The 72089-nt window shown below is 44.2% G+C and overlaps 1 non-coding gene and 4 pseudogenes across 1 annotated transcript; all 5 read left to right on the forward strand.

Moving 5' to 3' along the window:
- Positions 1-20722: 20722 nt before the first annotated feature.
- LOC149152263 (18S ribosomal RNA) lies at positions 20723-21551 on the forward strand (annotated as a pseudogene; the record flags this gene model as incomplete).
- Positions 21552-27174: 5623 nt separating this feature from the next.
- Positions 27175-28453, forward strand: LOC149152264 (18S ribosomal RNA; annotated as a pseudogene).
- Positions 28454-31172: 2719 nt separating this feature from the next.
- Positions 31173-31326, forward strand: LOC149152265 (5.8S ribosomal RNA). Its single transcript, XR_016263930.1, has one exon. It is a non-coding gene; the product is annotated as a 5.8S ribosomal RNA (ribosomal RNA).
- Positions 31327-31595: 269 nt separating this feature from the next.
- LOC149152266 (25S ribosomal RNA) lies at positions 31596-33459 on the forward strand (annotated as a pseudogene).
- Positions 33460-57156: 23697 nt separating this feature from the next.
- LOC149152267 (18S ribosomal RNA) lies at positions 57157-58207 on the forward strand (annotated as a pseudogene).
- Positions 58208-72089: the final 13882 nt, after the last annotated feature.

Consider the following 72089-nt stretch of genomic DNA (forward strand, 5'->3'; position numbering starts at 1 on the left):
CAAAGAGGGTACTTGAATGCACTATCAGCGCAGCAAGGACAACAAAGGCAATTGAGAAACCGAGCTATCCCCATAAATCCCGTGCAGAAAAAGAAAGACATGGTAGCAAAGAATGACTCTATTTCATCAAAAGGAAAAGACATAGTCGGTCCTTCAACAATTTCATCATCACCAGCAGCTAAGATAGATCAGCCATCAAATGCACCAAAGGATAAAGCTGAGAAAAGAGATAATCCGGCAAAGGAAGGTGAGAAACTTCCAGTTTTCAGTTTGGAGAATGAGATTGCAAAAGTGAAAATATCTATTCCTTTGACGGAGGTCATGAAGAACGCTACTTACCGAGGCCAAATTTCCAAGTTGCTGAATTTTGATCCAATGCTAGACATGGTGAATGTACAAGATGATCAGCCGGAGTTGATCTTTGGGCCAGCTTTGAATGGTGAGTCTCCCGAGAGTGATGTTCCTCCATTTTATATCAGTTTGCGATTGCATGAGTTTGTGTTGCACAACGCTATGTTTGACTCGGGAGCTTCACATAATTTGATGCCGAAAACAATCATGGATAAGCTGGGGCTTGACATCACAAGGAAATATCATGATTTGTATTCGTTTGATTCCAGCTGGGTAAGATGTATTGGCTTGATCAAAGACTTAGTGGTGAGTCTAGATCAAATTCCAGCGAAGAATGTTTTGATGGCTGTGGTGGTGGCGGATATTCCTCCGCTATTTGGCATGTTGTTGTCAAGATCATGGGGAGCCAAACTCAAAGGTACAATTCAGCTTGATTTTTCATATGCTACAATTCCAGTTTTCAGTCAAATGAGGAAGTTATATCGCAAACAAAAGATGAAATACATGATCACTAGTAAGGAAAAGCCCGTCAATCATCCTGTAAATTATGTACAGACAGATTTAGAATCTTTTGTTTTGTTTGCGGAAAATTTCAATGAGGTAGATAGTCAGTTAGTTCAAGTAGAAGATATACCAGATATTTCAGAAAATTTCAGGGAAGTTTTGAGAAAGGAAAGTGAAGAAAGGTCTGTTGTCATAAGGTCAATTACAGAAATAAAAGGGCAGCAAGTAGAACATGAATCAAAATCAGATTTTCAGCACTTAGAAGATGATGAAGATGGTCTTTGGACCATGGATTTTGATGGTGCAGTGGGCAGCGATGGTGCTGGTATAGGTGTGTGGATTTGAAGCCCATTCTCAGCCCAAGATCAAGTTCCAAGCAAGGTACGGGTATGTTCTTATAAATTGGCATTTGATTGTTCAAATAATGAGGCGGAATATGAAGCTCTAATTGCTGGCCTGAAAATTCTTCGGAAGTTAAAAGCAAAGAAGATAGCGGTTTATGGCGACTCCGAGTTAGTTATCAAATAGGTGAAAGGTGAATTTCAGGCCAAACATCCTCGCATGAGAGCATATAGGAATGCTGTTTTGGACATTTTGAAGAGGTTTTCTGAACATACTTTGACATGTGTGCCCCAGATTCAGAATGGTGTTGCGGATGCATTGGCTAAGGCAGCAAGTAATCTGAAAATACCCATGAATTCCAGCAATAAGTTTGAGATATATGTGAAGCATCACCCTACAGTTCCAGATAATCAAAGGTGTTGGCAAGTTTTCCAAGATGACGAGGAGATCAAAGATTTTCTGCAAATTGAAGGCAAATTCGAAGACATTTCAATAGATACGGAAGCTGAAGGAGTGAATCAGATGGATGTATTGCAGCTCAAGGACAATCACATTCCAAAAGGATTGATTCCTTTGGAAGAATTGTTTGATCAGGATGATGTGGCCCGCAAGCCAACTTTGAGGCCAACGGACGAAGGAGTTGAAGATGTGAACCTTGGGACAGCTGCAAATCCAAAGTTGGTGAAGCTTTCAAAAGCATTTCCGCCTAAGGTAAAGCAAGAGTATATCAGATTATTGTCTCTGTATTCTAATGTTTTTGCATGGGACTATTCAGATTTGAAAACTTATGACACAAGCATTATTCAGCATACCATTCCCATAAAGCCAAATCAAAAGCCTTTCCGGAAAAAGTTGAGAAGAATTAATCCTAAATTGCTGCCATTGATTGAGAAGGAAGTCAACAGGTTGTATAAGTCTGGAATTATAGTGCCAATCCGGTTTTCTGATTGGATTTCCAACTTGGTGCCCGTGAGAAAGAAAACCGGTGAGATTCGCTTGTGCATAGACTTCAGAAATCTGAACAAAGTGTCATTAAAGGACAATTATCCGCTGCCCAAAATGGACCACATATTGTAGCGGGTAGTGGGGGCATCTAGGATGTCATTACTTGATGGATACTCTGGGTACAATCAGATTTTGGTGCACGAAGATGACCGTGACAAGACAGCCTTTACTACTCCATGGGGTACATTTCATTATGCCAAGATGCCATTTGGATTGAAGAACGCGGGTGCCACATTTCAGCGGGCAATGGACATGGCCTTTGCAAATGAGAAGGATGTCTTTTTAGTTGTTTATCTTGATGATCTGGCCGTGTTTTCTAAATCAGATGAAGAGCATTTGTTTCATTTGACTAAGGTGTTTCAAAAGTGCAGAAAATATGGCATCTCATTGAATCCGAAGAAGAGTCTTTTTGCTATGAGTGAAGGCAAGGTGCTGGGCCATATCATTTCTAAAGACGACATTCGTATAGATCCTGCACGAGTAAAAGCAATTCAGCAAGTGGAGCAGCCTCGTAGCAAGAAAGAAATTCAGTCCTTCAATGGTAAATTGAATTTTCTGCGTCGTTTCATCCCCAATCTTGCTGAACATCTTAGAGAGATAACAAATATGCTAAAGAAGGACAGCGAGCTCAAATGGACCGGAGAGGCGGTGAAATATTTTAATTTGATAAAGGTAATCTTATCTTCAGCCCCAACTCTGATTAGCCCGGATTATACACAGGATTTCATTTTGTTTTCATTTGCCTCTGAGCATACATTGGCAGCTGTGTTAATGCAAAAGAGAGATGGAGTTGAGAGGCCCATAGCTTTTTTCAGCCGCATCATAAGGGACGGAGCGCTGAATTATAATATCATTGAGAAGAAAGCATTGGCACTGATCAAAGCTTTGAAAGATTTCCGGGTTTACATATTGAATTCACATATTTTAGCATATGTTCCTAATGTAGCTGTGAAGGATGTTTTAGTACAAACGGAACCGGAAGGAAGAAGGGGTAAGTGGATTGCTGCACTATTAGAATATGATGTAGAAATTAAGCCTACCAAGCTGGTTAGAGGTCAAGGTCTTGCTAAGTTGATGGCTGAAGCAAACCTTCACGTCCTTGATATCAATTTGATTGCTGCCTTGTCCGATGAAGATGAAGAAAATTCAGTTCTACAGGTGTCCGATATCTTTGTGTCTTCTCCTTGGTATGCTGATATAGTTTATGTGCTTCAAAACTTATCTTCTCCTCCTGGAATGCCTAGAAACAAAGCTAGAACATTGAAGCTAAAGGCTGCCAAATTTTGTATTATCAAATCTGCACTTTAATGGAAGGATCCCGGTGGCATCTTGCTGAACTGTTTGGTAGAAGAGGAAGCTAAAACAATAGTAGATGATTTCCATAAAGGTGACTATGGGGGTCACTTATTTTGGAAGACCACGGCTAATAAGATCTTGAGAGCTGGTTTCTATTGGCCTTCTTTATTTTCTGATGTATATAAAGCGGTAAAGAGCTGTCATGAATGTCAAAATTTTCAAGGAAAACAGAAATTACAGCCTTTGCCTCTCAAGCCGGTTGAGATCAGCGCACCATTTCAGCAGTGGGGTTTGGATTTTATTGGCGAAATACACCCAGCATCTTCCAGGCAGCACCGATGGATCTTGACCGCCACAGATTACTTCACAAAGTGGATTGAAGCCATTCCCACCCAGCAGGCTACGGATTCAGTAATTATTTCTTTTCTTGAAAATAATATCTTGTCACGTTTCGGCTGTCCACAAAAGTTGATTACAGACAATGCAGCAGCATTCAAATCGAAGAAGTTGGTTGATTTTTGCTATAAATATAACATCGGTTTGGGGCATTCAACCGCTTATCATCCGCAAGGTAATGGGCTGGCCGAATCTTCGAACAAATCTCTAGTGAACATTATAAAGAAATTGCTGGAAATAAATAAGAAGAGCTGGCATAAGAAGTTAATAAATGCACTATGGGCTGATCGGGTAAGTCAGAAGAAGTCAATTGGTATGTCACCTTTTGAAATTGTTTACGGAGTAGATGCAGTGTTTCCTACTTCACTTAGTGTCCCAGTAGCCAAGTTGTTTCAAGAAGCTATTGGTGAAGAGGATCCTATGCAACGACGGATCAGTCAAATGATTCATTTACAGCAGACACGAGAAGAGGTCCACCAGAATTCCCTTAAGTTGCAGGAGTGCATAAAGAAGATCTATGACAAAAAGGCCAAAGCAGATGAGTTTCAGATTGATGATGTTGTGTTACGGTGGGATGCCCGCAATGAAGATAAAGGGAAGCATGGAAAATTTGACAACTTATGGAAGGGTCCTTACAAAATTGCAGCATATCGTGGTCCAAATGCTTTTCTTCTCAAAGAAATGAACGGTGATGAATGTCTTGGTGGGTCGGTGAATGGCCGGCTGCTCAAAAGGTATCATGCTTGAGCATTTTCTACTCTAATCACTCTCATTGTAAATACCATTTCATTTTCTTTCTGCAGCAAGTGTGAAGCTGATTTCCATCTTCAGTTTGGGGCCCGCGGTGAAGGCTATAATTCTGAAAATGGTGATTAGTTGGTGTGAGTTTTACAAGTTGTTTCATGTCAGTTCATTTTCTGTATAAAGTAAGTGAGTTAGTGTCCGAGTTAGTCTAGAAATTTCAGTCAATTGTCCAAGTCAAATAAAGTTGTTTTCAAGTTGGTCACATGTGAATAAGTTGACTCCATTGCCCAATGAAAAGGCACTGGTCTGCTCTCCCAGAGGTCTGAGGTTCTTGGTACCTCCAAGGAGCTACCATCCCCATTGGAGCCAATGTTAGTGTCGGTCTTGAAAGCCCTCCATCAGTGATCAAAGCTCTTTGCATTTGCATTAGTAGGTGTCTCATCAGTGTCAAATTTTGCATCCCGTTAGGCATGCCATAACCCTGATGGAGGAGATGGTCTATTTATACCCCTCTTGGTTTTGCTGGATCAGGTCATATCAGTCATTAAGTTCTTTCAAGATTGTCTTGTTTTGTCTTGAGGTCAAAGGTCCTAGGTCTAGCGTTTTGGTCATTTATCTCTGCAAGGTCATGTCTTTGAAAGTCCTTGAGTGCCCAGCAAGCCAGAGGGAGGATTGTAAACATGTTTCTTTGATATTTTCATCATGTACAGTTCATTTTTAACCTTGGATTTAAAAACTCTGTTTTTAAAGCCAAGGTCATGTTAAATTTTTGTAAAAAGAATGAAATTCCAAAAAGTCTTCAAAAAGGCAGCAATAACCCTGGTCCCCTTGCCAAAGTCCCTTAGATGATCTAACTGCAAAAAGAATCAAGTCAAAGCACTCAAAAAGTCAAATTCAGGATAAAGGAAACCAAAAAATCAGTGTTTTAAAAAGTGTCAAAAATAAACTTTATAAAGTGGGTTTATGGATGAAATTTTTTCAAATGGAATTTATAAAGGTTCTACTTCCCTCCTTTTACTCTCATTGTGCATCCCAACGCTTGGAAGAGAAGTTTGAGAGAGTGATTGGAGAGAGGAGCAAAATTGCAGTGATTTCGGGCAGCTGAGTGGTGCGCGACCCGTTGAAGGAGGTGTGCGACCTGTTGGGCGGTGCGCGACCCATCCAGAACCCCTCCGCAGTTCATAATTACTACTAGCGCGACCCGTTGGGAGGTGCGCGACACGTTGGGAGGCCTGCGCGACCCGTTGAACCGTTGGCCTGCAAAATTCAACAAAATTCCTCAATCTCCCTTCAAATCATCTAAATTGGTCGAGCATAAAGTTCAGCACTTTTTGCAGGCAGAGACTGCAGTTCAGTTTGTCCACTTTGCTCCAAAACCATGTCAGAAACCGAAACTTATGAGCAAAGTGATGACCATTCATCATCTACAGAGGTTGAGGAACAGAGGAGGCCTCGTAGAGGGGGTAAGGGAGGACATCATAAGCGGGAGGAGCCTACTTCTTTGGCAGAATTACAGGCCTGTCCTTTGGCAGTGACTTGCTTCCAGTTCATGTCTTGCTATCAGTTTTGTGAGAGGATCTCTCGGATTCAGCATCATAGAGAGTTGGCCCGCTTGTTTTTCTTACACCTCCATGATGGACATGTCACTCTGGCAGGGGTGAACTTCACATTGACACCTGAGGTGATCTCACAAGCTACAGGGATACCAAATGTGGGTGAGGTGTGGCCTAAGCGCAGGTTGCTTGATTTTGTTCACTTTGAGCCCTATGTCCGGCCATCATTTGTGAGACTTTTGACGGGTGTTTTCCCATTCAGATTTCTCCGGAGCGAGTATGCTCCCCTCATGAGGCTTATTATGCATTATTTTACCTGTGAGGGCAGATTTTCACAGGTGTACTCATATCACATTCGCCTTTTGATGCATTTCACCCGAGTGAGGATGATGAACATCCCGATCTTCTTGTTTCATAACATTCAGAGGATGGTGCCCATGTTGCAGAGGAAGACCCCGGCCCAGCAGTACAGGAGCTTGTGTCATTATGGTTTGATTCAGCTCATAGTCTCGCATCAGTTGACTCAGCAGGGCATCTCATGGGAGGAGTTCATCTCCCGTGAGTTTTTCACAGTGCCACCTCAGCCACATCAGGAGGTCATTCATGAGGAGGGAGGACCATCTCAGCAGCCTGATGCTCCCGTCACCCGACATGTCAGCTCCACTCCTTTGGTCACTTATCAGAAAGGCCTAAGGGCCTTATTTGCAGCAGCTAGGCGAGCACTATCTCCACAGCAGGTGGAAGGGGTCTCGCCTTCATCTTCAGCTCAGCGAGTGTTATCTCCACATCAGGTGGAAGGGGCCTCGCTTTCTTCACCAGCACAGGTATTACAGAAGGGCAAAGAGCCCATGATTCATGAGGATCCGGTGATTGATCTTGAGGCCAGTTCTCCTAGCCAAGAGGCGAAGGAGATCATTCAGCATCTCAGGGCTGAAAATGATGTTTTACAGAGGAGACTTGAGGGTGCCCAATGGACTATTACTTACCTGGAGCAGCGAAACACACAGTTAGAGGAGGAGAAGGCACTTGATGAGCTATGGAGGATTCGTAGCGACTGAGTCTTGAACCGTAGGAGGTCCGGTGATCCATTGCTTGCTGACCGAGAGTCACTGCTCATTCAGGAGAATGCCCACTTGGAGAGGCTGTTGGCTAAGGCCAACCAAGAGAAAAAGCTGTTGAGAAACATGAAGAATCACTATTGGGCAAGAATGCATGTATGTAAAGCCAAGATGAAAATGTTCCAAAGGAGGTTGTCCGAGGCTCTTAGGCGGAGGAAGAAGACCAATCCACTCCGTATCTTGGCTGAGGCATCCCTCAAAGATCAGGGCACTCACTAGCATCAGCTACAACACAAATCCCAAAATTTTTTGAGAATTTTGTGTAATTTTAGTATTTTTTGGAAATTTACAGGTTTTGGCTTCTCAACGGGTCTCACCCCCGGTGAGACCCTTTGTCATCGTAGCTCCGTTTTGCAAAAACTCAACATTTCTAGATTTTTCATGCAAAGTTACACATGCCTATGGATGGACTTGAGTTTTTATGGGGTTTTGGGCCTCTAGAAGGTCAAAATACAGGCAAAATTTGACTTTCTGCCCCTTTTTTGAGTTGCAGAAGCAGTCTTGGGAGAATTGACATTTGACTGGGAAAATGGCCTCCAAATCCAAAAATTCCAGTTGGGTTGGAAATTAGACTCAGAGACCTTTCCAACGAGCTATCCTGCACCCAATTCTAACACCAGGAAGGCCTCCAAACAGAGCTCCAAAGTGCGCGACCTGTTGAGGAAATGTGCGCGACCCGTTGAGGAAATTTTGCCAGATTTGACCAGTTCAGCCCAGAAAACGCAGTTTGGCTCCAGTTTGACTTTTTGAGGCTGATGGTGGTCCTCTTGGATGTAATTTTGACACTTTTTGGATACTTTTACTCTTGTTTAACTCTTCTAGAAGTTTCTTGCATGTAAAGGGTAAAAATTGAATGTATGAACTGGTTTCCAAGTTTATAGAGGCAAGTTGTTTTGACTGCCTATTTTGTAGTGCTTCGTTTAGAAGTGGTTCAAACAGCTCCTAGGATAGTGAGCTCGACCCATGGAGGCAGGGAAAGAGGTTAGATCATCTATATCATGTACTTTCTTGCTCATTTTCATGGTTGGACTCTTGAGGGAGAAGCTATCATTGTATTATTCACTTGTATCTCTGCAATTTTTGGCTAAGGAAGACCAGGGTTTTGCAGTCATCTTTGGGATTCTTGTGGACTCATGTGTTGATGATGTGTATCTTAATGTACTTGTAAGTGTGTTTATGTGCTTCATCTCCTTTCTTTACTTCTGCATATTAAACAAATGAAGTGATAAAGTATGAATTCATGCCTGCCATGCTCTGCTTTTAAATTTGTTTAATTTCTATGTTTTCTGTTGTCTAAAGAGAATTCAAAGTCATTGTTTGCTCTCTTTAGCTCCTCCTCTTTCTTTCCTAATCATCCACTTCAACAAAAGGCATCAATACAGGCTCCTACCTCGCCCCAAAGACCCCCTTGCAGAAACTGTGTCAAATCCCCGCACCCTGAATTGCAGCTCCTCAATTTGCCACCAAAACCCCAAAAACCCCCAAATCAACCTTTATAATCAGTTTACTAGCCTAATATCAGTGTTACCTTGTTGTTCATCTCATCCTATTGAAGATCTACCGAGATTGACCGGAGAGAGCCTTCTCCTGCCCCGTAGGGCTAGCTACGAGGCTGAATGGTTTGATGTAGCCTTGAGGTTTACCTTTCTCAGCCTGAGGTGAAATTTCAAGCGCTAACACCTTCGTTACGGTCGTGTGGGCACCCACATAAAATTGTTTGGGCTGGTCATTTGAGGGCATCCGTGTCAACTCGTTCAGGCATGTCGTTCGGGCGAGTTGGGCGAGGGTCTGCCTGGGCGAACGAGCCCATATCAAAAAATGCTAAGTTGTGACCCAAGGTTGGCTTTGTGCACATTCATGTAGCTCGTTTGCCCAACTCTCCCTTTTCCCTTCGTTACGGTCGTGTGGGCGCCTATGTAAACTTGTTCGGGCAGGTCGTTTGAGGGTGTCTGTGTTAACTCGTTTGGGTGGGTCGGGCGAGGGCATCCGTGTAAACTCGTTTGGGTGGGTTGGGAGAGGGCCCGCATGAATGAAAGATCCCGTATCAAAAATGCTAAGTTGTGACCCAAGGTTGTCTTTGAGCACATTCGTGCAGCTCGTTTGTCTGGCTCTCCCTTGTCCCTTCGTTTTAGTCATCTGGGCACCCATGTAAATTCATTCAGGCAGGTCATTTGAGGGCATCTGTTTCAACTCGTTCGAGTGGGTCGGGCGAGGGCATCCGTGTAAACTCTTTCAGGTGGGTCAGGCAAGGGCACGTGAGAGAGAACGAGTCTATATAAAAAATGCTAAGTTGTGACCCGAGGTTGGCTTTGTGCTTGTTCGTGAGCTCGTTTTCCTGGCTCTGCCTTGTCCCTTCATTACGGTCGTGTGGGCACCCATGTAAGCTCGTTCGAGAGGGTCATTTTAGAGCGTCCATGTCAACCCGTTTGGGAAGGTCATTTGAGGGCGTCCATGTAAACTTGTTTAGGTAGGTCATTCAGTGTGAGAGGCCGCCCAGGCACATGAGCTCGTATCAAAATTGCTAAGTTGTGACCGAGGGTGGGCTTTGTGCATGTTATTGTAGCTCATTTTCCCAGCTCTCCCTTGTGCCTTCATTTCAGTTGTGTGTGGGCGCCCATGTAAACTCCATCGGGTCACGTTGGTTCAGGTCGTGTGAGGGCATCAATGAAAACTCATTCGGTTCGGTCGGGTCGGGTCGTGTGAGGGCACCCATGTAAACTCATTTGGTTCTTGCTTTTCGTGTGAAAAGTGGTCTGGTAATTGAGATGTTTCTTCGGTTCTACCTAAAGGATGGCCTTGGGTCATTTGTAGGGTGGCTGATTCTCATCTACTCTCCATCCCCACTTGGTAGCACATGAGCAGTAATGTTGGCCATGCTCGCCTTGGTTCCTTGGTCGGCTTTTCGTGTGAAAGGTGGGTTTGTAATTGAGTTGCTTTTTCACGTTTGCTTGAAGAATGGCCTTGGGTCATTTGTATGGTGGCCGATTTTCATCTTCTCTCCATCGTCACTCGGTAGCACATGAGCAGTAATGTTGGCCATGCTCATCTCAGGAGGCATATGTGAATAATTCCCCTTCTGCTCTCCAAGTTCTTGGAGTTGTATGGGTTGTTTTGGTGTGGCTCCTTGGCTCGTCTTAGTCCCCTCGTGCCCATCCAAATGATACAAGTGACAGGTTTCCTTTTCGTGTGAAAGGTGGGTTGGTAATTGAGTTGTGTTTTTGGGTTTGCCTGAACGATGGCCTTGGGTCATTTGTAGGGTGGCCGATTTTCATCTTCTCTCCATCCCCACTCGGTAGCACATGAGCGGTAATGTTGGCCATGCTCATCCTGGGAGGCATATGTGAACAATTCCCGTTCTGCTCTCTAAGTTATTTGAGTTGTATGGGTTGTTGTGGTGTGGCTGTGTTAGGCCCCTATACTACTAGTGTAACCCCTTATTGTTATTAGTACAACCCACTTATTATATTGATGTAGCCATGCAGTGCCCATATTGTTACTATTGTGCCCCATAAAAGCCCACTATTGTTGTTATTGTGCCCTTACATTATTATTGTTATGTCAGCTCTGATTACGTTATGACCCCTTAGACTCCTATATATAGAAAGGAGGTTGCCCCCTCGAAGAGGCTGAATTCTAAGGCATTGATCTATCTTTTCTATCTTTTTCTTGAGCTGGTTTCATAACTTTTGGTCTCAGAGCTTTGGATTCTAGGGTTTCGCTACTCCAAACAGGTCATTGTGGCATTTTCACTATAGATTTTTTTTCTGCAAAGTTTCCGAAGCTAAAAAGAAAACCCATTTAAGAATAATTCGTGTTGAATCTCAGGTCCAAATTTCAGAGCTTTTCACGCTATATTTGCAGAGATATGATTTGAGGAACTTGGTCTTTTTGTAGACTCCTGAATTACATTCCAAACAGGTGACCTGGGAAAAATCGTCATAACTTTCTCTCTGAGCATCAGATTTAAATTTAGTAAGAAGTTACAAAAAGAGGACAGACTGTAGTTTCTTGTATATATTTTTAAGAGCCAAAGGTCGAAACAGTGACATGTGGCACTTCATACAAGTTTGCTCTTCTGGAAAGGTCTATAATCAGGTCATCTTGGGAGATTGTGCATAAATTTTTATTGGAGAATCCAATTTGGATCAGACTGGTGGCATTAGAAAGAGAACACAGAGGGCTTCTATAGATCGCAATTTCAGAACTTAAAGATACGAAAGTATAGAGTTACAGTCATTTCAAGATCGAGCTCCTAAAATCAAGAAAAAACAAGATGAGGAAGTTTGATGGCAAGGATCCGGTAAATTGGATACTTTAGATGGAGCAATATTTTGATCTACATGGTGTACCACTGTTACAAAAGGTATGTATTGCATCTTCATATTTAGAACCAGATCAATTTTTATGGTATGAAGGGCTTTGTTCTCGTAAACAAATTGTTACATGGTCAATTTTCACAGAGGAAATGATAGCATATTATGAGGATACAAAGAGAAACACCTTCTTTAGAGCAACACCACAACAATTGGAAAGAGTAAAAGGGATTTGTGACATAGTGGAAAGAAAAATCATGGAAACCAAGAAGCATACCCCTCACAACTATAAAGATGGAAGTGTTGTTTCTCCTAGCCTTCCACAACCTACAAGGGTTACACCACAAAAATTGGAAGAAAAAAGAGAAAAAGGGCTTTGTTACAATTGTGATAACAAATGCACTATAGGTCATAAGTGTGTTGAGAAGAAATTATTTTACATAGAATATGAAGAGGAGGAAGAAAAGGATCAAGAAACATCAAAAGAAGAAGATATACGCCAGGACCCCACCCTAGAGAAAGAAGAAATGAATAAGATGATATCTTGTAAAGCATTGGCAAGAATTACCACTCCTCAAACTCTCAAGATAGAAGGACATATCAAGAAGAAAAAGGTGCAAGAAGTGAAAGATCACATCGAGAAAGAAGAAATGAATCCAACCATATCTTGTAATTCATTGGTTGAAATTACCACTCCTCAAACTATCAAGATAGAAGGACATATCAAGAAGAAAAATGTTCAAGAAGTGAAAGATCACATCGAGCATCAAGAAATGAATCCGACCATATCTTTTAAAGGATTGGAAGAAATTACCACTCCTCAAACTCTAGAGATAGAAGGACATATCAAGAAGAAAAAGGTTCAAGCAGTGAAAGATCACATCGAGCATCAACAACAAGTTCTCCAACTTTTAAAGGATAACGCCACTTCGATGCAAAATCAAACGAAACAATAGGTAGATCAAAATGTAGTGAAAGTTTTTTTGATGTAGGTGATTGGGTATTTTTTTGCTACATCTCAAGCAAGCTATTTATGAGAAGGAAATGTTGGCAATACTACATGCACTTAAAAAATGGTGACCTTACCGAATGGGAAGACTCTTCAAGGATGAGGATGTGGAAGCATTGTTTTGTGCTATTTCTATTATCCAACCAGATTGGATAAACGAAGCAAGGGATGAATGGAAGAAGGATGAAGAAGTATGGCCACGTATTCAAAAGTTGCAAAATATCCCAATTCAAACAATATTGCCAGAAGTTGAAGAGGAGCAGTCACAGAAATAAGAACCTGACAACTACGAAATCAATCAATTTCAGAGTATCTCATCAAATGGAAGAACCTACCCGCTGAAGATTCCACATGGGAGGACAAGAAATTCATACAGAAGCATCAAGAACTACTCAAGCATTGAGGACAACGCTTTTTGAAGAAGAGGGGCATGTTAGGCCCCTATACTACTAGTGTAACCCCTTATTGTTATTAGTACAACCCACTTATTATATTGATGTACCCATGTAGTGCCCATATTGTTACTATTGTGCCCCATAGAAGCCCACTATTGTTATTATTGTGCCCTTACATTATTATTGTTATGTCGGCTTTGATTATGTTATGACCCCTTAGAGTCCTATATATAGAAAGGAGGTCTTTTCATTTGTAACATCCAAGAATTGTTCATTTATGTAATGTAAAGGAGGTTGCCACCTCAAAGAGGTTGAATTCTAAGGCGTTGATCTATCTTTTCTATCTTTTTCTTGAGTTGGTTTCATAACAGGCTCCCTGGCTCATCCTAGTCCCCTCGTGCCCATCAAAATGATATAAGTGATGGTTTTTCTTTTCGTGTGAAAGGTGGATTGGTAATTGAGTTCTTTTTTTGGGTTTGCTTGAAGGATGGCCTTGGGTCATTTGAAGGGTGGCTGAATTTCATCTTCTCTCCATCCCCACTCGGTAGCACATGAGCGGTAATGTTAGCCATGCTCATCTTGGGAGGCATATGTGAACAATTCTCGTTCTTCTCTCCAAGTTCTTGGAGTTGTATGGGCTATTGTGGTGTGGCTCCCAAGCTTATCCTAGTCCCTCAGGCCCATCCAAATGATACAAGTGATAGGTTTTCTTTCCGTGTGAAAGGTGGGTTTGTAATTGAGTTGTTTTTTTAGGTTTTCCTGAAGGATGGCCTTGGGTCATTTGTAGGGTGGCCGATTTTCATCTTCTCTCCATCCCCACTCGGTAGCACGAGCTGTAAGGTTGGCCATGCTCGTCGCGGGAGGAATATGTGAACAATTCCCCTTCTGCTCTCCAAGTTCTTGGGGAGTTGTATGGGTTGTTGTGGTGTGGCTCTCGAGCTCGTCCTGGTCCCCTTGTGCCCATCCAAATGATACGAGTGACAAGTTTTATTTCCGTGTGAAAGGTGGGTTGGTAATTGAGTTGTTTTTTCGGGATTGCCTAAACGATGGGCTTTGGTAATTTGTTGGGTGGCCCATTTTCATCTTCTCTCCATCCCCACTTGGTAGCACATGAGCGATAATGTTGGCCATGCTCGTCCTGGGAGGCATATGTGAACAATTTCCCTTCTGCTCTCTAAGTTATTGGATTTGTATGGGTTGTTGTGGTGTGGCTCCTTGGCTCGTCTTGGTCCCCTCGTGTCCCTCCAAATGTTACCATTGACAAGTTTTCTTTCCGTGTGAAAGGTGGGTTGGTAATCAAGTTGTGTTTTCGGGTTTTCCTAAACGATGGCCTTGGGTCGTTTGTAGGGTGGCCGATTTTCATCTTCTCTCCATCCCCACTCGGTAGCACATGAACGGTAATGTTGGCCATGGTCTTCCCGGGAGGCATATTTGAACAATTCCCCTTCTCCTCTCTAAGCTCTTGGAGTTATATGGATTGTTGTAGTGTGGCTCACTGGCTTGTCTTGGTCCCTCGTGCCCATCCAAATGATACAAGTTATAGGTCCTGGTCCTTTGTGCCCATCTCTCCCTTGTCCCCTCGTTTCGGTCGTGTGGGTGCCCATGTAAAGTCATTCAGATGGGTCATTTGAGGGCGTCTATGTGAACTCGTTCAGGCGGGTCGGGCGAGGGTGTCCGTGTGAACTCGTTTAGACAGGTCAGGTGAGGGCGCACCCGGGGGAACAAGCCCGTATCAAAAATGCTAAGTTGTGACCCAAGGTTGGCTTTGTGCACGTTCGTGCACCTCGTTTGCCCGGCTCTCCCTTGTCCCTTTGTTTCGGTCGTGTGGATGCCCATGTAAATTCACTCGGGCAGGCCATTTGAGGGTGTCTGTGTCAACTCGTTCGGGCGAGTCAGGTGAGGGCGTCTATGTGAACTCGTTTGGGCAGGTTGGGTGAGGGCGTGTTTGGGCGAATGAGCCCGTATCAAAAATGCTAAGTTGTGAACCGAGGTTGGCTTTATGCATGTTTTTATAGTTCGTTTGCCTGGCTGCCCCTTCTCCCTTCGTTACAGTCATGTGGGCACCCACGTAAACTCATTTGGGCGAGTCGTTTGAGGGCATCTGTGTCAGCTCGTTCAGGCAGGTTGTTTGGGCGGGTCGGGTGAGGGCATGCCTAGCTATCCCTTATCCCTTCTTTTCGGTTGTGTGGGTGCCCATGTAAATTCATTCGGGTTGGTTTTTTGAGGGCATTCATGTCAACTCGTTAGGTTGGGTCGGGCGAGGGTGTCCGTGTAAACTTATTTGGGCGGGTCGGGCGAGGGCACCCCCGTGCGAACGAGCCCGTATCAAAAATGCTAAGTTGTGACCCGAGGTTCGCTTTGTGCACGTTTTTGCAGTTCGTTGGCCTAGCTCTACCTTGTCCCTTCTTTACGGTCATGTGGGCACCCATGTAAACTCATTTGGGTGGTTCGTTTGAGGGTGTCCATGTCAACTCGTTCAGGCGAGGGTGTCTGTGTAAACTTGTTCAGGTGTGTCGAGAAAGGGTGCGCCTAGGTGAACGAGCCCGTATCAAAAATGTTAAGTTGTGACCTAAGGTTGGATTTGTGCATGCTTGTGCAGCTCGTTTGCCCAGCTCTCCCTTATCCCTTTGTTTCAGTCGTGTGGGTGCCCATGTAAATTCGTTCGGGTAGGTTGTTTGAGGGTGTCCATGTCAACTCGTTCGGGCGGTTCGTTTGGGCGGGTCAAGTGAGGGCAAGCTTGGGTGAATGAGCCTGTAGCAAAAATGTTAAGTTGTGACCCGAGGTTGGCTTTGTGCATGTTCATTCAGCTCGTTTGCCTGCCTCTCCCTTGTCCCTTCATTATGGTCGTGTGGGCGCCCATGTAAAGTCGTTTGGGAAAGTTGTTTGAGGGCGTCTGTATCAACTCGTTCGGGCGGGTCATTTGAGGGCATCCATGTAAACTCATTCGAGTAGGTAGTTCAATGTGAGGGCACACCTGGGCACACAAGCTCGTATCAAAATTTCTAAGTTGTGATCAGGGGTGGGCTTTGTGCACGTTCGTGTAGCTCGTTTTCAGGGCTCTCCCTTGTGCCTTCATTTCGGTTGTGTGTGGGCACCCATGTAAACTCCGTTGGGTCATGTCGAGTCAGGTTGGGTTGTGTTGTGTCATTTCATGTGAGGGCACCCATGAAAACTCGTTCGGTTCAGTCGGGTTGGGTCGTGTGAGGGTGCCCATGTAAACTCGTTCGGTTCTTGCTTTTCATGTGAAAAGTGGGCTGGTAATTGAGATGTTTGTTCGGTTCTGCCTGAAGGATGGCCTTGGGTCATTTGTAGGGTGGCTGATTCTCATCTACTCTCCATCCCCACTTGGTAGCACATGAGCGGTAATGTTGTCCATGCTCGCCTTGGTTCCTCAGTCGGATTTTTGTGTGAAAGGTGGGTTGGTAATTGAGTTGTTTTTTCAGGTTTGCCTGAAGAATGGCCTTGGGTCATTTGTAGGGTGGCTGATTTTCATCTTCTCTCCATCCCCACTCAATAGCACATGAGTGGTAATGTTGGCCATGCTTGTCCTGGGAGGCATATGTGAACAATTCCCCTTCTGCTCTCCAAGTTCTTGGAGTTGTATGGGTTGTTGTGGTGTGGCTCCCTGGCTCGTCCTGGTCCCCTTGTGCCCATCCAAATGATACAAGTGACAGGTTTTCTTTTCGTGTGAAAGGTGGGTTGGTAATTGAGTTGCATTTTCGAGTTTGCCTAAAGGATGGCCTTGGTTCATTTGTAGGGTGGTCAATTTTCATCTTCTCTCCATCCCCACTTGGTAGCACATGAGCGGTAATGTTGGCCATGCTCGTCCTGGGAGGCATATGTGAACAATTCCCCTTCTGCTCTCTAAGTTCTTGGAGTTGTATGGGTTGTTTTGGTGTGGCTCCCTGGCTCATCTTGGTCCCCTCGTGTCCATCCAAATGATACATGTGACAGGTTTTCTTTTCGTGTGAAAGGTGGATTGGTAATTGAGTTATTTTTTCAGGTTTGTCTAAAGGATGGCCTTGGGTCATTTGTAGGGTGGTCGATTTTCATCTTCTCTCCATCCCCACTCGATAGCACATGAGTGGTAATGTTGGCCATGCTCATCCCGGGAGGCATATGTGAACAATTCCCCTTCTGCTCTCCAAGTTCTTGGAGTTGTATGGGTTGTTGTGGTGTGGCTCCCGGGCTCGTCCTGGTCCCTCGTGCCCATCCAAATGATACAAGTGATAGGTTTTCTTTTCGTGTGAAAGGTGGGTTGGTAATTGAGTTGTTTTTTTGGGTTTTCCTGAAGGATGGCCTTGGGTCATTTGTAGGGTGGTCGATTTTCATCTTCTCTCCATCCCCACTCGGTAGCACATGAGTGGTAATGTTGGCCATGCTCGTCCCCATCCCTCTTGCCCATCCAAACGATAAAAATGTTAAAAGTTTGCTCGACGCTCCTTTGAGCCTTCATTGTTGTGGTCCCAGATGGAAACCCCAAAACTCCATCATGCCTATGTTGCTATCGTGCCCCTCGGTTGTTGCGAATAGAAAATTTTGATTAGGCTGGGCAGCCATGTGTGGCTCCATTAAAATTGGCTCCTTGTTATATTGTTTGTCTCCTCCCTATTTGGTGGGGAGGGTTTTGCTTTTCGTGTGAAAGGTGGGTTGGTAATTGAGTTGTTTCTTTGGGTTTGCCACAAGAATGGCCTTGGGTGGTTTGTAGGGTGGCTGATTTTCATCTTCTCTTCATACCCACTCAGTAGCACATGAGTAGTAATGTTGGCCATGCTTGTCTTGGGAAGCATATGTGAACAATTCCCCTTCTGCTCTAAGTTCTTGGATTTGTATGGGTTGTTGTGGTGTGGCTCCCTGTGATGGCTAGCCTCTTCATTGTTCAGTTGTTTATGGTGCCAATTTCTTGTGCTTGTACTCTTTCTATGTTGGCATTGTCGGTAGAGATGCATACATTTAAGAGGGACGTGGAAGGGTTTTGGTTGTAAACCACCTACCCTCCCTCTTGCTTGTTTTTTCCATCGGACGATGTGAGCCGCTGTTCTCCTTATTGTAAAGTTAAGGGTTGGCATTCCTTTTAAAGTGCACATTGTTCGTGGTTGCATTGGCTTTAAGGTTTTTATAGATGTATTGGCCCATATGTTTGATCGAGTGGTTGGATTTTTCCTTGCATCTTGCGTGCGTGGTAGGCTTTTGCGGTTGGAAATGTTAAGTCACAAATTTTATGGGCATTTATTGTTTCAATTGTGTATGCACTCGTGGTACAATGGGGAGGAGGCTTGCTACATCTATGGTGGGGGCTATCTGGAAGAAAGATTTTGAGGTGGAATGCTTCGACCTCCCTCATTTGCATGGAGGTGGCCGTAGGTGAAAATTATTCATTGTCTAGTTGGTAAAGCCATGGGAAATCTCTTAGGTTGTGTGTACATAGGTTGTGTGGGGTGCAGAGCTGCCCAATACCTCCTCCTATTTAGATATGTTCCTGTATTATGTAGCAAGCATCTTGATTTGCATTTATTTCCTTCCTCTGCCTTCACATAGTGGTTGCAACATGCAGTCAAGGGATCGAGGTCCATCGTTGCTGCCGTTCGGGTGGACTCTTAGGTGGCCTTGGTGCACAGTGGGGATGGTCGGGGGGCATTTCTAAGAGAGGTTGTGGGCTCGGCTGGTCTTGTTTTATTTCCTTCCATTTCCTTTGCAGTGAGGCTGCCACAGGCGATCATGCGATCAAGGTCCATCATTGTTGTCGTCTGGGTGGACTCCTAGGTGGCCTCTGTGTGAGGAGGGGAGGGTTGGGGGGAATTTGTTGTTTCAATTGTGGATGCGCTCGTGGTCTAATGGGGAGGAGTCTTGCTACGTCAATGGTGGGGGCTATCTAGAAGAAGGACTTCGAGGTGGAACGCTTCAACCTCCCTCCTTTGCGTGGAGGTGGCCGTAGGGGAAAATTATTCATTATTGAGTTGGTAAAGCTGTGGGAAATCTCCTAGGTTTCCTGTATGTAGGGTGCATGGGGTGAGGAGCTGCCCGATCCCTCCTCCTGTTTGGATATGTTCTTGTATTGTGTAGCGAGCCTCTTGATTTGCATTTATTTCCTTCCTTTGCCTTTGCATTGTGGTTGCCGCAGGCAGTCAAGTGATCGAGGTCCATCATTGCTACTGTCCAGGTGGACTCCTAGGTGGCCTTGGTGTGTGGCGGGGAGGGTCGCGAGGCATTTCTAAGAGAGGTTGTGGGCTCGATTGGTCTTATTTTATTTCCTTCTGTTTCCTTTGCATTGAGTCTGACGTAGGCAATCATGCGATCGAGGACCATCGTTGCTACTGTCTGGGTGGACTCCTAGGCGGCCTTTGTGTGGGGAGGGGAGGGTTGTGGGGCATTTGTTGTTTCAATTGTGTATGCGCTCGTGGTCTAGTGTAGAGGAGGCTTGCTACGTCGATGGTGGGGGATATCTGGAAGAAGGATTTCGAGATGGAATGCTTCGACCTCCCTCCTTTGCGTGGAGGTGGTCGTAGGGGAAAATTATTCATTGTCGAGTTAGTAAATCTATGGGAAATATCCTAGGTTGCCTGTACATAGGGTGCGTGGGGTGTGGAGCTGCCCAATCCCTCCTCCTGTTTGGGTATGTTCTTGTATTGTGTAGCGAGCCTCTTGATTTGCATTTATTTCCTTCCTTTGCCTTCACATTGTGGTTTGCCATAGGTGGTCAAGTGATCAAGGTCTGTCATTGCTACTGTCCAGGTGGACTCCTAGGTGGCCTCGGTGCACGGAGGGGAGGGTCAGGGGGAATTTCTAAGAGAGGTTGTGGGCTTGTTTGGCCTTGTTTTATTTCCTTCCATTTCGTTTGCATTGAGGCTACCACAGGCGATCACATGATCGAGGTCCATCGTTGCTGCTGTCTGGGTGGACTCCTAGGTGGCCTCTGTGTGGGGAGGGGAGGGTTGGGGGGCATTTCTAAGGGAGGTTACGAGCTCAGTTTGTCTTGTATTATTTCCTTCCCTTGCCTTTGTGTCGAGGCTGCCATAGGCGATCATCCGATCGAGGTCCACTGTTGCTGCTGTCTGGGTGGACTCCTAGGTGGCATCGGTGTGTGGCGAGGAGGTTTGTATGGCCTCTCTATGATAGGATTTGTGGTCGGTCATCCTCTTTTTATTTCCTTCCTTTTCCTTCGCATTGAGGCTACCACAGGCGATCGAGAGATCAAGGTCCATCATTTCTGCTGTCCGGGTGGATTCCTTGGTGGCCTTGGTGCAGCGCGGGGAGGTTTGGGGCTCATTTATAATATAGAGGTTGCATGGTTGGTCGTTCTCCATTTGTTTCCTTTGCATTGAGGCTATCACAGGCGATTGGGATATCGAGGTCCACCATTTCTTTTGTCTGGGTGGACTCCTAGGTGTCCTCGATGCGGGGCGTGGAGGCTTTTGAAGGCATTTCTAAGGGACTCGGTGACTGATCGCTCATTTTCTTGTTGTTTGGAGCATGGTTGCAAACTATGGAGTGGCCTTGGTGCATTTTGGCTTGGCAGGTCTACCCATTTGTTCGCCATGTCCTTGGCATGTTGCGTGTGCTTCCTTCTTGGGATGTAAGAGGTGCAAGGCATAAAAGTTTTACATGATATTTTGACATCTCTTTGACTTGATGGGTGTTTAGGTTGGCTCTTGGTAAGAGAGTGCCCAAAATGCCCTTTGAAGTGGGAGGGTGCTACCCGATTGATCCTACCAGTAGTCATATGCTTGTCTCAAAGATTAAGCCATGCATTTCTAAGTATGAACTAATTCAGACTGTGAAATTGCAGATGGCTCATTAAATCAGTTATAGTTTTTTTGATGGTACCATACTACTCGGATAACCATAGTAATTCTAGAGCTAATACATGCACCAAGTCCCGACTCTTTGGAAGGGATGCATTTTTTAGATAAAAGGCCGGCACGGGCTTGCCCACTTCTCCGGTGAATCATGATAACTCGACGGATCGCACAGCCATTGTGCTAGCGATGCTTCATTCAAATTTCTGCCCTATCAACTTTTGATGGCAGGATAGAGGCCTACTATGGTGGTGATAGGTGACGAAGAATTAGGGTTCGATTCCAGAGAGGAAGCCTAAGAAATGGCTACCACATCCAAGGAAGGCAACAGGCATGCAAATTACCCAATCCTGACATGGGGAGGTAGTGACAATAAATAATAATATTGGGCTCATCAAGTCTAGTAATTGGAATGAGTACAATCTAAATCCCTTAACGAGGATCCATTAGAGGGAAAGTCTAGTGCCTGTAGCCACGGTAATTCCAGCTCCAATAGCGTATATTTAAGTTGTTACAGTTAGAAAGCTCGTAGTTGGATCTTGGGTCATAAAGGTCGGTCCACCTACTCGGTGTGCACCTGCCCTTCCATCCCTTTTGTCAACGGCGTGATCTTGGCCTTAATTGGTTGGGTCATGGCTCTAGTGCTTTTACTTTGAAAAAACTAGTGTTATGAAACCAGCTCAAGAAAAGATAGAAAATATAGATCAACGCCTTAGAATTCAACCTCTTCGAGGGGGCAACCTCCTTTACATTACATAAATGAACAATTCTTGGATGATTCCAATGACAAAACCTCCTTTTTATATATAGGAGTCTAAGGAGTCACAATATAATCTAGCCGACCTAACAATAATAATATAAAGCCACAAAAATAACAATAGAGGGATTCTATTGGGCACAGTAATAACAATATGGGGGCAATAGGGGCACAACAATATTAATAAGGGGTATAACTACAATAGTAATGGGGTAATCACTAGTATTATAGGGACCCAAAATGCCCCTCTCCTTCAAAAAAGTGTTGTCCTCAATGCTTGAGTAGTTCTGGATACTTCTGTATAAAATTCTCATCCTCCCATGTGGAATCTTCAACGGATAAGTTCTTCCACTTGATAAGATACTCTGAAATTGAACGATTTCGTAGCTGTCGAGTTCTTGTTTTTGTGACTGCTTCCGGTTCTAATATAATTTTTCCTTCCTTGTCAAGTTCTGGCAATATTGTTTGAACTGGGAGCTTGTCGCCTATAACCTTCTTTAAACATGAAACATGGAAAACTGGGTGCAATTGAGAAGCTGCAGGAAGCTCCAATTTATATGCCATAGTACCAATCTTTTGCAACACCTTGTACGGACCATAATACTTTGGTGATAATTTATTATCCTTCTTTGCTTGCTTGAGGGACATTTGCTTATATGGTTGTAGCTGTAGGAATACCCAATCACCTACATCAAAATTTCTTTCACTGCGATGTTGATATATCTGTTGTTTCATTATATTCTGTGCCAACACGAGGTTATCCTTTAAGAGTTGGAGGACTTCTTGTTGATGTTCGATGTGATGTTCCACTGCCTGAACCTTAGAATTTTCTCTTAAATATGATGTGATGGATGGTGGTTGATACCCATAAAGTGCCATAAATGGGGTCATTTTTGTTGTTGTATGGAAGGAAGTGTTATACCACCATTCAGCCAGAGGCAACCATTTGACCCATTGTGTCTGTTTATCAGATACAAAGCAACGAAGATATCCTTCCAAACATTTGTTTACTATCTCAGTTTTCCCATCAGATTGAGGATGATAAGATGAGCTATGAGCTAACTGAGTACCAAGACAAGAAAATAATTATGTCCAAAAATTTCCAGTGAAAATGGGATCTCTGTCACTTACAATAATCATTGGGTTTCCATGTAGCTTTTGAATTGTTTCCATAAATGCAGCAGAAAATGTACTGGCTTTAAATGGATGTGATAATGCACAAAAATGCGCATACTTGGTAAGTCTGTCAACTACCACCATTATGACACTCTTTCCCTCAGACTTGCGTAAACATGTGATAAAATCCATTGAAACCTCCTCCCAATGTTGGCTTGGAATGGATAAAGGTTGTAATAGACCCAGTGTCTTAATTGTTTCAACTTTATTTTGTTGGCAAACTAAACATTCCACCACAAACTTTTGAATATCTAATTTAAGGCCATCCCAAAAAAATTCCTTCTTAACCCTGTGGTAAGTTTTTAAAAATCCCGAGTGCCCTCCTAAGGGAGAAGTGTGCAATTCCATAATAATCTTTTGTTTTAGTTGGGAATTCTTACAAAGGTATAAGCGATCTTTGTACCATAACGAATCATTTTGCCAGCTAAATGTATCAGACGTACTAGAATCTTGTTGTAACTTTCGAATAAGTGCCCACACTTCTTCCTCATTCTTCCATTCCTCCCTTGCTTCGTTTATCCAATCTGGTTGGATAATAGAAATGGCGCACAACAATGCTTCCACATCCTCATCCTTTCTTGAGAGTGCAACTGCCACCAAATTTTGCTTCCCTTTTTTGTAGATGATTTCAAAGTCATAACCCAACATCTTTGTGACCCACTTTTGTTGCTCTTCAGAGGATAATCTTTGTTCTAAAAAGTATTTAAGGCTATCATGATCCGTTTTTACCTTGAATTATATTCCCATTAGGTAGGGTCGCCATTTCTTAAGTGCATGGAGTATTGCCAAAATTTCCTTCTCATAAATAGCTTTGCTTAAAAACTTTCCCTTTATTGGACGACTTTCAAAAGCAATGGGTGTTTCATCTTGAATTAGAACAACACCAATTCCATTTCCTAAAGCATCACATTCCACAATAAAGGTTTTCGTGAAGTCTGGTGTAGCTAAGACCAGTGCTTGGCACATTGCCTCTTTAAGATGTTCAAAGGCCTTTGTTGCTTCCAGAGTCCATGAAAATGCATCTTTCTTCAATAATGTTGTTAGAGGTGCTGCTATTCTCCCATAATTCTTAACAAACTTGCGATAATACCTTGTCAACCCAAGAAATCCTCGCAGATGCTTTATGGATGTGGGGATTTTCCATTCATTAATGGCTTTAATTTTGCTAGGGTCTACCTTAACTCCTTCATGAGATACAATATGACCCAAATATTCCACCTCCTGGACTCCAAAGAAAAATTTGGATCTTTTTGCATATAATTGTTTCTCCTTCAATAGTTGTAGCACCCTGTCAACATGTTCAACATGATCCTTCCAAGACTTGCTGTAGATTAGTATATCATCAAAAGATACTAACACAAATTTTCTAAGGAATGGTTTGAAAATTGAATTCATCAAACCTTGAAGTGTTGAAGGTGCATTGGTAAGGCCAAAAGGCATGACCAAAAATTCATAATGACCCTCATGAGTTCTAAATGTTGTTTTTGGAATGTCTTCAATCTTCATTCTGATTTGATGATATCCTAAACGAAGATCCAACTTGGTGAAATAAATTGATCCATGCAATTCATCCAGTAATTCATCAATGACAAGAATGGGGAAGTTATCTTTAATAGTGAGCTTGTTGAGCTCCGTATAATCTGGACACATGCGCCATGATCCATCCTTCTTGTGCACCAATACTACTGGAGGAGAGAAAGAACTTTGACTCAGTTGAATTATACCAGCCTCTAGAATTTCTACAACCATACGTTCAATTTCACTCTTTTGGACATAGGGATATCTGTATGGCCTGATGTTTAGAGGGACACTTCCTGGAATCAGATGAATAGCATGATCATGATCGCACATAGGTGGGAGACCTTTGGGAGTCTCAAATACCTTGGAATGATTGTCCAAGACTTTTTGGAGATATGGAGAAATAGATGATTTCAATGTGGAAACATCTAGCGAGCATAATTGTGCAATTACACCTCTTTTCTCCTTTTTTAGAAGCTTTGTCATACCATTAGAGTTGATTATCTTTCCTGGTTTCCCTGCAATACCCCTTAATTCAACTTCCTTTCCTTCCATAGAAAATTTCATGAAAAGTTCTTGAAAATTAAAAGCTATTGTACCTAGGGATTGTATCCATTGGACTCCTAGTACAACATCAACACCTCCCATTGGAATAGAAAGCATTGGGATAGTCAATACATATTCTCCCATGGATAGCTTGATATTATGGCACTTTGCAGAGCAATTTATTGTTCCTCCATTTGCAATCATCACTTGACACTCTGGTGCTGGATATAGGAAGCAATTCAATTCTTTTGCTACCTTACAATGAATAAAATTGTGGGTGCTTCCTGAATCAATCAAAACTATTACCTTTTTCTTCTTGATTTGTCCTTCTATCTTGATGGTTTGAGGAGTGGTAATTCCCACCAATGCATTACAAGATATGGTCAGATTTATTTGTTCTTCCTCTAGGCTTTGTTCCTGGAGTATATCCTCTTCTTTTGACCTTTGTTGCTCCTTTTCTTCTTCCTCTTCACAATCTATGTAGAATAATTTTTTCTCAGCACACTTATGACATTTAGTGTATTTTCTATCACAACTATAACAAAGCCCTTTTGCTCTTTTTTCTTCCAATTGTTGTGGTGTCAACCTTATAGGTTGTGGAAGACTAGGGGCAAAAACACTTCCGTCTTTATAGTTGTGAGTGGTATGCTTCCTGGTTGCCATAATTTTGCTTCCCATTTTTCTTGCTAACCTGAATACCTTCTCTAATGAATCAGGTTGCGAACATCAAGTTGGATATTATCCTTTAAAGACCCTATGAACACATCAATCCTATGCTCCTCTGGAATATCTTTTACCCTTATGTTCAATTTTTGGAACTCCTCAATGTGCTCCATTATTGAACCCTTTTGTTTGAGACTTATCAATTAGCTAAAAAAAGTGTTGCTTTTTGTATCCTCATAATGTGCTATCAATTCTTCCGTAAAAATTGCCCAAGTGATAAATTGTTTACGAGAGCAAAGCCATTGATACCATACAAATTGATATGGTTCCAAATATAAATTTTGCATACGTACCTTTTGTGTGTTTTGCACATTATTGAGATTGAAGAATTGCTCCATCTGTAATATCCATGTGGCAGGATCCTTGCCATCAAACTTCCTCATATCGATTTTTGGAATATGGTGAGTCTTCAATCCAACATTAGCGTCTATGGAATCATGATTAAAATTTCTTTTATTCTCATCATGAGTTTCCTTTAGTACCCTTTCACCCTTAGTGCCCATTTCTTGTAGCAACTTATTCATATTTATCTTCAATTCGTCCATGTCTGTCTTCAATTCTATCTTCAAATCATCCATCTTAGCTTCCACGTCAATCATCTTAGCTTCTACGCCTTTATTTAAACAGTCCATCTTAGCTTCTACACCTTTCTTTAAACCATCCATCTTAGCTTCTACATCTTTCTTTAAACAATCCATCTTAGATTCTGTTCCTTTTTGTGTAAGGGACAATTTTTGCACTTGACCTTGTAATTTTGATATATCATGTTGCATTTATTCCTCGTCTTCATGAGTCATGCTAGAGATTTCAGGTTCCTTACTAGATGTTTGCATTTTCTTTCCTCGGGGCATCAGTTACCAATAATAATTCTCTACTATGCCCTTTGAATTCCTTCAAAATAAATTTTCAAACCAAGCTTAAGAAAAAATTTAAGAAAATCTACACACCTTTTTTCACTTTGTAGGATCTCGATATTGCCTCTGATGTATCTCTGTACTTTCCAATCATCTAGTTTTGAATTTATGACCTGTAGTATCCCTCTATGTCCTCTTTCTAATGCCACAAGTCTGACACAAATTGGATTCTCCAAGGAAGAGTTATGCGAAATCTCCCACAATGACTTGATTATAGACTAGTTCAGTAGAGCGAACTTGTACGACATGCCACGAGTCACTGTTTCAACCTTTGGATCTGACAAATGCGTACAAGAAACTACAGTCCATCCTATTTCTGTACCTTCTTACGAAATTTCAATCCTATCCCCAGAGAGAAAGTTATGATGATTTTCCCTAGGTCACCTGTTTGGAATGTAATTCAGGAGTCTGCAAAAAGACCAAATTCCTCAAATCATATCTCCACAAATATGGTGTGAAAAGCTCTAAAATTTGGACCCAAGGTTCAGCATGATTTCTTCTCAAATGGGTTTTTTATGCGACTTCTGAAACATCACAGAAAAAAAGTTATAGCGAAAATTCCACGATGACCTCTTTGGAGCAGCGAAACCCTAGAATCCAAAGCTCTGATACCAAATGTTATGAAACCAGCTCAAGAAAGGATAGAAAAGATAGATCAACGCCTTAGAATTCAGCCTCTTCGAGGGGGTAACCACCTTTACATTACACAAATGAACAATTCTTGGATGATTCCAATGACAAAACCTCCTTTTTATATATAGGAGTCTAAGGAGTCACAATATAATCCAGCCGACCTAACAATAATAATATAAAGCCACAAAAATAACAATAGAGGGATTCTATGGGGCACAGTAATAACAATATGGGGGCAATAGGGGCACAAAAATATTAATAAGGGGTATAACTACAATAGGAATGGGGTAATCACTAGTATTATAGGGACCCAACAATTAGAGTGCTCAAAGCAAGCTTATGATCTGAATACATTAGCATGGGATAACGTGATAGGAGTCTGGTCCTATTGTGTTGGCCTTCGGGACTGGAGTAATGATTAATAGGGACTATTGGGGGCATTCATATTTCATTGTCAGAGGTGAAATTCTTGGATTTATGAAAGACAAACCACTGCGAAAGCATTTTCCAAGGATGTTTTCATTAATCAAGAACGAAAGTTGGGGGCTCAAAGACGATCAGATACCGTCCTAGTCTCAACCATAAATGATGCCGACCAATGATCGATGGATGTTTCTCTAAAGACTCCACCAACACCTTTTGAGAAATCAAAGTGTTTGGGTTCCAGGGGGAGTATGGTCACAAGGCTGAAACTTAAATGAATTGATGGAAGGGCACCACTAGGAGTGGATCCTGTGGCTTAATTTGACTCAACACGGGGAAACTTACCAGGTCCAAACATAATAAGGATTGACAGATTGAGAGCTCTTTCTTGATTTTATGGGTGGTGGTGCATGGCCATTCTTAGTTGGTGGAGCGATTTGTCTGGTTAATTCCAATAATGAACGAGACCTCAGCATGCTAACTAGCTGCGCGAAGGTTCCCCTTTGCGACCAGGCTCAGAGGGACTATGGCCGTTTAGGCCATGGAAGTTTGAGGCAATAATAGGTCTATGATGCCCTTAGATGTTCTGGATGGCATGCGCGCTACATTGATGCGGCCAACGAGTTTTTCTTCCTGGTTTGAGAAGACCAGGAAATCTTCTCAAATTGCATCGTGATGGGGATAGACCATTGCAATTATTGGTCTTCAATGAGGAATTCCTAGTAAGCGTGTGTCATCAACTCATGTTGACTACGTCCCTGCCCTTTGTACACACCACCCATCACTCCTATCGATTGAATGATCCGGTGAAGTGTTCAGATTGCATCAACGATGGTGGTTTGCCACCGTCGACATCGTGAGAAGTTCATTGAACCTTATCATTTAGAGGAAGGAGGAGTCATAACAAGGTTATCGTAGGTGAACCAGTGGTAGGATCATTGATAGTAGGGGTTTCATTTTTTGGTTCGAGTTAGTTGGGTTTTGATTGCAATGTGGGACTATGTGGTGTTGTCTGTAGGGGAGCGGGTTTGGTGTTTGGTGGGAACATTGTGGGTTGCTTGTCTTGAGGTAACACTTGTTTTTTCGTGTGTGCTTGCAAGCCATGCTTGTGCTTGTCCCACCCATCCTTTGTTTTTCTTTATGCCCAATGTGTTTCTGTAGGGGGTTCAGAAGCTTGTTTCTTGGGAGCCCTTCCGACGATCTGTTTGGCCGAGCATGGTTGCTGCAGTTGAGGTTCTTGGGAAATAAAATGGATAAATTCAAACTCATTCGTAGCGGTGGTGCTCAGTATTTTTTTCGTTGGAAGGCATGGGCCAAGGGTGTGGGCTTCCATGGTTGGTTCTATAAAAAAGGTGGCAGTGGTTTATGTGTTTCTTGGGTGAGCTTTTTTGCTGGTGGTTGGGCCGAGGGAGTGGTTGCACGTGCGCCTGGTAGCTCAAACCTTTCGTGAGGGAAATGGTCGGGGTGGGGTCAGTATGGGATGGATGAAGAGTGGTTCAACCCATTGGGCTGGCCACCCTAGTCCCTCCCAACTGTTCCTCGACATGCCCTCGCAGAAGGGTTGGATGTCCAGGTAATGAAAATCCCCTCCCTCGGTTTGAGCTCCATCGAGATCGCAATTTTTCCTGCCAATAGGCATGAGGGTGGCAATATTATCTTGTGCCTTTGCCATTGAGGGAATTCCTTGTCCTCTCATGAGCCACTCCCCTTCTAAGGTAAAAATAAGTAGCGGGTTGTGTCTTTGTTCCTCCATTTGGATTGTGGGTTTTTTGTGGGACTTGGTCATTTCTTTGTTTCGTGGTGTGCACTTTGCGGATGTCCCTCTCTTTAGTGACCTTGCACCATCGATGTATTTGTGGCCCGCAGCTTTCTCCAGCATTGAGTTTCGGACCATGAAAACTACTCTTTGGAGTTTTATTTTTGACCCATGTTGACTTTCTTGCTGGAAAGGCTGTTGGGTGTTTTGTACACGGATGGGTGCAACATCGGGGTGGGTTGGTTATTAGTAGTCTATTTTTTGTTTGAAGCCTTGTGCGAGGTTGGGGGGTTGTTTACCTCTCAGTAACGTGCTCCAGACAATGGTCACATTGCGGCCCTTGTCTTTTCTAGTGCTCGAGTTTAGGTTGTAATTTTATTTGCTTGGTTGTTTGATTGTTGTTTGTTATGTTGTAAAGCTAGAAAGGGTGTTTTGTTGTAATGTACGTGGGAGGATGTGAAGAGGTGGGATGCTTTTTGATTGGGTGCCTTGTTTGATTTCTTTTTGGTTAGCGGACATCTACTCAGCATGCTATTTAGCTTCTCTCTTTCCTTGGGATCTTTGTTTCTTTGGTGTATTTTTCTTCCTTTCTTCCTTTTGCCCCTAGCTTTGTGGAGAAGAGGTGGGATTGTTGTGGATTAGTGTTTAGGAAGGATGAAAAGCAGTGCGAGTTCTCGAGGTGGCCACCCTAGTCCTTCTCGATCACTGTCCCCTACAGTTCCCCCCCTTTTTGGAAAGGTGCAGGGTTTGGGAAGCTTTTTCTATATTTGAGCCTCCCCTTGTGAGCTGGTAGCCATGTTTGATATCTCTTGCTTTCATGTTGTTTTCTTCCCTTCTTGATTTTGGGCCCTAGCTTTACACAGAAAAGGTGGGATTGTTGTGGATTAGTGTTTAGGAAGGACGAAAAGCAGTGTGATTTTCGGGGGTGGCCACCCTAGTCCTTCTTGATCGTCGTCCCCTGCAGTTCCCCCCCTTTTTGTGAAGGCACAGGGTTGGGGAAGCTTGTTCTCTATTTGAACCTCCCCTTGTGAGCCAATAGACACGTTTGATATCTCTCTTTCTTTCATGTTGTTTTCTTCCCTTCTTCCTTTTGGCCCCTAGCTTTATGGAGAAAAGGTGGGATTGTTGTGGATTGGTGTTTGGGAAGGATGAAAAGTAGTGCGAGTTCCTAGGGTGGCCACCCTAGTCCTTGTTGATCGCTGTCCCCTATAGTTATCCCCTTTTTGCAAAGGCACGGGGTTGGGGAAGCTTGTTCTCTGTTTGAAGCCTCCCCTTGTGAGCTAGTAGCCATGGTTGATATCCCTTTCTTTCATGTTGTTTTCTTCCCTTCTTCCTTCTGGCCCCTAGCTTTACGAAGAAAAGGTGGGATTGTTGTGGATTGGTGTTTAGGAAGGACAAAACGTAGTGCGAGCTCCTGGGGTGGCCACCCTAGTCCTTCTCGATCGTCATCCCCTTCAATTCCCCCCTTTTTGCAAAGGCACAGGGCTTGGGAGGCTTGTGCTTTGTTTGAGCCTCCCCTTGTGAGCCGGTAGCCATGTTTGATCTCTATTTCTTTCACCTTGTTTTCTTCCCTTCTTCCTTTCGGTCCCTAGCTTTACAAAGAAAAAGGGGAATTGTTGTGGACTGGTGTTCGGGAAGGATTAAAAGTAGTGCGAGCTCCCGGGGTGGCCACCCTAGTCCTTCTTGATTGTTGTTCCATGCATTTTCCCCCTTTTTGCAAGGGCATGGGGCTCGGGGAGATTGTTCTCTATTTGAGCCTCCTCCTGTGAGGTGGGTAGACACCTTTGTTTCTCTTTCTTTCATGTGTTTTTATTCCTTTCCTCCTTTTGGCCCTTAGCCTTACATTTGTTGTGGGGGTGCCACTATTTAGTGTTGTGGTAGATTTTTCGGTAATACGTGGAAACAACTCTCGGCAACGAATATCTCGACTCTTGTTACGATGAAGAACGTAGTGAAATGCGATACTTAGTGTGAATTGTAGAATCCCATGAATCATTGAGTTTTTGAAAGCAATTTGTGCCTGAGGCCTCAGTCAAGGGCATGTCTATCTGGGCATCACATCCCATTCAAACACGCTCCCTGCAATATGTTAGGGAACAGCGGAGCTGGTCATCCATGCCCAATTTGTGCAGTTGGTTGAAATACGTCAACCAATGTTTCGTGACATACGTCGGCGAGTAGTGATCTTGTCCCCTTGGATGGGCAGTCGGTGTTAGCTGATGTGGGCTTTGTGTGGCATCGCTTGAACTTATTTTGCTCTCTCTTATTCTCCCATCGGGTAGGGCAGATTTATCTCCAACTTTGTGACCTCAGCTCGGGCAAGAACACCTGCTGAGTTTAAGCATATAATTAAGCAGAGGAAAATAAACTTACAAGGATTCCCCTAGTAGCAGTGAGCGAATCGGGAAGATCCCAGGATGAAAATCGAGCGGCAACGTCGCCTGAATTGTAGTCTGTAGAAGTGCCCTCAGCGGTGGACCTGGGCCAAGTCCCTTGGAAGGGGGCACTTGAGAGGGTGATAGTCCCGTCGGGCCGGGACCCTGCTGCATCATGAGGTGTTGTCGGCGAGTCAGGTTGTTTGGGAATGTAGCCCTAATTGGGTGGTAAATTCCGTCCAAGGCTAAATACGAGCAAGAGACCGATAGCGAACAAGTACCGCGAGGGAAAGATGAAAATGACTTTGAAAAGAGAGTTAAAGAGTGCTTGAAATTGTCGGGAGGAAAGCGGATGGAGGCTATTGATGCATCTTGGTCAGATGTGGAACGGCTCAAGCTGGTCCGCCGCTCGACTTGAGGTGCAAACCAACACGGCCTATTACATTGTCACAAGAGCAGGTGGATTACTGCCTATCGGTTTTCCATTGCGATGGTTGAGGAATGAAGCCTGCACCCTTGTGGCTGGCCATGTGCACCTGCGCGCTCATGGTGTTGGTTGGCGGGCTTTCCATTCGACCCGTCTTGAAACACGGACCAAGGAGTCTAACATGTGTGCAAGTTGGCGGGTTTGAAATCATGCGAGGCGCAAGGAAGCTGACGGGTGAGATCCCCTCTCTAGGGGGGTGCATCATTTACAACCTTGAGCTTATGCGAAGGGTTCGAGCGCGAGCACACCTGTTGGGACTCGAAAGATGGTGAACTATGCTTGAGCAGGGTGAAGCTAGAGGAAACTCTGGTGGAGGCTCATAATGATACTGACGTGCAAATCATTCATCTGACTTGGGTATAGGGGAGAAAGACTAATCGAACCATCTAGTAGCTGACTTCCTCCGAAGTTTCCCTCAGCATAGCTGGAGCTCATGTGTGAGTTTTATCAGGCAAAGCAAATGATTAGAGGCATTGGGGGCATAACGCCCTTGAACTATTCTCAAACTTTAAATAAGTAAGAGGGTGCGGCTGCTCCATTGACCCGCATCATGGAATTGAGAGCTCCAAGTGGGCCATTTTTGGTAAGCAGAACTGGCGATGCAGGATGAACCGAAAGTCGAGTTACGATGCTAAATTGTACTCTAACCTAGATCCCACAAAGGGAGTTGGTTGATTAAGACAACAGGACGGTGGTCATGGAAGTCAAAATCTGCTAAGGAGTGTGTAACAACTCACCTAATGAATCAACTAGCCCTGAAAATGGATGGCATTGAAGCACGCAACCTATACTTGACCATCAGAGCAATTTCCTGGCTCCGATGAGTAAGAGGATGTGGGGGTTGTTGAGAAACCTCTTGCGTGAGCTTGGGTGGATCGGGACCTGGTGCAGATCTTGGTGGTAGTAGCAAATATTCAAATGAGAAATTTGAAGACTGAAGTGGGGAAGGTTCCATGTGAACAGAACTTGGACATGGGTTAGTCGATCCTAAGAGATGGGGAAGCCTTGTATCAAGGGTGCACTCTGCACAAGCATTGAAAGGGAATTGGGTTAATATTCCCGAACTGAGACATTGCAGCAAGAAGCAACATTAGGAAATCTGGAGACGCCATTGGGGGCCTCGGGAAGAGTTATCTTTTCTTTCTAACAGCTTTCCCACCCTGGAATCGGTTCACCCAGAGATAGGATCCAACAGCTAGAAGAGCACTACACGTTTTACGATGTTCGGTGCGCCCTCTGGGGCCCTTGAAAATCTGGAGGACCGAGTACCATTCATGCCCGATCGTACACATAACCACATCAGGTCTCCAAGGTGAACAACCTCTGGTCAATAGAACAATGTAGGTAAGGGAAGTCGGCAAAACGGATCCGTAAAGCTAGGGGCTCAAAGGAAGAAGGGAAGAAAACAACATGAAATAAAGAGAGATATCAAACATGTCTACCAGCTCACAAGGGGAGGCTCAAATAGAGAACAAGCTTCCCCAACCTCGTGCCTTCGCAAAAAAGGGGGAACTGCAGGGGATGACGATCGAGAAGGACTAGGGTGGCCACCCCTAAAACTCGCACTACTTTTCATCCTTCCTGAACACCAATCCACAACAATCCCACCTTTTCTCCGTAAAGCAAGGGGCCAAAAGCAAGAAGGGAAGAAAACAACATGAAGGAAAGAGATATCAAACGTGGCTACCAGCTCACAAAGGGAGGCTCAAACAGAGAACAAGCTTCCTAAACCCCGTGCCTTTGCAAAAAAGGGGGAAAATGCAGGGGACGACAATCGAGAAGGACTAGGGTGGCCACCTAGTAGATGTCCACTAACCAAAAAGAAATCAAACACAACACCCAATCAAAAAGCATCCCACCTCTTCACACCCACCCAAATACATTACAACACAACACCCTTTCTAGATTTACAACATAACAAACAGCAATCAAACAACCAAGAAAATAAATCACAACATAAAATTGACCACTAAAAAAGACAGGGGCCACGATGAGACCAGTGTCTGGAGCACATTAATGAGAGGTAAATAACCCCCCAACCTAGTAGAAGGCTTCAAACGAAAAATAGACTACTAATAACAAACCCACCCAGTTGTTGCACCCCTTCGTGTACAAAACACCCAACAACCTTTCCAGTGAGAAAATTAATGAGGGTCAAGAATCAAACTCCAAAGAGGAGTTTTCATGGGCCGACACTCAATGTTGGAGAAAGCCACAGGCCACAAATACATCGATGGTGCAAGGCCACTAAAGAGAGGGGCGTCCACAAAGTGCACACCACGAAACAAAGAAATGACCAAGTAAGCATCATGAGGTAGGGAAAATGGGTCACACGAATTTCGTTTGGGTGGGTCAGGTCGGCTCGCCCAGGGTGGGTTGGGTCATGTCATGTTGTGTGTGGATGCCTGGGAACACGTGGTTGTGCCAAAAATTCTAAGTCATTAGTTCCCGTTTGTCTTTTACACGTTCGTGCGACCCATTTTCCCGATGCTCCCTCGGGCCTTCATTCGGGTCGTGCACCCATGGAAACCCCAAATTTCATTCGGCCCCTGCACACATGGAAACCCCAAATTTCGTTAGGGCTGGTCGAGTCATGTCGTGTGTGGGTGCTCGTGCAAACGCGTTCAGGCGAGCCGAGTCGGGTCATGTTGTGCCATGTATCGGTGCTCGGGAACATGTGGTCGTGCAAAAAATGCTAAGACGTGACCACCTGTGTGCCTTCTGCATGTTCGCACGACCCGTTTTCCCAACGCTCCCTCATGCCTTCTTTCGGGTCGTGCACCCATGGAAACCCCACATTTTGTTCGGGCGGGTCGGGTCGTGCACTCATGGAAACCCCAAATTTCATTTGAGCGGGTCAAGTCGTGCCTTGCGTGGGTGCTCGGGCACACGTGGAAGTGCCAAAAATGCTAAGTCATGACCCCCCGTGTGCCTTCTACACGTTTGTGTGGCCCATTTGCACGATGCTCCCTTGTGCCTTCATTTAGGTTGCACACCCATGGAAACCCCAAATTTCATTTGGGTTGTGCATACAAGGAAACCCCAAATTTTTTTTTGGTCGGGTCATATCGTGTCATGTGTGGGTGCCCTGCAAACGTGTTCAGGCGGGTTGGGTCATGTCGTGCCATGTGTGGGTGCCCGGGCACACATGGCCGTGTGAAAAATGCTAAGTCGTGACCACCCATGTGTATTCTGCATGTTCGTGTGGTCCTTTTGCCTGATGCTCCCTCGTGCCTTCGTTCGGGTCGTTCACCCATAGAAACGCCAAATTTTGTTTGGGTTGTGCGCCCATGGAAACCCCAAATTTAATTCGGGCAGGTTGGGACATGTCGGGTGTGGGTGGCCATGCAAACGCGTTGGGGCAGGTCGGGTCGGGTCGGGTCAAGTCGTGTCATGTCGTGTTGTGTGAGGGCGCCTAGGGCACATGTGGCCATATCAAAAACACTAGGTTGTGACCAGGGGTGGGCTTTGTGCACGATCGTGCTGCCTGTTTACCCAACTCTCCCTTGTGCCTTCATTTTGGTCGTGTGTCGGATCCCATGTAAACTCGTTCACACGGGTCGTGTACTGTGTAAACACTCGTTTGGGCGGGTCGTTTTCCATGTAAACTCGTTCGGGAAGGTCGTTTGCCATGTAAACTTGTTCGGGTGGGTCATTTGAGGGCAGCCATGTAAACTCTTTCAGGTGGGTCATTTGAGGGTGCCCGTGTAAACTCGTTCATGCAGGTCATTTAAGGGCGCCCGTGTAAACTTGTTTTGGTAGGTCGGTTGAGGGTGACCATGTAAACTTGTTCGGGCAAGTTGTTTTCCATGTAAACTCGTTCAGGCGGGTCGTTTTCCATGTAAAATTGTTCAGGAGGGTCGTTTGAGGGTGCCTGCGTAAACTCATCCGGTCATGTCATTTAGTGTGAGGGCGTGCTTGGGCAAATGAGACCGTATCAAAAATGCTAAGTTGTGACCTGGGGTGGGCTTTGTGCATGTTCGTTCAGCTTTTTTTCCTAGTGATCCCTTGTTCCTTCGTTTCGATAGTCTGGGCACCCATGTATACTCGTTTGGGCGGGTCGTTTGAGGGCGTCCATGTAAACTCATTCGGGCAGGTCATTTGAGGGTGTCCATGTAAACGCATTCAAGCGGGTAGTTCGAGGGCGTCAATGTAAACTCGTTTGGGCAGGTCGTTTGAGGGCATCTGTGTAAACTCATTTGGGAAGGTCATTTGAGGGCGTCTGTGTAAACTTGTTTGGGTGGGTCGTTCGAGGGTATTTGTGTAAACTCATTCAGGCGGGTCGTCCAGGTGGGTCTATCATGCGGAAAGAGTCAATTTTGTGAACAAAACCGACCTCCCTATAAAACAAGGCTTTTCTAGTGACAAACAAAACAATCAAGCACTATCTTTCCCTAAATATGCATTTAAAATAAAAGCAACCAGGTGTTTAAGGCTTACCTTTAGTCCAGCGCTGTTTGTAGCAGCCAAGCCTCTTCGATCTAGATGAACTCCTTCTCCTTGAAGCCTGCATTCACTAACAAGAAAACGATTACATAGCACCTGAATAACTCATATAATAAAACATATTCATCATAAAGACCAAGGAGTTTATGAAACAAATTATATATAACAACTTGTTGAGAAAAATGAACTTAATTGTATTAATTGGAAACAAAAGAAACCATTACAACCAGTGCCTTGGTGTTTTGCAGGTCCCTCCCAGGGTCCAGCAAGAGTTCTCCTCTACTTTGATCAGCTCACCCACTTCCAAATGAAGCTAAGAAAGGAATGGGATCTCTCCTCTCAAGCTCTCTAAGGGAGTCCTAATTTCAACAACATCTACCCTTAGGAATGTTCAGCTTTCAACCTCCCCTCCCTCTGGCCCAATGCCTGTATTTATAATGCTTTGGAGGAAGTTAAACAGGTCCACCATCAATGGGATAAGCCCCTTTTTCAAAGGGATAGCTCCCCTCTTCATGGGATAAGTTCCTCTTTCATTGGGATGCATGAACCATCTGGAGGCGCTCAATCCACGTCAAACCATCTTCTAGAATGCTCTAGAATTGACCGCAAGTAAGTTTTTTGAAGTGAAACTTGCGCCTTTTGACTTTTACAGGGGTACGCACCCACCCCTTTACAGACAGAGCATACAAGTACGTAGGTATTATGTACTTGAGGTGCGGGCCCGCAGGTAAGAGTAAGAGAAAGTGCGGAACCAGAGTTATATTGATTTTTTAAAGGTTTTCTCTCTTTTTTGGAGTTTGACATGAGGAGCAGAGGTATAAGACTTGCCAAGGAGGAAAGTATGGTTATTGATGGAGCCATACTGACTGCAAATAGTCATGGTGACAAATTTTAGTGTAATAGATTGCCCCCTAAAGTGCGAGGTCTGTAGTATATTAGGGTTTTATATTATCTAGGAAGGGTGAAGCACTTTATCATTTCGAGGATTATCTTGTGGAGAGCCCAGTCGGAACCTGCAAATATTCAACACAAAATACATATATGAGATCATATCATCGCTGAGGTAGGCATTCCCATACTCAGATCAAAAACTTAACTAACAAACTAAGTACTGCTCTGATATAGGAATGATTTCGCAATACATCATAATCATAGACATATGTAGACACAGTATGGACGCAGCCATCTGCTTATAATTAGTCTACTGTATAATGAATACAAAACTCCTCGCAGCCTGGATGGCGGAAACTAGATCCAGGGTCTTCATTTATGCTTCCCGAAATAGTACGATTCTATCCATGCGAATAAATGAGTTGATGTCGAACATGGTAGAAACCACTTGATTACCAGTCAATGATGTAAACTGTTAACAAGTGTGAGAGAAACCACCAGTGATGTCAATGGTTCTCAAAGTACCCAGTACAATCCATGAGATGTGAGTAGATGTGTTGATGTCGAACATGTCACGGAATCCTTCGATCGAAAGTCAATGATGTAAACTATCGTCAAAGGCGAGAAACCTGCCATTGAGGCATGCAGATTTCAAGGTACTGATGATTCCTAGGTCATCTTTCTAGATAATGTGCTGATGTCGATAGAAAGTGATCCGTCGTAGGCAAGCCCACAACACGAAATCATAGATCAAGTTGAAGAAATGTAGCTGTAAGGACTGACTCAGGGATGGTTGAGATGGATGACAGATATCTTGCAGATGAATGGTTTATTTGCAAGATTCCTCTTGAACACATAACGACACAACAGATGGGTTGGTGACAATTGACCCAAAGTTAATACCCAGAAACCGGCTGAAGACTTTCAATGTGGTTTGGTCAACTGTTAGGCAAAGGATTTCCCAACCCAGGTGAATGAAAAGTGTCGTGTTCATGAGTGGTGATAAGGTTTTTCCGAGACAAAGTATAACAAATAGGCTCATTTTCCTCTCTTTTCCCCCACCATTTCTGGCAAGTACCTCTTTATTTTTTACAAGCTTGAGGAGGATAACATTTGCTTGATTATAAGCTCATCCTTCGGATGAGTCCAACTTAGTTTAGATTCGAACCCTAAGAAGGAGTGGTCCATTCCTGTTTGTAATTGAACAGGTCCTTTACTGTGAAATTTTAACGAGTCCAGTATAGGAGAAACTCGGTGTTTTTCAATTTTAGAGAGTCTGAAAAACTTAAGAAGACTCCAGGGTTGACATTTTTCGTAAATTTGTGTCTCCCAAGCCCGAAAAAATATAAAATAATACTTGAGAGAACCGCTTGATCTTTACGACCAAGGAGTACTTTCATGATTAGTGTCTCTGATCTGAAAAGTAGAAAGCAATCAAGGACACATCGTTTTATTTCCAATATCGAATTTGAAACGACAAAAATCCGGCAATCTTTTCATGTTTTTACGGTCGCAAAAGAGCTGTAAGTGGACCGTCTCTTAATTCCGTTTTAACGAGTGTAAAAGAAATGCTCGGAAATCTTTTCATGTTTTAGGAGTTAGAAAAGGGCTTCAAGATGACTCTAAGGTTTCACTTTTTCATAAGTTTTAACGAGTTCGAAAAAATGATAAAAATGTACTCATGGTTTTCACTTTTTCGTAAGTTTTAATGAGTTTGAAAAAATGATAAAAATGTACTCATATGGCCGACTTTCAATTTAATTTACGAGCAGGAAAAGACGGAAAGAACTCCGCATTTTCATTTGTTTTACGAGAATGAAAGATAGCAAAATAATCTCGGTATTTTCATGAGTTTAACGAGTCTTGAAAATAACTGAAATTGACTCGAGATAGGTTTCCTTTTTACAAAATCTTGGAACAGAGAAAAACTATGCTTCAGAGTAGTTTCATTTTTACACAAGCTTGAAACAGAGAGAAAACTGTGCTTGATGCCCCCTAAGCGTAACTGCTAGAGCACATGCCCCCCAGCTTCATTTCATTCAACTAAGTACAAGCTGGATGGAATGAAGGTTCATGTACGAGATCATTTGAAAGACTCGACCTAAAACTGTCAGAAAATTATGCAAAAACTAAAATAACTAACCTAAATATACAACTTAACATTTATGAGATCTAGTCAAACTCTCAACTCAATTAGAGGAGGATTTGTTTCATTTTTTAACGAGCTTGACACAGGAAAAGAAATATGCTCGGATTCGGTTTCATGTTTACGCAAGCTTGAAATGAAAAACTATGCTTGTTATAAGTTTGCATGCCCCCAGCATAATGATGCAAATCAAGGTACGTGCCCCCCAAGCTTCATTGCATTCAACCAGGTGGATGAAATGAAGGTTTAATTTTGAAATCTTGGAAAGACTCGTGGGAGTTGTTTCATTTTTTAGTGAGGTTGACACAGGAAAAGAACTATCCTCAAAACCCTTGTTTCATTTTTTAAACGAGCTTGACACAAGATAAGGAACTATGCTCATAACTACTCTCTACAATCTACCTATATAACCTATCCTTGTTTCATCTTTTAACGAGGTTGACACAAGACAAGGAACTATCCTCGAACCTGATTCATTTTTTAACGAGGTTGACTCAGTAACAGGAACTTTCCTCGAAACATCCAATTTCATTTTTTAACGAGGTTGAGAGAGGAACAAACTATCCTCGCTTCTACTCTCTACAATCTACCTAACAAAAACTCTACTCTAAAAACCTTGATTCATTTTTTAACGAGCTTGACACAAGACAAGGAACTATGCTCATGACGCCTTGTTTCTTTTTTTAACGAGCTTGACACAAGACAAGGAACTATGCTCTAAAATCCTTGTTTCATTTTTTAATGAGCTTGACACAAGACAAGGAACTATGCTCTAAAATCCTTGATTCATTTTTTAACGAGGTTGACTCAGTAACAGGAACTATCCTCTAAAAACTGATTCATTTTTTAATGAGGTTGACACAGGAAAAGAACTATCCTCAAACTCACTAATTCATTTTTTAACGAGGTCGACACAGTAAAAGGAAGTTTCCTCGAACAAATACTTTCTACAATCTACCTATATAACCTAAAACCTACCTGATTCATTTTTTAATGAGGTTTACTCAGTAAAAGGAACTGTCCTCATACCAACTAATTCATTTTTTAATGAGGTTGACACAGGAAAAGAACTGTCCTCATACTAACCTGTTTCATTTTTTAACGAGGTTGATACAGGAAAAAACTATCCTCGCACTCACTGATCATGGCTTCCAAGAGATCTTCATCAGAAGGAAGAATAGTTCTCTGGAAGGAACACATGTCAAGGGACTCAAAAGGGATAAGAACATCACGTTCAAGTAATGCCATAGAGTTTTCCATGTCAATTACCAGATCTAAATCAAAGGAAGATGAGCAAGCAGTGAGAGGCTCACTTACATCGGTAACTGAAAACATGGGACCAGATGCCACATAATTAACCCGTGGCGGGGTAGATACCACTTTAGAATCAGGAACATTTAGGGGTGTCATATTATTGGTAGTTGAAACAAGACTAGTGAACGAAAGCTGGTCTACAGTCACAATACTGCCATTGTGAGGGAAAGACATCACACGAAAGAGTGTCGATACGACAGCTTTCATTGCATAAACATAGTCTCGCCCAAGGAGTAAATTGAAATCCAAGGGACCTTGAACTACCATAAGATCAATATAGACAGTTTTACCTTCCAAGGTAATGGAAAAATTAGGAAGGATCCCTAAAGGTTCACTAATGGTTCTGTTAAAAGCTTTCAGATTCTGCGTAATAGGCGCAAGCTGAGGGGAACCCAAAGCTTTCCAAACAGTTGAGGATAAAATACTAACAGAAGCACCTTCATCTACCTGAGTACGATGTATGTCCCTACCACCAGCCTTGACAATGATTTGGAAAAGGATGGAGGAAGGAAGACGAGGTTCTGTCAGTCTATTCCAATCAAAGGAAAAGACCTCAGTACTTGGAGGGGGTTCTGTAGAAACAGGTGAAATGCCCCCCGGCATAGAAGAATCTGATGTAACAAAAAGAACCTGAGCGGTATGAAGTTTACTCTCTAAAGGGAAAGTGGGATCGACCGAATGTGAAATTGAATCGACCACTTGATCAACTAATGGATCATCAACCTGAGTGACATGAGTTTCACTCTCCAATGGAAGAGTGTGATCGACTGTACTTGAAATTAGATCAATCACTCCGTCAGTTGACGGTAGGTTGGGAGAAAGTTTAAGGTAACCAATTGGAAATTCTTGCTATGGAACAGTAAGGTTTTCCAACAATTTTGAGGCTTCATCCATGTGAGGGCAAATGTGAGTTTGATGACTCCCTTTGCATAACTTACAAGGAAACCTAACTTTACCCTTTTTCCTAGGAACTTGACTATCACTGGTTGATGGATCAATGGAAAGTTGATGAGATGTTTTTGACCATACTTCCAAGACCTTTGGAATACTAGGACAATTGACAAGGAATTGGTCACCCTTACAAAGCCTGCAAGGGTATTTGGGTTTACGATGCGTGTTAGAGGTTTCCACAACACAACTAACACTTACAGCCATGGTTGGTTGGTTAACTTCTTTCTTATCTTGCTTCTTCTTCTTCTTCTTCTTCTTCTTCTGCTTCCCTTTTTTCTTCTTCTTAGACACCTGGTTACTAGCGTCAAGGATTTTACCAAGCAAAGAGGAAGAAATGGAGGAAGAAAAATTAGGTGAAGAGGGTAAAGGGTCAACAGAAGGTTGGTGATGTTGAGATGGTGAACTCTGTTGAGGTGAAGAATTCGGTTGAGGTGGAACAATTGGAGTATTTGGGGCCAACGAAGCTGAAAATAACCATATCGGTAATCCTATTATAAATCCAGGTAATGACAAAGTAGCCATATAAGGAGGACCAACATTTCCAAAGAAAGGAAAAGTACTAAGATCCTCGTTAAGAGAGGTTCCTAGGTTGGTAAATTCCAGAACAGTTGCCATTATATTCAACTTCAGTGAATTTTATTAACAATTTAAAAATAAAATTAACAATTAACAATTCACAATTCACACCTATAGTCTCTAAAAGTAAAAACAAACAAATTAACACGCACTATCAAATCTAGGAGTCAAACCACACACAAACAGTAACTTTCCGTACCGAAAACACTAGTTGGTGATGAAATCCAACGTCGCAGAATTCAATACAGAAATAGCGGTTAGAACAGTTACCCCGGCAACCTGCTTAATGAATAGACTGGCACAAGTTCCTCCACTTAACCGTCTTGAGTGAAGAGAACCCCCCAGAAAATCCAAGTGAGTCTAGCCGATGTCTGCTCCAGGTATAGTGGGATCTTCCCACCACTGTCACCTCAGGAAGAGTCCTAAAGAATATGGCCACTAAGGTTACCAACAGAGACAAATATACCTGGGGGAACAGTCTACGATCCGATACGCATGCAAGGGCAGAGTAGCAAGCTCAATCCCCTTGAAGGCTCCTTGACATAATCCAAGGTTTACCAACAAGTGACCCCAGGCTCCTCGACAATGGTTAATCCGAGGTTTACCGTTTTTAATACGTGAATATCTGGCGTTGTTCCCAATGAGGAAGGATTGATTCCCACACTGGTTCGGACACGATCTCGTGCTTCTCCTTTAAGAGGAGCTTTCCCAGAGCATAAATGCAACAATTGGATTTCTTCCCCACCACAAGATACAGCTACTTGTTTGCTTTTACTGTCTTGGAGAGTTAATTACTCTCCTACTCCAAGACACTAGCCTAAGCTATGTTGGTGTATCAGAGCCCTAGAAATGTAAAAATTACTAGATGAATTTTAATTAAGCGCTGTGTTATTTAGGCTGTTATTACTCAAATGGGTAAATGGATACGAAACCAATGGTGTTATGACCCAACTCAAAACTGAATGCAATCGAATATGATAATGTAATCTTTTCAATTCGATGAATCCTAACTAAGGTAAGGAGAGAGTTTCCATTCACTTCCAACAATGCAAGAAATTGATCACTAAGAGAAAATATAACAAATTCTCTAATGCACTAATTTCATCAAGAAAAACTAATGCAAATCATTTCCAAAAAGTTTTTTATTTTTATTTTTGTGTGTTAAAAACAAGAATAAAAATATGTAAATTCAAATCAAAGAAAGCTGATCTAAATCTACGATTGATTTTTCAGAATGTAAACTATGCAATTGTAATCTATGCACAATTCACTTGAAAAGTATGCAAATGTAATCTATGCACATTTTTCATTCATATTCCGAAAATGAGAATTATAATTATGCAAATGTGATCTATGCAAGAGAATTCTCAAGCACAAGATGATTCTAATGTAATCTAAGAACCAATCAAGTGCAAGTCAAGAAAATTGGGTGAGAGTTCCAAAGATCAAAAAATAAAAATACTCAAAGGCGATTAACACTCATACACAATTTAGCCCCCCCCGGCGAATGAGGGGGAATTTTTTTTGCAAAAACAAAAGCAAAAAGATGCAAAATTGTGAAAAGACTGAGACAAACCTCCAAGTAATGACCAAAGGAAATAAAATTAAGAATTTCTCAAAAAAGAGACTCAAAACACCCAATTGATAAAAGCTTAAAGCAGGAATGCCAATGAAATTAACCAAGGAAAGTTTTTGACAGGGAACAAGCAGGTCTGGGCAATGGCTAAAACCTATAAACAAATTCTAAACTGATAAAAAAAAAGAAAAATTTAAAATTTTTCAAAATTTTGACAGGGTACGCAGGCAACCTGTTTACACAGGTACATCCACGCTCTGTGCACAAAGCAAAAGTGTGTACAAGTACGCACTGTGCTTAACTCAGAGGGTGCGTACCTCTCCCAAAACTATGAAAAATGAAAACTAACACAAAATTAACTACATTCACCCAATCCCACAATCATCAAGTCAAAAACAGAAACAAATCAACGTTTCTCAAATCAAAGTATCAATCAAAAGATAAATCAATCAAATCCATGGATTCCCCAATGGAGTCACCATTTTGTCATGCGGAAAGAGTCAATTTTGCGGACAAAACCGACCTCCCTAGAAAACAAGGCTTTTCTAGTGACAAACAAAACAATCAAGCACTATCTTTCCCTAAATATGCATTTAAAATAAAAGCAACCAGGTGTTTAAGGCTTACCTTTAGTCCAACGCTGTTTGTAGCAGCCAAGCCTCTTCGATCCAGATGAGCTCCTTCTCCTTGAAGCCTGCATTCACTAACAAGTAAACGATTACATAGCACCTGAATAACTCATATAATAAAACATATTCATCATAAAGACCAAGGAGTTTATGAAACAAATTATATATAACAACTTGTTGAGAAAAATGAACTTAATTGTATTAATTGGAAACAAAAGAAACCATTACAACCAGTGCCTTGGTGTTGTGCAGGTCCCTCCCAGGGTCCAGCAAGAGTTCTCCTCTACTTTGATCAGCTCACCCACTTCCAAATGAAGCTAAGAAAGGAATGGGATCTCTCCTCTCAATCTCTATAAGGGAGTCCTAATTTCAGCAGCATCTACCCTTAGGAATGTTCAGCTTTCAACCTCCCCTCCCTCTGGCCCAATGCCTGTATTTATAATGCTTTGGAGGAAGTTAAACAGGTCCACCATCAATGGGATAAGCCCCTTTTTCAAAGGGATAGCTCCCCTCTTCATGGGATAAGTTCCTCTTTCATTGGGATGCATGAACCATCTGGAGGCGCTCAATCCACGTCAAACCATCTTCTAGAATGCTCTAGAATCGACCGCAAGTAAGTTTTTTGAAGTAAAACTTGCGCCTTTTGACTTTTACAGGGGTACGCACCCACCCCTTTACAGACAGAGCGTACAAGTATGCAGGTATTATGTACTTGAGGTGCGGGCCTGCAGGTAAGAGTAAGAGAAAGTGCGGAACCAGAGTTATATTGATTTTTTAAATTCTTTATCTCTTTTTTGGAGTTTGATATGAGGAGCAGAGGTATAAGACTTGCCAAGGAGGACAGTATGGTTATTGATGGAGCCATACTGACTGCAAATAGTCATGGTGACAAATTTTAGTGTAACAGGGTCATTCGAGGGTGCTCATGTAAACTCGTTCGGGTGGGTCATGTGAGGGAGTTCGTGTAAACTTGTTCAGTCAGGGCATTCAATGCATGCCCGGGCACATGAGCCCGTATCAAAAATGCTAAGTTGTGACTCATGGTGGGCTTTGTGCACGTTCATTTGAGGGCGTCCGTGTAAACTCATTCGAGTGGTTCGGGCAAGGGCATACATGTAAACTCGTTCAGGCGGGTCAGGTGAGGGCGTCTATGTAAACTCGTTCGAGCAAGTCGTTCGGGTGGGTTGGGCAAGGGTGTCCATGTAAAATCGTTCATGTGGGTTAGGCAAGGTCGTCCGTGAAAACTCGTTCGGGTGGGTCGGGCGAGGGCGTCGGCGCAAACTCGTTCGGGTGGGTCGGGCGAGGGCATTTGTGTAAACTCATTCGAGCGGGTAAAGTGAGGGCGTTCGTGTAAACTCATTCGGACGGGTTGGGCAAGGGCGTCTGTGTAAACTCGTTCGGGCGGGTCAGGCGAGGGCGTCCGTGTAAACACGTTTGGGCAAGTCGGGCGAGGGCACGCTCGGGCACACGAGCCCATATCGAAAACGCTAAGTTGTGACCCGGGGTGGCCTTTATGCACGTTCGTGTAGCTCGTTTGCCCACCTCTCTCTTGTCCCTTCATTTCAGTTGTGTGGGCACCCATGTAAACTCGTTCAGGTGGGTTGTTTGAGGGTATCTCTGTCAACGCGTTCAGGCGGGTTGTTTCGGCAGCTCGGGCAAGGGCATCCGTGTAAACTAGTTCGAGCGGGTCGAGCGAGGGCATCCGTGTAAACTCGTTCGGGCATGTTAGGTGAGGGCGCACCTGTGCGAATGAGCCCATGTCAAAAATGTTAAGTTGTGACCCGACGTTGGCTTCGTGTAGCTCGTTTTCCCGGCTCTCCCTTGCCCCTTCATTTCGGTCATGTGGACGCCCATGTAAATTCGTTTGGGCAGGTCGTTTGAGGGTGTCTGTGTCAACTTGTTTGGGCGGGTCAGGCAAGGGCATCCATGTGAAAGCATTCGGGTGGGTTGGGCGAGGGCGTGCCTGGGCGAATGAGCCCATACCAAAAATCCTAAGTTGTGACCTGAGGTTGGCTTTGTGCACGTTCGTGCAGCTCGTTTTCCCGGCTGTCCCTTGTCCCTTCCTTTTGGTCATGTCAATGCCCATGTAAACTCATTCAGGTGGGTCAATTTGGGGCATCCATGACAACCTCGTTCAAGCGGGTTGGGCGAGGACATCTGTGTGAACTCATTCGGATGGGTTAGGCAAGGGCGTGCCTGGTCGAACATGCACGTATCAAAAATGTTAATTTGTAACCCAAGGTTGGATCTGTACATGTTCGTGGAGCTCGTTTGCCTAGCTCTCCCTTGTCCCTTCGTTTTGGTCATGTGGGCGCCCATGTAAATTAATTTGGGTGGGTCATTAGAGGGTGTCCGCGTCAACTCGTTCGGGTGGGTCGTTCGGGCGGGTCGGGGGAGGGCATCCATGTGAACTCGTTTGGGTGGGTCGGGTGAGGGCATGCCTGGGTGAATGAGCCTGTATCAAAAATGCTAAGTTGTGACCCGAGGTTATGTTTGTGCATGTTCATGTAGCTCATTTTCCTGGCTCTCCCTTGTCCCTTTGTTTTGGTCGTGTGGGCACCCATGTAAACTCATTCGAGCGGGTCGTTTGAGGGCGTCCGAGTCAACTCTTTCGGGCAGGTCAGGCGAGGGCATCTGTGTGAACTCGTTCGAGCGGGTCGAGTGAGGGCATCTGTGTGAACTCATTCAAGTAGGTTAGGCAAGGGCGTCCATGTGAACTCGTTCGAGCGGGTTAGGCGAGGGTGTCCGTGTGAAGTCGTTTAGGCAGGTCAGGTAAGGGCACGCTTGAGCGAACAAGCCCATATAAAAAATGCTAAGTTGTGACCCAAGGTTGGCTTTATGCACGTTTGTGCAGCTCATTTGCCCAGATGTCCCTTGTCCCTTCGTTTCGGTCATGTGGGCACCCATGTAAATTTGTTCAGGCGGGTCGTTTGAGGGTGTCTGTGTCAACTTGTTCAGGTAGGTCGTTCGAGCGGGTTGGGTGAGGGCATCCGTGTGAGCTCATTCAGGCGGGTTGGGCGAGGGCACGCTCGAGTGAATGAGCCCGTATCAAAAATGCTAAGTTGTGACCCGAGGTTGGCTTTGTGCATGTTCGTGCAGCTCGTTTGCCTAGCTCTCCTTTGTCCCTTCATTTTGGTCATGTGGGCACCCATGTAAACTCTTTTGGGTGGGTCGTTTAAGGGCATCTGTGTCAACTCGTTTGGGCGGGTTGGGTGAGGGAATCCGTGTGAACTCGTTTGAGCGGGTCGAGCTAGGGCAGCCGTGTGAACTCGTTCAGGTGGGTCGGGCGAGGGTGCACCCGGGCGAATGAGCCCATATCAAAATTGCTAAGTTGTGGACCAAGGTTGGCTTTTTGCACGTTGGTGCAACTTGTTTTCTCGGCTCTCCCTTGTCCCTTCATTTCAATCGTGTGGGCACCCATGTAAACTTGTTTGGGCGGGTCGCTTGATGGTGTCCATGTGAACTCGTTCAGGCGGGTCGGGCGAGGGCGTCTGTGTGAACTCGTTCAGGTGGGTCAAGTGATGGCGTCTGTGTGAACTCGTTCGGGCGATGGCATGCCTAGGCGAACGAGCTTGTATTAAAAATGCTTGTGACCCAAGGTTGGCTTTGTGCACGTTTGTGCAGCTCGTTTGCTCAGCTCTCCCTTGTCCTTTCGTTTCGGTCATGTGGGTGCCCATGTAAACTCATTTGGGTGGGTCATTTGAGGGCATCTGTGTGAACTCCTTCGGGCGGGTCGGGCAAGGGCATCCGTGTGAACTCGTTCAGTCGGGTAGGGTGAGGGCGTCCGTGTGAAATCATTCAGGCGGGTCGAGTGAGGGTGTCTGTGTGAACTCATTCGGGCGAATCGGGGGAGGGTACGCTTGGGCGAGCAAGCCAATATAAAAAATGCTAAGTTGTGACCTGAGGTTGTCTTTGTGCACGTTCGTGTAGCTCGTTTTCCCGACTCTCCCTTGTCCCTTCGTTTCAGTCGTGTGCACAGTGACCACACCCATGTAAACTCATTTGAGCTGGTTATTTGAGGGCGTTTGTGTTAACTTGTTTGGGTGGGTCGGGCAAGGGCGTCCGTGTGAACTCGTTCGGGCAGGTCGAGAGAGGGTGTCCGTGTGAGCTCGTTTGGGTGGGTCGGGCGAGGGTGCACCCGGGCGAATGAGCCCGTATAAAAAATGCTAAGTTGTGACCTGAGGTTGGCTTTGTGCACATTCATGCAACTCGTTTTCCTAGCTCTCCCTTATCCCTTCATTTTGTTCGTGTGGGCACCCATGTAAAATCGTTTGGGCGGGTCATTTGAGGGCGTCCATGTCAACTCTTTCGGGTGGGTCGAGTGAGGGCGTCTGTGTGAACTCGTCTGGGTGGGTCGGGCAAGGTCCTCTGTGTGAACTCGTTAGGGCGGGTCGAGCGGGGCCATGCCTAGGAAAATGAGCCCGTGTCAAAAATGCAAAGTTGTGACCTGAGGTCGGATTTGTGCACGTTCGTGCAGCTCATTTTCCCAGCTCTACCTTATCCCTTCATTTCCGTCGTGTGGGAACCCATGTAAACTCATTCAGGTGAGTCCTTTGAGGGCGTCCGTGTCAACTCGTTCAGGAAGGTCGGGCGAGGGCATCCGTGTGAACTTGTTTGGGCAGGTGGGGTGAGGGCATGCCTGGGCGAACGAGCCCACAGAAAAAATGCTAAGTTGTGACCCGAGGTTGGATTTGTGCATGTTCGTGCAGCTCATTTTCTTGGCTCTCCCTTGTCCCTTCATTTCTGTCGTGTGGGTGCCAATTTAAACTTGTTTGGACGTGTCATTCGAGGGCGTCCATGTCAACTCATTTAGGCAGGTCAGGCGAGGGCGCCTGTGTGAACTCGTCCGGGTGGGTCGGGCGAGGGCGTTTGTGTGAACTCGTTCAGGTGGGTCGGGCGAGGGCGCACCTAGGCGAATGAGCCTATATCAAAAATGTTAAGTTGTGACCCAAGGTTGTCTTTGTGCATGTTTGTGTAGCTCATTTTCCTGGCTCTCCCTTGTCCCTCCATTTCGGTCATGTGGGCGCCCATGTAAATTCATTTAGGTGGGTCGTTTGAGGGCGTCTGTGTCAACTCGTTCAGGCGGGTCATGCGAGTGCGTCTGTGTGAACTCATTCAGGCGGGTCGGGCGAGGGCCCGCCCAGGCAAATGAGCCCATATCAAAAATGCTAAGTTGTGACCCGAGATTGGCTTTGTGCGCATTCGTGTAGCTCATTTGCATGGATCTTCCTTGTCCCTTCGTTTCGATCATGTGGGCGCCCATGTAAACTCTTTCGGGCGGGTTGTTTTAGGGCGTCTGTGTCAACTCATTTGGGTGGGTTAGGCGAGGGCGTCCATCTGAAATCATTCGAGCGGGTCGAGTGAGTGCGTCCGTGTGAACTCATTCGGGCGTGTCGGGTGAGGGCGCGCCTGGGCAAATGAGCCCGTATCAAAAATGCTAAGTTGTGACCCGAGGTTAGCTTTGTGCACGTTTGTGTAGCTCATTTGCCTGGTTCTCCCTTGTCTCTTCATTTCAGTCGTGTGGGCACCCATGTAAATTCATTTGGGTGGGTTGTTTTAGGGCATCCGTGTCAACTCATTCGGGCGGGTTAGCCGAGGGCGTCCTTGTGAACTCATTCAGGTGGGTCGGGTAAGGGAACGCCTGGGTGAACGAGCCCATATCAAAAATGCTATGTTGTGACCTGAGGTTGGCTTTGTACACGTTCATGCAGCTTGTTTGCCCGGCTCTCCCTTGTCCCTTCGTTTCAGTCGTGTGGGCGCCCATGTAAACTCGTTCGGGCAGGTTGTTTGAGGGCGTCCGTGTCAACTTGTTCAGGCTAGTCGTTTGGGAAGGTTGTGCAATGGTGTCCATGTGAACTCGTTCGGGCGGGTTGGGTGAGGATGCACCCGAGCGAATGAGCCGTATAAAAAATGCTAAGTTGTGACCCAAGGTTGGCTTTATGCACATTTGTGCAGCTCATTTTCCTGGGTCTCCCTTGTCCCTTCGTTACGGTCGTGTGGGCACCCACGTAAATTCGTTCAGGTGGGTTGTTTGAGGGCGTCTGTGTCAACTCGTTCGGGCGGGTCGGGCAAGGGCATGCCCGGGCGAACGAGCCCGTATAAAAAATGCTAAGTTGTGACCCGGGGTTAGCTTTGTGCACATTTGTGAAGCCCATTTTCCCGACTCTCCCTCGTCCCTTCGTTTCGGTCGCTTGGGTGCCCATGTAAATTCATTCGGGTAGGTTGTTTGAGGGCATCCGTGTCAACTCGTTCAAGTAGGTCGGGCGAGGGCGTGCCCGAGAAAACGAGCCTGTATCCAAAATGCTAAGTTGTGACCTGAGGTTAGCTTTGTGCACATTTGTGCAGCTCATTTTCCCAGCTCTCCCTTGTCCCTTTGTTATGGTCATGTGAGTGCCCATGAAAACTCATTCGAGCGGGTCATTTGAGGGCATCTATGTCAACTCATTCAGGTGGGTCGTTCGAGCTTGTTGGGCGAGGGCGTCGGTGTAAACTTGTTCGGGCGGGTCAGGTAAGGGTGCACACGAACGAACGAGCCCGTATAAAAAATTCTAAGTTGTGACCCGAGGTTTTCTTTATGCACATTCATGCAGCTCGTTTTCCCAACACTCCCTTCTCCCTTCATTTCGGTCATGTGGGTGCCCACGTAAACTCGTTTGGGCGGGTCGTTTAAGGGCATCCGTGTCGACTTGTTCGGGCGGGTCGTTTAAGGGCGTCCATGTAAACTCGTTCGGGCGGGTCGGGCGAGGGTGCGTGCGGGTGAATGAGTCCATATCAAAAATGTTAAGTTGTGACCCAAGGTTGGCTTTTTGCATGTTCGTGTCGCTCGTTTGCCTGGCTCTCCCATGTCCCTCCGTTACGGTCGTGTGGGCGCCCATATAAACTCGTTCGAGCAGGTTGTTTGAGGTCATTCGTGTCAACTCATTCAGGTGGGTCGTTTGAGGGCGACCGTGTAAACTCATTTGGGAAGGTCCTTCAGTGTGAGGGTGTGCCTGGGCACACAAGCTCGTATAAAAACTACTAAGTTGTGACTGGGGGTGGGCTTTGTGCATGTTTGTGTAGCTCTTTTGCCCAGCTCTCCCTTGTGCCTTATTTTCATTTGTGTGTGGGCACCCATGTAAACACTGTCGTGTCCCTTCGTGAGGGCACCCATGAAAATTCATTCGATTCGGTCGGGTCGGGTCGTGTGAGGGCACCCATGTAAACTCGTTCGATTCTTTCTTTTCGTGTGAAAAGTGGGCTGGTAATTGAGATGTTTGTTCAATTCTACCTAAAGGATGGCCTTAGGTCATTTGTAGGGTGGCTAATTCTCATCTAATCTCCATCCCCACTCGATAGCACACGAACGGTAATGTTGGCCATGCTCACCTTGGTTCCTCGGTCGGCTTTTCATGTGAAAGGTGGGTTGGTAATTGAGTTGTTTTTTCGAGTTTGCCTGAAGAATGGCCTTGGGTCATTTGTAGGGTGGTTGATTTTCATCTCTTCTCCATCCCGACATGGTAGCACATGAGTAGTAATGTTGGCCATGCTCATCCCAGGAGGCATATGTGAACAATTCCCCTTTTTCTCTCCAAGTTCTTGGAGTTGTATGGGTTGTTGTGGTGTGGCTCCCTGGCTCATCTTGATCCCCTCATGCCCATCCAAGTGATACAAGTGACAGGTTTCCTTTTCGTGTGAAAGGTGGGTTGGTAATTGAGTTGTGTTTCCAGGTTTGTCTGAAGGATGGCCTTGGGTCATTTGTAGGGTGGCCGATTTTCATCTTCTCTCCATCCCCACTCGGTAGCACATGAGCGGTAATGTTGGCCATGCTCGTCTTGGGAGGCATATGTGAACAATTCCCATTCTACTCTCTATGTTCTTAGAGTTGTATGGGTTATTGTGGTGTGGCTCCCTGGCTCATCCTAGTCCCCTCATGCCCATCCAAATGATATAAGTGACAGGTTTTCTTTTCATGTGAAAGGTGGATTGGTAATTGAGTTCTTTTTTTTTTTCAGGTTTGCCTGAAGGATGGCCTTGGGTCATTTGTAGGGTGGCCGATTTTCATCTTCTCTCCATCCCCACTCAGTAGCGCATGAGCGGAAATGTTCACCATGTTCGTCCCGGGAGGCATATGTGAAAAATTCCCCTTCTACTCTGCAAGTTCTTGGAGTTGTATGGGCTGTTGTGGTTTGGCTCCCAGGCTCGTCCTATTCTCTCGTGCCCATCCAAATGCTACAAGTGATAGGTTTTCTTTACATGTGAAAGGTGGTTTGGTAATTGAGTTGTTCTTTCGGGTTTGCTCGAAGGATGGCCTTGGGTCGTTTGTAGGGTGGCTTATTTTAATCTTCTCTCCATCCCAACTCGGTAGCACATGAGATGTAAAGTTGGCCATGCTCCTCCTAGGAGGCATATGTGAACAAATCCCCTTCTACTCTCCAATTTCTTGGGGAGTTGTATGGGCTGTTGTGGTGTGGCTCTCAGGCTTCTCTTGGTCCCCTCTTGCCCATCCAAATAATATGAGTGCCAAGTTTTCTTTCCATGTGAAAGGTGGGTTGGTAATTCAGTTGTTTTTTTGGGCTTGCCTGAACGATGGTCTTGGGTCGTTTGTAGGGTGGCCGATTTTCATCTTCTCTCCATCCCCACTCAGTAGTACATGAGTGGTAATGTTGGCCATGCTCATCCCGGGAGGCATATGTGAACAATTCCCCTTGTGCTCTCTAAGTTCTTGGAGTTGTATGTGTTTTTGTGGTGTGGCTCCCTGGCTCGTCCTGGTCCCCTCGTGCCCCTCCAAATGATACTAGTGATAGGTTTTCTTTCCGTGTGAAAGGTGGGTTGGTAATCATGTTGTGTTTTCGGGTTTTCCTAAACGATGGCCTTGGGTCATTCGTAGGGTGGATGATTTTCATCTTCTCTCCATCCCCACTCGGTAGCACATGAGCAGTAATGTTGGCCATGCTCATCCCAGGAGGCATATGTGAAAAATTCCCCTTCTGCTCTCTAAGTTCTTGGGAGTTGTATGGGTTGTTGTGGTGCGGCTCCCTAGCTCGTCTTGGTCCCCTCGTTCACCTCCAAATGATACCAATGACAGGTTTTCTTTCCCTATGAAAGGTGGGTTTGTAATCGAGCTGTGTTTTCGGGTTTGCCTGAATAATGGCCTTGGGTCGATTATAGGGTGGCCGATTTTCATCTTCTCTCCATACCCACTCGGTAGCACACGAGGGGTAATGTTGGCCATGCTCATCCTGAGAGGCATATGTGAACAATTCCCGTTTTTCTCTCTATGTTCTTGGATTTGTATGGGTTGTTGTGGTGTGGCTCCCTGGCTCGTCCTGGCCCCCTCGTGCCCCTCCAAATGATACAAGTGACATGTTTTCTTTTCGTGTGAAAGTTGCGTTGGTAATTGAGTTGTGTTTTTGGGTTTGCCTGAATGATGGCCTTGGGTCGTTTGTAGGGTGGCCGATTTTCATCTTCTCTCCCTCCCCACTCGGTAGCACATGAGTGGTAATGTTGGCCATGCTCGTCCCGGGAGGCATATGTGAACAATTCCCCTTTTGCTCTCTAAGTTCTTGGAGTTGTATGGGTTGTTGTGGTTTGTCTCCCTCTCTCATCCTGGTCCCTTGTGCCCATCCAAATGATACAAGTGATAGGTTTTCTTTCCATGTGAAAGGTGGGTTGGTAATTGAGTTTTTTTGTCAGGTTTTCTTGAACGATCACCTTGGGTCATTTGTAGGGTGGCTGATTTTAATCTTCTCTCCATCCCCATTCGGTATCACATGAGTGGTAATGTTGGCCATGCTCGTCCCTATCCATCTTTCCCATCCAAACGATAAAAATGTTAAAATTTTTCTCGGCATTCCTTTGAGCCTTCGTTGTTGTGGTCCTAGATGGAAGCCCCAAAACTTCGTCGTGCTTATGTCGCTATCGTGCCCCTCGGTTATTGCGAATAGAAAATTTTTATTGAGCTGGGCAACCATGTGTGGCTCCATTGAAATTGGCTCCTCATTATATTGTTCACCTCCTCCCTATTTTGATGGGAGGGTTTTGCTTTTCTTGTGAAAGGTGGGTTGGTAATTGAGTTGGTTTTTCACGTTTGCCTCAAGAATGGCCTTGGGTCATTTGTAGGGTGGCCGATTTTCATATTCTCTCCATACCCACTCGATAGCACATGAGCAGTAATGTTGGCCATGCTTGTCCCAGGAGGCATATGTGAACAATTCCCCTTCTGCTCTAAGTTCTCGGAGTTGTATGGGTTGTTGTGGTGTGGCTCCCTATGACAGCTAGCCTCTTCATTGTTCAACTATTTATCGTGTCGGTTTCTTGTGCTTGTACTCTTTCTATGTTGGCATTGGTGGTTGAGATGCATACATTTAAGAGGGATGTGGAAGGGTTTTGGTTGTAGACCACCTACCATCCCTCTTGCTTGCTTTTTCCATCGAGCGATGTGAGGCGCTGTTCTCCTTATTGTAAGGTTAAGGGTTGGCATTCCTATCAAAGTGAACATCGTTTGTGGTTACGTTGGCTTTGAGTTTTTGATAGATGTATTGGCCAATATGTTTGATTGAGTGGTTAGATTTTTCATTGCATCTTGCGTGCATGGCAGGATTTTGCAGTTGGAAATCTAAAGTCACAATATTTATGGGCATTTGTTATTTCAATTGTGTATGCGCTCGTGGTCCAATGGGGACGAGGCTTGCTACGCCGATGGTGGGGGCTATCTAGAAGAAGGATTTCGAGGTGGAATGCTTCGACCTCCCTCCTTTGTGTGGAGGTGTCCATAGGTGAAAATTATTCATTGTCCAGTTGCTAAAGCTGTGGGCAATCTCCTAGGTTGCCTGCACGTAGGGTGCATGGGGTGCGAAGCTGCCTGATCCCTCCTCTTGTTTGGATATGTTCTTGTATTGTGTAGCGAGCCTCTTGATTTTCATTTATTTCCTTCCTTTGACTTTCCATCATGGTTGTCGCAGGCGGTCAAGTGATCGAGGTCCATCGTTGCTGCTGTATGGGTGGACTCCTAGGTGGCCTCGGTGCGCGGCGGGGAGGGTCAGGGGGCATTTCTAAGAGAGGTTGTGGACTCGGTTGGTCTTGTTTTATTTCCTTCCATTTCCTTTGCATTGAGGCTACCGCAGGTGATAATGTGATCGAGATCCATCATTGCTGCTATCCGGGTGGACTCCTAGGTGGCCTCTGTGTAGGGAGGGGAGGGTTGGGAGACATTTGCTGTTTCAATTGTAAATGTGCTTATGGTCCAATGGGAAGGAGGCTTGCTACGTCGATGGTGGGGGCTATCTGGAAGAAGGATTTTGAGGTGGAACACTTTGACCTCCCTCCTTTGCATGGAGGTGGCCGTAGGGGAAAATTATTCATTGTCCAGTTGGTAAAGCTATGGGAAATCTCCTAGGTTGCCTATACGTAGGGTGTGTGTGGTGTGGAGCTACCTGATCCCTCCTCCTATTTGGATATGTTCTTGTATTGTGTGGCGAGCCTCTTGATTTGCATTTATTTCCTTCTTTTGCCTTCACATCGTGGTTGCCATAGGCGGTCAAGTGATCGATGTCCACCATTGCTGCTATACAGGTGGACTCCTAGTTGGCCTTGGTCTCCGGTGGGGATGGTCGAGGGGCATTTATAAGAGATTTTGTGGGCTTGGTTGGTCTTGTTTTATTTCCTTCTGTTTCCTTTGCATTGAGGCTACTGCAGGCGATCATGTGATTGAGGTCCATCATTGCTGCTGTCCGGGAAGACTCCCAGGTGGCCTCTGTGCGGGGAGGGGAGGGTTGGGGGGAATTTCTAAGGTTGCGGGCTCGGTTTGTCTTGTATTATTTCCTTCCCTTGCCTTTGTGTCTAGGATACCGCAGGTGATCATCTGATAGAGGTCCACTATTGCTACTATCCGGGTGGATTCCTGTGTGGCATCGGTGTGGGGCGGGGAGTTTTGTATGGCCTTTCTATGGTAGTATTTTTTATCGGTCATCCTCTTTTAATTTCCTTCCTTTTCCTTCACATCGAGGCTGTCGCAGGTGATTGGGAGATCGAGGTCCAGTGTTGCTATTGTCCAGGTGGATTCCTAGGTGGCTTCGGTGTGGGGAAGGGAGGGTTGGGGCTCATTTATAATATAGAGGTTGCATGGTTGGTCATTCTCCATTTGTTTCCTTTACATCGAGGCTACCGCAGACGATTGAGAGATCGAGGTCCACCATTGCTACTGTCTGGGTAGACTCCTAGGTGGCCTCAGTGCGGGGCGTGGAGGCATTTCTAAGGGAGTGGGTGAGTGATCACTCATTTTCTTGTTGGTTGGGGAGTGGTTGCAAACTCTGGAGTGGCCTTGATGCATTGTGGCTCGGCAGGTATACCCATTTGTCCGCCATGTCCTTCGCATGTTGCGTGTGCTTCCTTCTTGGGATGCAAGAGGTGCAAGGCATAAAAGTTTTACATGATATTTTGACATCTATTTGACTTGATGGGTGTTCAGGTTGGCTCTTGGTAAGAGAGTGCCCAGAATTCCCTTTGAAGTGGGAGGGTGCTACCTGGTTGATCCTGCCAGTAGTCATATGCTTGTCTCAAAGATTAAGCCATGCATGTCTAAGTATGAACTAATTCAGACTGTGAAACTGCGGATGGCTCATTAAATCAGTTATAGTTTTTTTTATGGTACCATACTACTCAGATAACTGTAGTAATTCTAGAGCTAATACCTACACCAAGTCCCGACTCTTTGGAAGGGATGCATTTTTTAGATAAAAGGCTGGCACAAGCTTGCTCGCTTCTCGAGTGAATCATGATAACTCGACGGATCGCACAACCCTTGTGTGGTGATGCTTCATTCAAATTTCTACCCTATCAACTTTCAATGGTAGGATAGAGGCATACCATGGTGGTGATGGGTGATGGAGAATTAGGGTTCGATTCTCGAGACAGAGCCTAAGAAACAACTACCACATCCAAGGAAGGCAGTAGGCGTGCAAATTACCCAATCCTAATGGAGGTACTGAGAATAAATAACAATACTGGGCTCATCAAGTCTGGTATTTGGAATGAGTACAATCTAAATCCCTTAACGAGGATCCATTGGATGGAAATTCTGGTGCCAGCAGCCACGGTAATTCCAACTCCAATAGCGTATATTTAAGTTGTTGTAATTAAAAAGCTTATAGTTGGATCTTGGGTTGTAAAGGTCGGTCCGCCTACTCGGTGTGCACCTGCCCTTCCGTCCCTTTTGTTGGTAGCATGCTCCTAGCCTTAATTGGCTAGGTCGCGGCTCTAGTGCTGTTACTTTGAAAAAATTAGAGTGCTCAAAGCAAGCTTATGCTCTGAATACATTAGCATGGAATAACGTGATAGGAGTCTGGTCCTATTGTGTTGGCCTTTGAGACCAGAGTAATGATTAATAGGGACTGTCAGGGGCATTTGTATTTCATTGTCAGAGGTGAAATTCTTGGATTTATGAAAGATGGGACATTGCAAAATCATTTGCCAAGGATTTTTTCATTAAAAAAAAAAATGAAAGTTGTGTTATAGACATTTTTGTGCCTTACAGCTATAAGCATGAAATGTCCATAATCTAAGGGATCCAAAGTCCCTAAACATGTTGTTCCTACCCCTAGAGGAACAAGGCTAACAAACCACAGCAATTCACAGAAGTTCTCCACCAGAAACTGCTCAAAAACAAGTCAATTCAGGATCAATTCAGAGGCTCCACTAGCTATCTGCGCTGAAATGCAGAGATTACACTCGCTAGGTGCACTGCAATGCAGGTAGAAGCACTACCAGGGTGCGCTGAGCGGGAAGTGACAAATGGAAAGTTCATTCAACGAGGTGGAAAGACCCTAGAAACTTCCAGAATCTTCTCTAATGACACTTACCTCAATGAATTCGACTAGTGATGAGTAAGAGGCTCTTAGTCTCCAAGTGGAAGCAAGAACTGATAGAGGGAGGGGACACTAGTGAGATCTCAAGCTGACTCATCCTCTCTCCAAACATCTATATATGGATCTCTCCTCCATGAGATCCAGGAGGCTGGAATTTTGTTATTGCAAAGAATTGTTGCTGGTTTGAGATTGGAATCATTGGGTGCTTAATGCTTTGAAGGGAGGTGAAGATAGGAATTTCATTTGCTGGGAAGGAGATGCTGGATTGGAACTCTCTTGGTTGTATCTCCTCCTGAACCTTGTTATTCATCAATAAAGCTATCTTGGTTTCTCCTATATACTGATGTATCTTTGATGTATGATTGCATTAGTATGTTTAGTTTATTTCTAATCCTGAACTAGTTATGGATATGAATCTATGTCTTTGTATAGTGTTCTCTTCTTGTGATCTTGTAGGGACCTGTTGAAGTTGGGCGAGCGAGAAGGAAAGTAGCTGGGAACTCTCAAAGAGAAGAGAAACCGGATCGAGGGACAAACGGAAGACACCGGTTAGTCCATCCATCTCTCTTCATTCTTAATTCATAAAGGAAGAATACTAGAATAGCTGTTTCTGTTTGTTGCTAAGGCACTGTCACACCTTAGGTGGATAGGATCGTCCTGCATAGGCATTTTTCCCCACAACAAATTGGCGACTCCGCTGGGGAGATCTGTTTAGTCATTTTATTTGTGTCTCTATCATTGTTTGTTTCATAGACTCAACAACAACAATCGAACTGCATCTGCTATTCTCAGATGCAAAGTAGACAACTGCTGCTTTGATCCAATCACTGGATTTGTCTATGATCTGAACAATGGACTCACAAATGATTTGGTGATCCTTTGTGATAGATCTTAGTCCTCCCTCAAAGCATCCCTTTGATGGTACCTTGCTTGTTGCTTTTATTTGGCCTGAAACCGTAGATTAATAAGCAAACTGTGACCCAGAACCCAGTGAGGAACTCTCGTTTCTCCTTCAGCGCAGACTCTGTGAAGAGGTTCTACATTTCAACGCAGGTCCCGTGAAGGCTACCTGCACTGAATGTAAAAACCTCTGTGTTGAGGGTGCGTTGATCCAGTTAGGCCTTGTGCAGCTGGGGTTCTCTGCTCTGTTTTGCCTTGTTTTGATCTCTGATTTTTGCAGCCTATAACCAGCATAGGTACCTGTCTGATAACTCCTTTTCTCTGCTTAAATTCTGCCTCCTTTTGTACAAAAATACTGTGAGTGTTTTTATGTGTTTGTGGCGTCATTTACAGTTTTCCTTTGCAAGAGTGAAATAATCATCCTGTAGCCCTTGATTCAGATCTTTTGATTGTGATCTTAGGAGAGAGTTCATTGGCTGTTTACAGTTGATTATACATTTACTTTTGCTTTTGGTTTGAGTTTGTCTCTTTTAAGTGTCGAAACAAGTGTTCATTTTGAAAGTCGTAAAGTGTTGTATTCTCTTCTACCCTTTCTGATTTCGAAAAAGTAAACTTGTTTGTATTTGTCATTTAAAAGCAAATTCAAAGTTGTACAAAAAGCTTTCTTTTTAGGCATCAATATTAAAAAAGCGGAAAACAAACACCTGCATTGTGCATTTGCATCTTGATAGTTTGCATGCTTGATTTAGGAAAAGTGCATTAGAGTGTGCTGATTGCTCTTTGAGAAAATATGGTGTCTTTCTTTTCCCTTTGTAGCTAGGATTTTCATTGTTGAAAAGATATAAAAGCTTGCTTATCATCTTTAGACTGCATTTAGGAATTGTATCATACATCTCGTGGTGATCCAAAAAGGAAAACTTCTAAAAAGATCAACCTAAAATAAATTGAATGAACTTAACAACGCTTTGTAACTTAACGCACAACATAGAGGTCTAGGCTAGAGACGTATTCCGGCATCGTAAATCCTGGTGACTGTCGATCTCGCGTGATTCCTCCTGAGGGACGATAGCGCTAGTACGGATTGTGCTCCCACGTACCGTCGAGTATATATTGGGAGACCCCTATAGGCATAAAACCTTTATCCTTAGGAAGCCGTGTCGGCCGCCCTACTGATCGCAATGCACTGAACACAGCATTCAGGAAGATTGACCGCCCGTACCTTAAAAAGTATTCTGCGGTTTTGCGAAAAGTTTGGCACACCCTCTACCTAGAACTCCAGAGCAGTTCCTTTTGGCCTTTTTCAGACTCTATAACGGAAAAAGTCCATCCGAGCATTTGTCACTTCGGGCTCGTTAAAATATCGAAGGAGACTAGAGTCATCTTTAGCTTTTTCTCGACTCTTTAAAATTGAAAAAGCAAGTTGTGTCTAAAGCGTCGTTAAAATTTATTTTAAACGGAACAATCACCCCTTCTTCCTGCGTTGATCTTTAGGTTGAGAAAATGGAGCACACCAACCAAGGAATTCCCCTTGGTGGAAATCCTAGTCCCTTCTCCTCTTGGGGAGACGTTGGTGCGCCCCATATGGCCACATTGTTGCTTCCAGGATTGACAATTGGCTTGCCGGTCTGGCTCTTTTCAACCAATGTCGTTCACAACACCACTATTCCTGAACAGTCAAATCAACAGTTAGACCAAACCAGAGTTACCCACCAGCCTTCTACTTCATCTAATTCTTCCTCTCCTCCTTCCTCTTCGCTTGACGGAATTGGTAAAACAAAAAACCAAGTTCCTAAGGAGAAGAAGGAAAAGAAGAAGAAAGAGAAGAAGAAGAAGAAGGAGCCAAAAGCGACTGGGGGCAAACAAGTGTCGTCTGACAAAAATCCACACACAGCACTGACTAGGCCTAAATCGCCATGTGTCATATGCAAGGGAGACCACTTCCACAGAGATTGTCCCTACATCCCTCGGACTAAGGGATTGGTCTCCCCGTTTGCACAATTCGGTGGCGTCAACCTCTGATAGCCATGTTGACAGCACACCGTCAACTAGTGAAAGTGAAGCCACAGGACAGAGAGGGAAAGCTAGATTTCCCTGCAAACTCTGTGAAGGCGACCATGCCATCCACCATTGTCCCTTCTTAGATGAGGCTAAAATATTTTTGGAAGATCGCTCGGCTTTACCAGTGCGACTTCCTCCTGGATATCAAAAACTCCTGCCAAGTCCTTCACCAGTTGAGAACCCGGTTGGCCCGCTCAGGTGGTCAGCCGAAGCACCTATCATTGAGGATGAACCGTCCAAATCCATACCTGACGAAAGTCAAAAGGTCGAGGCGGCAGTTGACCCGGTCTTGCCTTCAGAGGTTCTATCTTCGAATGATACCATCACAGAAGAGAATAAAGACGATACCGTCCAAATTCTCTTCATCAACATAGACTCCGACGAACACGGGGGCAATGCACCCATTCCTTTATCGCAGGAGGGAAGTTCATCAGAGCGATATCCGACCGTCTATTCGGTCCTACCACTAAGCAACCTAGTTGTGTCCTTCGACTGGAACCAACTAGGCAGACCCCGGTTACCAGCCAGTATACCATTCAAAATTATCGTTCAAATATACAGAATGGTAATGGCTGGCACCATCATTGATAAAGGGGCATCTGTGAGTATCCTTTCCTCTATTGCTTGGAAAGTGCTTGGTTCGCCAACGCTGTTGCCTAAAATGAGAAATCTATCAGGCTTTGATAAAGGAACCAGTCGACCTTTAGGGATCCTCCCCAATGTGCCTATCACATTGAAAGGGAAGACCGTTCAAATTAACGTGATGGTCATTCAAGGACCCTTGGATTATAACCTACTCCTTGGATGAGACTATATATATTGCATGGGAGCCATCGTCTCCTCACTCTTTAGAGTAATGTGTTTTTCGCATGAAGGAAGAGTGGTCAAGCTCGTGGACCAACTTTCATTTCCCGGATCACGCATCGCAAATAGTCATACACCATCCCTAAATGGTCTCTTCACGCAAGAAATGTCTCAACCCATGGTCCGTCTTCCAGATGAGCGTGAGTGATTCGAGAGGATATGACTGGAACCCAGGGGGCATGCGTCCTGGTCTGCTTCGGTAGGAAAACTTTAGGTATAAGGTAGGTTTCCGCGGGAGAATATGACTAGTCCATACCCCGTCCGACATGGAAGAGGGGTTGTTCTAGAATAAGATTCTTTTGTCAAAGTTATGTGAGTTGACAGACGGAGTCTCTCACCTTTGTCTATTTCGGTGGACATCGCCGAAGAAGTGTTTTATTCGTGGCCGCGAATGGAGCAATCTTTGGTAACCTGAAAGAGGTAGGCCTTTCCTGCTTAAGCAAATGTTTTGGCGGACAAAGTAAGGGTAACCTTGAAATCATATTTTATACCTGGGGGCATGCAAACCTTTTGGAGTGCAAGTAAGGGGCGGCTATTTATTTTTTTTAAATTTTTAGGACCTCTAACCCTTTAAACTCGTAGGATTAGTCGTTTCCAAACTTGCATAACGAAAGGATCCTGGGGCAAAGCTTTATGAGGTGCAAGCCCCATAAAAAATGGAATCTTAAATGAGACTTTCTTATCATATGACTGGGTAATCGAGCAGTTTTAGCACACAGTTCATGCTCGTTAAAAAATAAACGCAAGATCCGAGCAGTTTTAGCACATAGTTCATGCTCGTTAAAGCTCGTTAAAAAAAGAACTATCTTCCAGTAAATAACCACTGTGAATGTAACATTATCAGCCATTAAAGCCTTGGTCATGTTTGCACCGTCACCTCCACATTTCCATTGGCCGATCGTTCACCTCCATATGATTGTTTACCCATTTTGAGGAACAGTTGCGAAGAGTGATTTCACTAGCCATCCTTGTGACACTGCCGTGATTGGAAAATTCCAACCCGTACCTGGAATCAGCTGCTAACCCGTTTTATCACTCGTTCCTCAAAAGACGAGTCTTCTTTAAGCTCTTTTCATCTGACTCGTAAAATATGAAAAGATTGCCGAGTTTTGGCCTTCCAGCTCGTTAAAACGACCAGAAGTGCTATCCCTCCTCTAGATTTTAATCTTTTTGGACCTGAGGGATTATTGCACAAAAGATCGAGCGCTTGTTTTGTTCGGCTCGTTAAAACTATCGAAAACTCATCCCTTTTGTATTGTTTTATACTTTTTCGGACTAAAGGGATTAGATGACGAAAAAGGACTTTCGGAGTTGACTTTACGTACCTTTTCAGACTCTCTAAAAATGAAAAGGACCGAGTTATCTTTGTCGTTAGACTCGTTAAAAGCATTAAATAGCGACAAACTTGTCTTTAGACGAGAACGAGTTTCACTATCGCTAGGCTCGTTAAAACATAGCGATGGGCTTGCCCGAAGGGCAAGTTATAGAACAAGCATATGTTATTCTCCTCAAGCTTGACAAAAATAAAGAGGTACTGGTTAGCAATGACTGGGGAAAATTGGGAGAAACTCAAGAAAACTTTGATGGTAGCAAGTCGCTCTTGAACATGACACTTTTCCTCCGTACCACAATCGGGTTGGGTTGTTTCATTCACCGGTCACATCACCATGGTCTCACCATACCATCCATATTTGGGGTAATGCTACCGATCCATCGCATAAGTGTCGCCATATGTTCAAGAGAAGTCGTTCAGAGAAGTCAACCGTGTCCCATCCACTGCCGTACATTATCCTTCATCCTTTCATGACCACCACCCTGAATCATATGTCCTCAGATCATTTTCACCTCCATAAAATCATTTACTCCATTTCGTGTCACTGATGTGGGATACATCAAGGCCGTCCTTTGACGGATCGCTTCTTGTCGACATCAGCTCATTATCCAAGAAGTTGATCTAGGAACAACCCCTTCAGTACTTTGAAGCTTGCATGCCTCAATGGCAAGTTTCTCACTTCCGGCGACAGGTATACATCAATGACCTTCGACCGAAAGATTTTGCGTGGTGTTCGACGCCAAGTCCTTTATTCACACAACGTGAATTGTACTGCAGTACCTTGAGGGTCATTATCATTATTGGTGATTCCTCTCGCACTTGTTAACGATTTACCTCATTAACCGGTAATCAAGCAATGTCTTTCCATGTTCGACTTCAGAACATTTCTCACATGGATCGACTTGTACTTAGAGTGAAGATCGAACGAGTTTGAAGACCCCGGATCTAGTTTCATCCATCCGGGCTGCGATATATATTCAGGAAAGATAAAGACATTGACATGTACATCATTGCAGCAGATAATCATCCTACCCAAAGGATGATAATTTCATCAAAATTATCAGTCTACCATCAGACGATTGTCTGTTCTATGTACAGAAAAATGAATTTATAAAGCTGAGCATGGGAATGCCCGCCTCAGCTAGATCATGAAAGTAGTATGAAAAATAATGTATTGTATTGTATCTTATTACAGGTCTCCTCCCAGCATTGGATGAACTTCGGATCCTCCTAATAAAGCATTTCACCCGATAAATGGCCTCATACTTTAGGGGGCAACTGTTATAGACATTTTTGTGCCTTACAGCTATAAGCATGAAATGTCCATAATATAAGGGATCCAAATTCCCTAAACATGTTGTTCCTACCCCTAGAGGAACAAGGCTAACAAACCAAAGCAATTCACAGAAGTTCTCCACCAGAAACTGCTCAAAAACAAGTCAATTCAGGATCAATTTAGAGGCTCCACTAGCTGTCTGCGCTGAAATGCAGAGATTACACTGGCTAGGTGCACTGCAACGTAGGTAGAAGCACTACCAGGGTGCGCTGAGTGGGAAGTGACAAATGGAAAGTTCATTCAACGAGGTGGAAAGACCCTGGAAACTTCCAGAATCTTCTCCAATGACACTTGCCTCAATGAATTCGACTAGTGATGAGTAAGAGGCTCTTAGTCTCCAAGTGGAAGCAAGAACTAACAAAGGGAGAGGACACTAGTCAGATCTCAAGCTGACTCATCCTCTCTCCAAACATCTATATATGGATCTCTCCTCCATGAGATCCAGGAGGCTGGAATTTTGTTATTGCAAAGAATTGTTGTTGGTTTGAGATTGGAATCATTGGGTGCTTAATGCTTTGAAGGGAGGTGAAGATAGGAATTTCATTTGCTGGGAAGGAGATGCTGGATTGGAACTCTCTTGGTTGTATCTCCTCCTGAACCTTGTTATTCATCAATAAAGCTATCTTGGTTTCTCCTATATACTGATGTATCTTTGATGTATGATTGCATTAGTATGTTTAGTTTATTTCTAATCCTGAACTAGTTATGGATATGAATCTATGTCTTTGTGTAGTGTTCTCTTCCTGTGATCTTGTAGGGACCTGTTGAAACTGGGCGAGCGAGAAGGCAAGTAGCTGGGAACTCTCAAAGAGAAGAGAAATCGGATCAAGGGACAAACGGAAGACACCGGTTAGTCCATCCATCTCTCTTCATTCTTAATTCATAATGGAAGAATACTAGAATAGTTGTTTCTGTTTGTTGCTAAGGCACTGTCACACCTTAGGTGGATAGGATCGTCCTGCATAGGCATTTTTCCCCACAACAAGTTGGTGGCTCGAAGACGATCAGATACTATCCTAGTCTCTGTTTGCGCTTGAAATTTCACCTCAGGCTGAGAAAGGTAAACTTCAAGGCAACATCAAACCACTTAGCCTCGTAGCTAGCCCTACGGGGCAGGAGAGGGCTCTCTCCGGTCTATCTCAGTAAAGATCTTCAATGGGCGAGATGAACAATAGGAAAACATTGATTTTAGGCTAGTAAACTGATCAAGAGGTTTAAATTTGGGATTTTTAAAGTTTTGGTGGAAAATTGGGGAATGGCAATTTTGGGTGCAGGGATTCGACACAGTTTTCGCAGGGAGTTCTTTGGGGCGAGGTAGGAAATAGTATTGATGCCTTTGATAGATATGTATGGATGAGAATGACTGGTGAGGAGTTAAGGAGAGCAAGCAATAACCTTGAATTCCCCTTAAACAGATGAAAACATTGATATTAAGCAAACTTAAAAGCAGAGCATGACAGTCATGAATTCTACTTTAACACTTCATTTTCCTAATTTGCAGAAGGAAAAGTAAGGAAATGATTCACATAACACACTTACAAGTACAAAGAGAAACACACCATCAATACATGTGACCACAAGAATCCCAAAAAGGACTGCAAAACCCTGGTCTTCCTTTGCCAAAAATTGCAGAGATACAGTGAATAATACAATAAGAGCTTCTCCCTCAAGAGTCCAACCATGAAAATGAGCAAGAAAGTACATAATATAGGCCATCTAACATCTTTCTCTGCCTCTAGGGGTCGAGCTCACTATCCTAGGAACCGTTTCAACCAATTCTAAACTAAGCACTGAAAACTAGGCAGTCAAAACAACTTGCCTCTATAAGCTAGGAAACCAGTTCATTCATTTAATTTTCACCTATCTCATGAATGAATCTTCTAGAAGAGATTCATAAGTGTAAAAGTGTCATAAAATTACATCATTTACAACAAGGAGGATAAAAATCAACTCCAAAAAGTCAAACATAGTCAAAACTGCGTTTTGCTGAGCTGTAAGCTGAAATCCTGAGCAATTTGCCTGATGGGTCGCGCGCCATTCCTGAACGGGTCGCGTGTCTTTGACAGAACTTTTGGGGCACTTCCAGGTGTCCAAATGGGGCAATCGTAGGCTTGTTGGAAAGGCCTGGATGTCTAATTTCCAACCCAAGTAGAATTTCTGAATTTGGTGGTCATTTACCCCTCCAAAATTTCAATCTCCCAAGACTACTTTCTGTGTGTCAAAAATGTATTAGAAAGTCATTTTTTGCTTGTTTTTTGACTTTCTGGAGGCCCAAAACTTCATAAAATATCTTGGCAATGGGTGATCATCTGTAAATTTTCATGAAAAATCCAGAAATGCTGAGTTTTCCCGGAACAGAGTAGCCAAATGAAAGGGTCGCGCGGGGGGTGAGACCCGTTGAGGGGACAAAACCTGTTTTTTGCCTGAAAAAACCAAAAATGACCCAAAATGCTCAAAATTTCTTGGAATTTGTGCTGGGGCTGAGCTATTTAGTGCCATGCTCCTTCAAGGAAGCCTCGGCCAAGATGTGGAGGGGGTCAGAACTTTTTCTTCGTTTTTGTGCTTTGGCCAACCGCCTTTGGAGCACTTTCATCTTCGCCTTGCACACGTGTATCCGTGCCCAATAATGATTCTTCATGTTTTTAAGAAATTTCTTATCTTGGTTGGCCTTGGCCAACAACCTCTCCAAATGAGCATTGATCTGGATAAGCATAGACTCTCGCTCAACGGGTACTAAATCACCGGGTCTTCTTCGATTCAAGTTGTCGTCACTACGAATCCTCCACAACTCATCAAGAGTTTGCTCATCCTCCAACTGCTTGTTGCGCTGCTCTAAATAGGTGATCGTCCTCTGTCCCATCTCTAACTTCTGCTGCAACAAGCGATTATCGGCCTCCTTTTGCTGAATGACCTCATGAAGCTCCGTGGTAGGAGAGCGGGTATCAAGATCAATGGTATCAATGTCGGGATCACCGGTAATTCCTTCCTCGATCATGGGCTTATTGCCCCTTTGTGCTGCCTGTGCTACTGAAGAAGGTGAGGCCCCTTCCACCTGATGTGGAGATAGCACTCGCTGAGCTGATGAAGAAGGCGAGACCCCTTCCACCTACTGTGGAGAAAATACTCGCCGAGCTGCTGCAAATAAGGCCCTTTGGCCTCTCTGATAAGTGGCCAATGGAGAAGAGCTGACATATCTAGTCACGGGGATGTCATGCTGCTGTGATGGTCCTCCCTCCTCATGAACAACCTCAGGATGTGGTGGTGGTGGTGCTGTGAAAAGCTCACGAGAGATAAACTCCTCCCATGGGATGCCCTGCTGAGCCAACTGATGTATGACCACAAGCTGAATCAAACCATAATGATAGAGGCTCCTATACTGCTGTGCTGGGCTCTTCCTCTGCATCAAGGGCACCATCCTCTCAATGTTCCAGCACAAGAAAATAGGGATGTTCATCATCCGTACCCGTGTGAAATGCATCCATAGGCGAACATGGTACGAATATACCTGTGAAAATCTGCCCTCACAGTTGAAATAGAGCATGATAAGCTTCATCATGGGGGCATATTCACTCCTCAGAAATCTGAAGGGAAATACACCCGTCAAGTGTCTCATGAATGCAGGTCTAATGAAAGGCTCATACTGAACACTGTCCAACATCTTGCGCTTATTCCACACCTCTCCGACATTAGGTATCCCTGTGGCTTGAGCAATCATCTCGGGTGTCAATGTAAAATCCACCCCGGCAAGGTTCACATGTCCATCATGCAAATGCAAAACAAATAAGCGAGCCAACTCCCTGTGATGCTAAATCCGAGAAATCCTCTCGCAAAACTCATAGCAAGACATATAACGGAAGCATGATACTGCCATTGGACAAGCCTGCAAATCGGTCAAAGAGGTGGGCTCCTCTCTGCTATGATGACCGCCCTTTCCACCCTTGTGAGGCCTCCTCTGTACTTCAAACTCTGAAGCTGATGCATGGCCATCACTTTTCTCATAATTGGTTTCGGTTTTTGACATTGTTTTAGGAGCAAAGTGGCTGAAATATACTGTTGTTTCTGCTTTGTAAACTGCTGATTAGAATGCTTGCAAAATTTGGCAATTTGTGGTTCCTTGGCAAGTTTGCTAGCGGTTTTGGCAGAGAGAGTGTTGATGGGTCACGCGCCTCACCCAACGGGTCGCGCACCTTCAACGGGTCGCGCGCGTTATAACTTAACACTGGCACAGGGCGCCTGACGGGTCGCGCTCCTTCAACGGGTCGCGCGCCTGGTTCAACGGGTCGCGCGCCTTCCCAACCACACAATTCGCTCAAACTCTCTTGGAAACAATTGCTCTATCACTTGAATGCACAATGAGGCTTGATGGAGGGAGATTAGGGCTTTTATAGCCTTGTTTGAATTAATTTCATGTCATAATCCACTTTATAATGTTTTTCCATGGCACTTTATAAACTTGACTTTTTTGGTTTCCTTTTGTCCTAAAATTGATTGATTTGATGCTTTTCTTTGATAATTTTTTCAGGGATAGCATCTGAGGGATCTTGACAAGGGAGCCAGGGTTACATGTTGTCCTTTGAATCATTTTGAATTTTTACAATTTTTACAAAATTTTGAGAAATGACCTTGGCAAATTTTGAGAAATGACCTTGGCTTTAAAAACAGGGTTTTTAAATCCAAGGTGAAAATTAACTGTACAAGATGAAATTTTTCGAAGAAACACTTTGAAAATCATCCCTCTGGCTTGCTGGGCACTTATTGACCTTCAGAGACATGACCTTGAAGACAAATTTGACCTCAACCCTAGACCTAAAACTTTTGACCTAAAGACAAAGACAAGTAACCTTGAACAATGTAATGACTGAAACAACTTGATCCAGTAGTGCCAAGAGGGGGGCAAAGACACCAGCTCCTCCATCATGGTTATGGCATGCCTAACGGAATGCAAAGAATGACACTAATGAGACACCTATTTATGCAAATGCAAAGAGCTTTGATCGTTGATGGAGGGCTACTAGACCGACTCTAACATTGGCTCCAATGGGGATGGTAGCTCCTTGGACGTGCCAAGAACCTCAGACCTCTGGGAGAGCAGACCAGTGTTTTTCAATCATTGGGCAATGGAGTCATTATTTCGGAAAACGACACAAGACTTTGACTCATTTATTGACTGAAACCTGACTCAAGCCGACACAATTATGGAACCAACATGACTGAAAACTGACACATAAATAACTCATGACTAACTTAACGAAAACAAGAACTTACGAAGCTTATTGAAGGGCAACAGTCCATCAAGATTTGAAATCATGATGACAACCACCTTGTTTCTTACAAGACAATATACCATCAAACTATATCAAAATTCCAATGCAACCAATCAAGCAGATGCCTTCTTGATTGATTCTCCTGATCAGATCTTCTGGTCAACAGTACAAACCTATGACTGAGTATCCAAAAACATAGCTGACCATGATCTCCTTCATCACTGAACACTGCAATAAACACTACCACTGCTGGCTGAAACAAACTTGCTAGAGGCTCGTGAAAAACATGAAGATTTGCCACTGCCACCTCCTGCTGAAAGAACAAGGTGTCCTTTGTTTCAAATTCTGATCTGCCTTCATCATGTGCTTCAGAAAGAGTATGTTCCTGGTCCTCAAAACATTCTGAACAAGTAGATGAGCAGATCTCCTCTTGAAATAACATTTCAAAACATGAGACATATGAGGAAGAATCTGAAACGGAATCCTGAATGGTCTGATCTTTTGTAGTTTGAATATATGGTGGGTTATCCTCATGTGATATGACAGCCAGATTCTCATTACATTCATCAAACATGAGAAAAGAAATTTCAGATTTTTCGTGAAACCCAACACTAACATTTCTATAAGCTATCATAGATTCATCCAGAGAAACCTTTTCACTTACTTGAACGAAGATCTTGTCTTGTTTTTCACAGAGGCAATGAACTACCTCCTCATGAAGATCTAGTGTTGGTGAGATGAGGGCATTTAGGTATGCTACTCCATTTTCTTCATTTGAGGCAGCTGCGACAATATAACTCTCTTTTATGAGATCCGGAACAACATGTTTTGCCTCATCATAATTTATCTCCTGATCTGATTTATCATCATCACTTTCTGAGATTGGAACATTACTTACCTGCGTTACCTGCATGTTGTCTTCTTCTATGGACAGATCTGAAACAACATTTGCTCTTTCCTCATTTTCAACCATATGGAAATCTTCAGACTGCTCATCTTGACAAGTATCCTCTAAGATTTTTGTGTGCTGCTGAAATGGATTTTCATACAGAGCCTCCATGATCTCAACATCCATAAAATTATCATCTTCATAATATTTCTCAAGGCTTTCAATAAAACTATAAGCATGCTTGCAACAGTCTTGAACTAAATTTAATGATGGATAAGAGTCCTTATATCTTTCAATGAACATAGCATGAAAATCCTTTAAACAGTAAATACAAGTAGGCGGCAAACTTTCATACCATGATTGGGCTTTACCTTCCAGAGTGGCCAGGAATATCTTCATCAAGCAATCTTCAGGAAAACCCACCTTCAACTTGCGAATATGCATATGAAATCTGACTAGATGTAAAGCAGCATCCTTCTTACTATCATCATTAAATGTAGGCAGATTCCTTGACCAATCTACCTTCGGAATTTTATTTGGAAAACCAGGGATGTGATCTCGACTCAAGGGAGCATATCTTCTTGTGATTCAGTCCATCTTGAAAATCTCACAACTACTGATCTCTCTGCAGTGAAGTCACCATGAAGCATTGATCTCTGGAGCTTTTAGTGAAGGAGTCGCCAGTGAATGATTTCAGCCTTGTCAGTGTCTGATCGTTGTTCACCATCAAAATCAGATCTGAACTTGATACATGTACTGGGGTAAAATGCAAATGAAGTGGCCGTATTCACAAGCTCACGGAGATTGACTGAAGCAGCGTTTATCTACTTCCGCTTATGCAAAGCAAAAGAGTTTTGAAGGCTACCTGGCATAACTTCAGGCTCCGTCTAAGACTTATGAGACAAACACATCAACCCACAAACAAGTTTGTTCTCCCCAGTATGG

This window comes from Pinus tabuliformis, chromosome 9 (genome assembly GCF_031772625.1).
Source record: "Pinus tabuliformis cultivar Carrire ecotype Pingquan chromosome 9, CPIR1, whole genome shotgun sequence".
Classification (NCBI taxonomy): Eukaryota; Viridiplantae; Streptophyta; class Pinopsida; order Pinales; family Pinaceae; genus Pinus; species Pinus tabuliformis.